The 72089-nt window shown below is 38.7% G+C and overlaps 1 pseudogene; it reads right to left on the bottom strand.

Moving 5' to 3' along the window:
- Positions 1 to 17448: 17448 nt before the first annotated feature.
- Positions 17449 to 18161, bottom strand: LOC123832700 (annotated as a pseudogene).
- Between the last annotated feature and the right edge of the window lie 53928 nt (positions 18162 to 72089).

The following is a 72089-nucleotide window of genomic DNA, read 5'->3' on the forward strand; positions in this document are numbered from 1 at the left end:
GTGAGAGAGGCCCACAAGAAAGATTCTTTTTTTAATGTTTATATCAGTTTTATTTGTAATAGTGAAAAACTGGAAACAATCCTGTCCCAACTGGTGAATGGTTAAACAAACCATAGGCCAATCATATTATGGAAAATTACCCACCAATAAAAAAAGAACTAACTATTGATATATGTGAGTTGAATCTCCAGAAAACTATGTTGAGTGAGAAAAGATAATCCCCAAAAGGTTACATAATATATAATTCCATGTGTGTAACATTCTTGAAAAGACAAAATTATAGAAATGGAGAACAGATTAGTGGTTGCCAGGGCTGGAGGAGGGTGAGAAAGAACTGAGTATGGACCTAAAACAGTGAGGTGCAGAATTCTTGTGGTAACGAAATGTTCTGTATTTGTGTCAATGCCACTGTCCATGTTCTGATATTGTATTATATATACTATTGCTAGATATTACTATTAGGGGAAACTAGGTAAAGGGTACAAGGGATCTCTCCATTATTTAGTACAACTGCATGTGAAATCTATAATTATCTCAAAATATAGTGTTTAATTTAAAATAAAAATAGAAATACTCTAACCTGATGAATTGACTTTGCTGTATTGTGATCTGAGCTTAAGAATTTATCATAGCACTTTGGTTCTTTGTAAAAACTATAGAAGCAAATGAAGTACAAACTGGGTCACTCACAACATTGTACTGCACACTAGTTTCCACAAATGGCACCAACATACAAACCTAAACAAGGAAGTTCCCAATGGCAAGGCAGTATTTAGTCTACTCAAATGTAAGAACTCTGAAAACTGGATGTCAACCTTCCTTTTTAAAATTTATTTTATTTATTTTTTATTTTTTCTTAAGGATTTTATTTATTTATTTATTTATTTATTTATTTATTTATTTATTTATTTATTTTAGAGAGAGGGGAAGGGAGGGAGAAAGAGAAGGAGAGAAAGAGAAGGAGAGAAACATTGATATGACATTGATTGGCTGCCTCTCCTACATGCCTTGACTGGGACCAAACCCATAATCCAGGCATGCGTCCTGATGAAATCAAATCAGCGACCTTTCCCTCTACCAGATGACACCCAACCAACTGAGAGGCAGAGAAACATCAATGTGTGAGAGAAACATTGATGGGGTTGCTTCTTGCTTACCCCCAACAAGGAACTGGCTTCCAACCCAGGCATTTGCCCTGACAGGGAACCAAACTAGTAGCCTTTTGGTTTGTAGGCTGGCACTCAATCCACTGAGCTACACCAGCCAAGGCTCTATATTTTGATTAAAAACAGAAAATGTATGGTGATACTCTACAATACGAAGCATTTCAAATAAAATTGGTGATAAGAGTATAACCTTCTGAATGACAACTAAGGATTGTAATTGGAAAAATACTGTAGTCTATAAATAGTAACCTCCAAAACATATTTAAACCACTTCAGCACTGGACTTTTCTATGTCATTTACATCTAGATTGAAGAGACCACAGGAAATTTCAAAGACCAAGAGCTGAATCTCCCTATCTTCAGAATCTTCTTCCAATTGCCAGTACAGTAGCTCTATTATGAACTGTAGATTTTGCAGATGAGCCTGGAGATGTGCAAGGACAAAGTTGAGCCTAGGAGGGACCACATAGTTCAGAACTAAACTTAGTTGAAGACATCCAAATGTATTATGGAAGCATCATACTTATCACCTCTCATTTGCCTCATGGGAGTGGGGACCAGGGACATTCCCTTGCTGCTGGTATGGATCCCAGCAGGTGGGTGGCTCTATTACCATGAGGAGCTGGGATGGTGGCAGGCCAAGACAGATTCTTGGATGATATTTGGAGAGCAGAAGTGAAGCAGCAGCTATTTTGTAACCCACATATTTGTGCTTATCTTCTGGCTCACCTTTTTAGTGTGAGGCAGCAGAAGCAAGTGCTCCATCAAGGTCAGAGGTAACAAGAACTTAACATGGGTTTCAGTCTGTCCTCATAAACTCCAGCTTGTATTTGTGAGTTCTGATTTGTTCTTTATCTCCCCTAATTTTCATCCATCTTCCCTTGCTGGCTGCTTGGCCCATAGAGTTGAATTCCCAGCATGAGATGTGAACACAATAACCTTACAGAGACTGTTTTGCCTATGATTGCAACTGTACACACACACTTTCATTCTTGGCAGCTCTGCTTTTCTGACTGAACCCTGATTAATAAAGCCTCTTTAAGAAAAAAAATCATCATTCAGCCACCATTTCATTGTTATTAGGTATAATATGTTCCAAAGGAAAAAATGTTTTACCACTATAAATCTATATTATATAAAAAGGAAAATAAATGAGTTATCCAAATACTGGTTACTCATTACTTATGAGTTACTGCTAGAATCATTACTTACTAAATTTTTCCTTACCACTCCCCCTAAACATATGAATTAGTTAACAAAAAAAGGACAAGTACAGTCATGGGGAAACCCCTGAGAAAAAAAGGGAGACTACAATTATGCCAATAATAAGGGCCACTATAGTTATGGGATAGGTGAGGTGGATCTGAGCTCCCTGATAGCTAAGACACCAAGGGAAAGAAAAATATTTGGCTAATTTGTATAAACTTATTCACATTAAAATAAAGAAGAAATAATTATTCCTGTCCTCATTTCCACAACTGGTTATATGGTGGTCATAGCTGGTGTTTGTGGCTGCTTTCTTCCACTACCCATTCCATATTGCCTTTGCTCTCATGATTCTTTACCTGGAGGGATTTTTCCAACTCCTGGGTGAGCTGTGTGTATTGAACTCTGTAACAAAGAGGCCAGCCACCAACGACAGAGGTAATAAAAACTGACATAGGTTCCAATTCTTCCTTCTGTGCTCCAGCTTGTGCTTGAATTCAATCTTATTTTTTCCTAGTTTTATTGAGATATAATTGACTATGAGTTCAATCTTTTCCTGGACTTTCCCACTTTACATCCATCTTCCTTTCCCACCACTGTCTTCCCTGGACTTCAAGCTCCAGCATCAGATGGGAGGACAGCAGCCTTACAGAGACTGTTTAACCTACTCCTATAATTGTGTAAGTTTAAATCCTTGTAACAAATAGATTTCTTCTAGTATTTCTTTCTGCTTCTCTGATTGAAACTTGACTATTAACATGAAACATTATAAATATTCCCTTTAAACTTAAGAACAAAAAAAGAATCCTCACTATCACTACTTTCTTTAATATTGTATTAATGATGCTTGCTGGTGAATTAAGAAAGAAAGAATTATAATTAAAATATATTAGAAATTGGGCTCTCATGAAGATGGCAGCAAGGTAGGTGGGAGCAGAGCCCACTTGCCTCTATGCCCAGCCGGAACATCTAGCCGATCTTCTGAGGAACAGAGTGAACAGCCAATGGAATCCCAGCTTCTATGAAGTTTGGAGGCCAAAATTGTAGAGGACAATGAATAACAGATGGTAAGGAGATTGCATCGGGATGGTAAGGTCCCTGGGACCCATATGGGGACCAAGGCTACTGCAGTCCTTGGCCTGCACCTGGTGCTAGGGTCAGCAGCTACCAGAGGAGCTTTGGAGGAGAGCCAGATCAGATATGTGACTACATGACTACCTCCCCTACTAGAGCAGGGAAGACAGAGGCAGTGTTCACCCACTGGGGCTGTGGTCCCTGGCTAGGTCATTACCAGAGAAATTAGGGAGCTGGGTGATACCTGGAGAAGGGAGGAGAGTTGGGCTGTATTGGTCCCTGACCTGGATAGCCTCCAGACTGGTCCAAGAGTTGGACTACATGAAAAGCCTGGTGCTTGTTAAGAACGGCAGGCTTAAACAAGAGGATTTTACTAAAAAAAAAAAAAAAAAAAAAAGGCCTTAATCACTGTTTAAGGGACTCTCATGCAGCAGCTGGACTAGTGAAGACAGAGGAGGAAGTATGCTACAGGATGGTTCAGAGGAGGGCAGCAAGGCTCAGGGAGCTAGCAGTCCCCAGAGAGACTTAATTTAGTGGGGGAACTGAACTGCTCTGAAGGGACTTTGAGAGTGCAAAGCACCCAGGCCAGCAAAGAGGGAGGAGGTGGGGTGTGAGTTGCTCCCAATCAGAGAACCTTATGGGTGGCACAACTGGTGGATTAAAAATGCAAGCCTGGTACAGATGCACAGTGGGGGCCAGCAGCACACAAAGGACCTGGGCTGGAGATGGGGCAACTGTGAATATTGCAGCTCAGACCAGGCCCCCAGGCTCACAAAACCATAGAAGGGAGGAAAGTGAAGCTCAGCCTCCCTCTGCCTGTGGCATCTAGGAAAACCAGCAGAACTTGCTTGACAAGTTTAAAGTCAGCAGGAGACTTTTTTCCCCCCAAGTGTCAGACAATAGGACATGGAGCTGGGAAAGGTCCAGAGACAGATCCAGGGAGGGATCACAAGACTAATGCCAACAACTGAAAAACAGACAAATTTCACTTTGCTATCCTACAGAACTTGCAGTTTTATTGTTTATTTTTCATTATTTTTACTATTTTTATTTTATTAGTATTTTTTATTTCTCTTCTTTCTGTTTACTTTGTTTTGTTTGTTTAATTGCATTGTTTCACTGGTTTCCCTTGTTCCCTCTTTCATATTGAATTTTAATTTTCCTTCTTTCACTTCACTCGTGTTACAACAACACACTATTTTTGGTTGTATACAATCTAACTTTCTATTTTTAATTCAGATCATATAGTTCCTGTCATGTTATTATTGTTCCTGTATTATTATAAATTGTTGTTTTATATCATTGTAAATACTACACAGCACCCCTCTCTGGTCTTAGACCATTTCATTATCTTCTTGAGCTTTATTACTGTTGTAGTTAACTCTATTCTCTCCCACACTATGCCTAGTTTCTATCCTTGACTCTCATTATATCACACCATCTGACCTCACACAAGAGCTCTGTTTTCTGAATTGAGCTCACATTCTTTCTCCCTTCTAATAAGAGTCTTCTCTCTTTTTCACCTTTTATAAAAAGTGCCTAGTTGGGTGAAATATCAGTTAATGCTGTAATTCTCCAAAGGATCTCCTATCTCTTCTCTACTTGTTGGTACCTTAAACCCCATAGAATACACTCTCACTGTCTTAATCCATTTTGCCTTCCCCCTGTCACTGATCAAATGCAAGATTAGGTGGGAATTGTGCACACCAGTAAACCCACTAGAGGAGAGAACCCAATCAAAAGGAACCACCAACATGTAAAAACCCAAGTACAACAAAAAGAACCCACACAAACAAAAGAAAGGGCAACCCTAGAACATCCAGACAAGGAGATCAAAGGGACCATACTCCTGAATCCCATAGAATTTCTACCATAGAAGTTCACTGTACATAGGCAGCTAGCAAAGCAGAGGAAGCATCAGGAAGCACAGAAACAAACAAAGGGTCACCTAAAATGGGGAGACAAAAAAAGGAACCTGCAATAAAAATAAATGGAAGACTCCCCACTCAAAGAGCTAAATGAAATGGAGGCAAGCAAGTTATCAGATATAGAATTCAGAAGAATGGTTATAAGTATGCTCAAGGAATTCACAGACAACTATAAGGAACTGAATGAGAACCACAACAGTATGAAAATGGAAATGGAAACTATAAACAAGAATTAGGAAGAAATGAATAATACAATTTCTGAAACCAAAAACACATTAGAAAGAGTTACAAGCATCCTGGATGAAGCAGAGGACTGAATTAGTGAGATGGAAGACAAGGTAGAAAGAAACACCCAGGTAGAGCAGCTGCATGAAAAAAGACTCAAAAAATAGGACTTCTGGCCAAGATGGAGGTGTAGGTATGTTACAGTCTACAGGGGGTTCCTCCCCACCTATCTGGGTTCGTTTTGCCCGCTGCCTGAGGAAAGATGTCTCTTAATACCAGAGATCAGTGAAAAGGAAAGGAATTTATTTTTCATTTGAAATAACACAAACTAAAGTTCCCCACAAATGCACACAGTCCTCCCAGCACCTTCCATGTGGCAAAAGGGAGCACCTCCAAAGCCTCATGGTCCTGACTCTCACCCAAGTCTCATGGTCCCAACCAAGACACCAAAGCCGCATAGTCCTAAACAGATGCGTAGTCCCAAAAAGAGAGATGCCCAATGCCTTCTATGCCTCTGTTTAAATCCCAGCACTAATCTTCCTCTGCAGCCCCATTTCCGGCTCCTCTCACAATTGGCCACAGCTGCCAGCATTCTGGGCAGGTGTGGCCCTGTGGTGTGGAGCCAATTATCTCCAAGCTCTTCTGGACCCTATTACAAATCCCTATTTGGGGCTCCCCTCTCAGCTGCACCCTGTTACAGGTAGACACTGTGACTCCTTGTACAACCAAATGAAGGACGACAACAAATTAAAAAACAAAAAAAAACACCCCAGAACTGACAGAAAATTGAACTGTATGGAAGTCCAATAACCAAGGAGTTAAAGAAAAAATATTCATCCAGATGGGTAGGAAGGGTGGAGAGGACTCGAGGCAAGGCAGTGGCTGGATTACCTGGATGGGCAAAGCTATGCTTGGGGAAAAATGGCAGACTATAGACTGGACAGTCCCACATTTGCATGCAGATAAACTGGGAGGAACAACTCCAGAGTGAGACCATCCAACCCCAAGTTCCAGCGCAGGGAAATAAAGCCTCAAACCTCTGATCGAAAACACCTGTGGGGGTTGAGGCAGCAGTGGGAGAAACTCCCAGCCTCACAGGAGAGTTCATTGGAGAGAACAACAGGGTCCTAGAATGTACACAAGCCCACCCACCCAGAAATCAGCACCAGGAAGGCCCAATTTGATTGTGGGTAGCAGGGGAAGTGACTGAAATATGGCAGACAACAGAGCAAGTGGCACTATTCCCTCTTGGACCCCTCCCCACATACACTGTCACAATGTGACAGTGAACTTCAATTCAAAAGAACCTATGCACCCCAATGTTCATAGCAGCACAATTTATAGTAGCCAAGTACTGAGAGCAACCTAAGTGCCCATGAGTAAATGAATGGATCAAAAAACAGTGGTACATTCACGCAATGGAATACTATGCAGCAGAAAGAAAAAATGAGCTCCTACCCTTTGCTCCTTCTGGATGGAACTGGAGAGCATTATGCTAAGTGAAATAAGCCTCGTGGTGAAAGAGAAATACTGTATGATCTCACCTATAAGTGGAACCTAATCAACAAAACAAACATCAAGCAAAATACAAGCAGATATCTTGAAATAAAGAACAATCTGACAGTAACCAGACAGGAAGGGAGAGAAAGATAATAGGGGCGGGGTCATCAAGGAACATGTATGAAGGACACATGGACAAGGCCAAAGGGGGTGGGTTGGAGAGTGGGAGACTGGGATGGTTGGGGGGTGGAAATGGAAACAACTGTACTTGAACAACAATAAAAAATAGACACAATGTGAGAATATTTTTTGTCACACATATATTTATAAAGATTTGGTAATCTCAACATGTAAAGAACACCACCTTATCAATAAGAAAATTATAATTTACCCATTAAAACAATGGCCAAAAGTTTGAATAGGCAATTCACAGAGGAAGGAACCCAAAATGGGCAATAATGTGAAATGCATTCAAAGCTCAACTGCTCTTGCAACAGGAAAATGTAAATTAAATATCATTTTACACACAGCAGACTGGCAAAAATTTAATAAGTATGAAAACCTGAAACACTAAGTGATGGTGAGGATCTGAAACCACAAAAGCCTTCATTTGAGTAATTTGGAGAGCAGACTGACCATACATAGCAAAGTTGATTATGTCACTACCCAACAACCCAAGATTCCACGTGTCCACATACACACTAAACCAACTCTCCCACAAGTGTCCAAGTAAATATATACATATGTTTACTGCAACACTGTGATTATGGAAATAAATTTCACTTCCATCAATTTAAGGATCAATAAATGATTAAATAGCCAACAATAGTAATTTCTCAGTTGATTCATATATGTATGTGAATGATGCACATCCACTTTAGGATCTTGATTTTCTTTAGTAATGAAAGAAGATGTTGATGTAAGAAACATCAAAACCTATAGAGAATTTTTATCAGTTTATTTGAGCCAAACTGCAGACAATTGCTGGGAAGCAAAATCTCAATAGATTGAGAAAATGCTCTCGAGGATGGCAGTTTTGCAGCCTATTTTATACATGAAAATAAAAGGAGGAAACATAAAGAGGGTTACATGAAATTCAGTGGGGGTAGATTAAGATGGGGGAGGGAACAAAGTGGGAAATCTCTAGGATTGGAAAAAAGAGGTAAAATAGAGAAACACACACTTCTTTTACATTGGTGGGTACAGAATAGTTAATAATTAACTTTTGCAGTACACAGAGATGGTACTCAGGAGCAAGATAACAATGAGGGGTTCTGTGGTCTGAAGCTCAGGTTCTGTGGGTGTGTCCTGAGGGGTGTGGATAAGGAGATTACTCTGACATCTTAAAGATATGTTTTCATTGATGCAAAAAGATAATAGACAGACTAACTTAAGGTAAAATTGACCTTTGTCAAGGAAGCTATAGGCCTAGGACATGACTACCCACCATGACTGCTTTTAGTTAGGAAGTCTTAACTTCAGACCATCCCATGTGGTTACTTTGGTCTCTGTGTTTGTAAGGTCTACCATGCAGGCCTCCACTGAGCTTGTTTGATTTGATATGTGGCCCTTTTATCAACCACAAGGGTAAGGGAAAAGTATGAAGCTTTAGCTAAAGAATAAATTCAATTTATATTATTTTATTTTATTTTATTTTTATTTTAGAGAATAAAGTCACCAAGACCAATGTTAATATTTGTTCTTTTGTGGTAAAGGATATATGTGTTCATTATTTTCTGTCTTTTGGTATGTTTTTAGTGTTCTGTAATAAAAGATTTTAAAACCAACAAATTTTTATTCTCTTTTATTTGCACCATGCCAAATAATAAGTGGGACTATTTTTATAAGTGGGACTATTATTTTGTCTTGATTTCCCCTAAAATAAACTATTTTTTCATACCTTAAATAAAATTTAAAAATAGGGTTAAAATCACACATCAGCTACAACACTTGAACATTGTTAAATACTCCTTTAAGATAATTTATTTAGAAAAATAAAGCTACAGACAATATTTTACTTTATCTTCATCTATACATTTGCCTTGGCATTTATAAGAGACTAGAGCTTCATAAATTGTGATTATAAAACACTTTCACAGTTTCTGGTCTAGTTCAACATCCAAACAGTGAGAAGTTTTCCCAGCAAACAGACCACAGACAAAACTATGGATGGAGAAGTATCTGGAGTGGAGCATAGAGTGATTCAAATATGGAAGCTCCTACTTTCCTAGGGAAAATCTATTTTAGCACTGGTTGGTGTGGCTCAGTGGACTGAGTGTCGGCCTTCAAACCAAAGGGCCGCCAGTTAGATTCCCAATCAGGACACATGCCTGGGTTGTGATCCAGGTCCCCAGTGGCAGGTGTGCAAGGGGGAGCCATGCATTGATGTTTCTCTCCCTCTCTTTCTTCCTCCCTTCCCCTCTGTTTAAAATAAATAAATAAAATCTTTAAAAAAAAGAAAATCCATTTTATTATTGCCCATTGCAAGCAGTTCTGACATTCTAATGTTATTTTAATGTTAATTTTGAGCATTATCCTGCTTTTCTGTTAATTTAAGAAACAATTCATTAGAATGGTTAGTACCCACTTCAAGAAAACAGGCATGAAGTTTACTGGAGCTCCAATAACGGGTCTTAAGATTCCTAGGGCCATAGACAGAAATCCTTGAAAAGATAGACCTCCAATGCAATTATACTGTATAAATCAGCATCCTCAAGTAGCCTCATCACATTTTTTCCCAACTGGTAAAAGATTCTCCCCACTGCCTACCCCCCACCACATGCATAAACATATAATTTAAGTAAACTTGGGCTTTGTAATATCAGCATCAAAGAACAAATGGCTAGGCCATAAAAATATGTGTAGTGTCCCAGGAATATGTCACTTTTTTGTCATCAGAGTTTCCCCCAAGAGCTTAAACTCTATTACAGGCTTAGTGGGGTTGTCATAAAACATGAAATACATATCGAGTTAAAAAGGTAAAAAATATATCACAGATTTTTCATTCTTCAGAATTAAAGCTCTACATTAGATGGGAAACACAAAGGGGACAAAAGCTTTGAATAATTTTTTTATGTATACATATCAGCAGTTCATTGTTGCCTTATCTCCTGGAGGTTGAAACTAATGAGAGGCTAAATAACTTCATGTAAGTCAAGAAAATTGAAACTGGAACATTTGGGAGAGTCATTCCATAAAATATGGTTGTTTTTATTGCTTTTAACTTTTGTCCAGTAGATAACCTGTTAATTCAATAAAAAAATTTATGAAGGTGAATGAATAACGAGTGAGTTTCTTAAGCCCCTCGGTTGGAAGATGCTATATAAAATCAAAGTATACTGTGTTGCATTATTATCTTATTTCATGAGCTCTGCAGCATAAAAAGCCACAAATAAAATCTCTCAATGGTTCAAGAGGATAAATATTATCTTCCTAGTCTTGGGAACAGATTTTTCTTTTTTTGTGTGAAAGTGGCAACTCCTATTTTTTGTTGCTGCTCCAGTTTGGTATATTCAGAAGCAGATATTGATAGGTAAAGTTTTCTTGGAGTTGTGTGGATGGAGTGGGTGTGTGTGCATGTGTGTATATGCTCAGATGGGAAATGGATTGTACACAGGGTGAGTCAGACATTTGATTGTATCAGTTTATGGTCAATTTTTATTTATGGTTGCTATTGGGTGTTGCTATTTGGAAACTGATATATTTTATTGGTATATTGTAAACCTGGTATATTGTTTTTAAAAATTGGCATTTCTTTGGGCTCATTTTCAGGGTACAGAAGTTGAAAAAATTTGTGCCTTGTTATCTTGTGATATCACTAAAATTTATGTCACGATTCAGAATTGAATCATTCAAAAAAGATAAATTGAATGCCCTTATGAAATTCTTACATTATAGCCCCAAGTTGTGTTTGGTGAATTAGGAAGTTTGATACAAATTTAATGATCTGACAATACTCAGGAGGTGATGAAGGGAGGAGCTAATGCATTTGTGCATCAAAAGTTAAGTAACTACAAGAGACGTTAGTATATGTCAAAAGGTGCCAAATGAGTAATCTGAGGAGTAAAGGCCGTGTATTCAGAAGTAGAAATGGAGCCATTGCCAAAGATTCCAGGGTAAATGGGATAGCAGTGTCATTGGATGGTGGGACAGGGACAGTGGTTGTTGAGGTACTGTCTGGAATGGAGTTTTCTGGAAGGGAATGGGGGAGGTGCAGTTGGACATTTAACTTGACAATACAGCACACTGAAATAATATCATAAATAGTTTTCCATTTTCTCCCTCAAATATAATTATCCTCAATTATTATTTTCCATTAAGCTCTCTCCCTTTTCAGTTTTTGTTCTTAAAGTCTCAAAATATGAATATGCATGCTGCCTAGGAGGGAGACACACAGTTGGTCTTGCTTTTCCAATAAGCACAAAAGAACATGTGGTGACATGCAATCTTTGTTGATGATGATAATGTTCAGAATATTTTATTTTATTTTATTTTATTTTATTTTATTTTATTTTATTTTATTTTATTTTACATGGGATTTCCCCCACAAAATATCTGTCTGGTTTTTCTCCCTCTCTCTCTCTCTCCCTGTCCCCCCTCTCTCCTGTTGTTCAAGTACAATTGTCTCCATTTTCCTCCCACCACTCTCACCCACCTCAGCCATCCCCACCTCAGCCATCCCCACCTTCCACTCTCGATCCTACCCCTCTTTGGCTTTGTCCATGTGTCCTTTATACATGTTCCTTGATAACTCTTCCCCCTTTACCCCCCATTATCCCCTCCCATCTACCTCCCCTCTGGTTACTGTCAGTTTGTTCTCTATTTCAATGACTCTGGTTGTATTTTGCTTGCTTGTTTGTTTTGTTGATTACATTCCACTTATAGGTAAGATCATATGGTATTTGTCTTTCAGCATCTGGCTTATTTCACTTAGCATAATGTTCTCCAGTTCCATCCATGCTGTTGTGAAGGGTAGGAGCTCCTTCTTTCTTTCTGCTGTGTAGTATTCCATTGTGTAAATGTATCACAGCTTTTTGATCCATTCATTTACTGATGAGCACTTAGGTTGCTTCCAACACTTGACTATTATAAATTGTGCTACTATGAACACTGTGGTGCATAGGTTCTTTTGAATTTATGTTTTAGGATTCTCAGGGTATAATCCCAGCAGTGCTATTGCCAGGTCAAAAGGCAGTTCCACTTTTAGTTTTCTGAGGAATTTCCATACTGTTTTCCACAGTGGCCTCACCAGCCTGCATTCCCGCCAACAGTTTACATAGGGGTTTTTTTGCCTGATTCTTCATCCACTGCCATAACACTCAACACTGTCAGCTGTCCTGAAACACTTTATATATGTTTGTTATATTTCTTTCTAATTCTTTCCATCTTAACAGTTTTGATCTGCTGTCAGCCATCTTACAAGTTCGATTTAAAACGAAATCAAACAGATATGGAGAAATCAGAACCCTCATACATTGGTAGTAGGAATGTAAAATGGTGCAGCTGCTGTGGAAGAGTTTGGCAGTTCCTCAAAACGTTAAACATAGAGTTATCATATGACCCAGCAGTTCCACTTCTATATATTTCTTGTGTACCCAAGAGAAATGAAAACCTGTGTCCACACAAAAGCTTGTACAAAAATGTTCATAACAGCATTATTCATAGTAGCCAAAAAATCAGAAATAACCCAAATGCCTATCAACTGATGAATGCATGAAAAAGATGAAATATATCCATACAATAGAAATGTTTTAATTTTATTTTTCAATTACAGTTTACATTCAATATTATTTTTCATTTCAAATGTATAGCAGAGTGGTTAGATAACCATATACTTCACAAAGACACTCTCCCCCAATATTCCCAGTACCCACTTGACACCATACATAGTTATAATAATATATTGACTATATTCCCTATGCTGTACTTTATACCTCTGTGACTATTTTGTAACTAACTTGTACTTCTCAATCTCTTCACCTTTTTTCACCTGGACCCTCCAGACCCTCTCTCCTCTGACAACCATCAGTCTGTTCTCCATATCTATGAGTCTGTTTCTATTTTGTTTGTTTATTCTGTTCTTTGGATTCTACATATAAGTGAAATTGAATGGTATTTGTCTTTCTCTGATTGACTTACTTAATTTAGCATAATGCCTTCCAGGTCCATCCCTATTCTCACAAATCTTAAGATTTCATCATGCTTTTTATGGCTGAGTAATATTCCATTGTATATATGTACCACCACTTTTTTATCCACTTATCTGTTGATGGGCACTTGGATTGCTTCCATATCTTGGCTATGTGCAGTAGAATATTATTTCACCACGAAAAGGAGGAAGGACTTATACCTGCTACAACCTGGACAAACCTTGAAAACATTCTGCTAAATGAAAGAAGCCAGTCACAAAGGACCACATATTACGTGATTCCACTTATATGAAATGTTCAGAATAGGCAAATATATAGAGACAGAAAGTAGCTTACTGGTTGCCCTAGGGCTATGGGGAGAGGTAGAGTTGGGAGAAATAGAGAGTAGCTGTTAAAGGATTTCTTTTGGTGAATAATGAAAATATTCTAAAATGATATTGTAGTAATGATTGCACACTGAATATTTTCAAAACCATTGGCTTGTACACTTTAGATGGGTTAATTGTTATGTGATTTATATCTGGATAAAGCTCTTTTAAAAATCAAACAATAAGGTTTTAAAAAAATCTTTTCATGCTTTGTGTTTTGACTCTTGGTAGTCTCACCCTCCTGCTGATGATCATACAATGGCTGTTATTTTAGGCCACACATCTTCTCTATAATTTCCCTGGATCACATATTTTGGATTCTAGGCACTTCTGGGACTTTGTTGTTAACTGGTCTCAAGGTTTGACTTCTCTTCTGCATCAAATGATTAAAAGAAAACTACTGTGCTTTTATAAATCCTCTTTATGCTTAGAAATTGAAATTGGTTTCTTACCAAATGTGATATCAGGGAAATTACATCATTTTTACAACTGAAAAATCCAATGTTTCTGATATAAGCTGAGATAAAATTATAATATTATATGTGTTTTTTAAACAAACCCACTAGAATGTACACTTCTAAGAAGTTCTAATACCTTCTAAGTAGTATTTTTACGAGGCTTTGCAATAATGCCAAAGTTGATGAAATCATTGCTTAAACATTTTTTTGAAATATTTTGTTAGGTTTGCCTACAAACTATGATATGTGATTTTTAAAATACCATGAGAGGCAATACATTTCTTTCCTTTAGTGGTGATTTAATTTTTGGAAATAGTCAAAAGCCACCCATGTTTGATAAGTAGGTCAAAAGACCAATCTGAAGAATATTTTTTAATGTCAAAAATGAAATATGACTCCAGGGTAATGAAACTTTTCTTTCCCAGGTTACTCAAACCAAATCTGAAATCACTTTTAAAATATGAGTTTCAAAAATATAATTTGAGTAGTGATAGTATTTTTGGAATGAGCCTCTGGCTTCTCACCAGATGCAATGTCAAGGGCTTTACACAGATTATTCCCATAAATCCTTTTAGTAGTTCTCAGAGTAAACATTAGCCCCATTTTACTGATAACGTCAAAGAAGCTAGAGAACATGCCCAAGTAAACCCAGCTGTACTGAAGCTCAGATCAACAACCTGCTGATTTTTCATGGGGCCAATTGGGTCATAAACACTCATGTCAGTTTTAAAAGTTAGTCACTTTGCTTTATTTTCAGAGTGTTTTTACTTCCTAAATCTACTTACTGTGTGAATGTCCAAGCTTAAAATTGGGCCAAGTCTTCCTCAAAGATCTGGGCCTTTTCTGCTCTCCAAGCTTCTTTTCTTCTTTCCTCATTTCAGATATAAAACTACATGTTAAGTTTAACGTGGAAAAACTTGAGTGTGACACCTTTTTCTTATAATAACACTGAGAACCTCTCATTTATCCTGTGTTAGAATTATCACAAATTCAGAGTCAGTGGAATCCAAGTTAATGAGGGCTTGCCATGTTTCCTCTGGGAGCTCCTTGAAAGGCCCCCATGCCATGCACCATCCAATGGTGGGCTTTTCAGCTCATGAAATCAGGGAGCAAGGCCAAAAAAAGGTATTTAGAGGATAATGTTAAAACCTGTAATAAAATTTAAACCATGGATATAGCTAGGGGAACTGTCTGTCCGTGAAATGAGCATATTAGTGTAATGAATTAAGAGTTAGAAATTAATGAGGTCTATTAATTGAGTTGAATCCTGTAATCTGGTAAAATTCAAATAGCATCTTCTTTTTATTGGCTTATGAAATGCCTGAACAAACACCACTAGAACCTCTGGAAAGCAGGTTTGAGTTGAAAATAAGGCAATACTTGAAATCTTTTAGGGAGGCTGCACAGAGGGTAGCTTAACCACCACTTGGCTTTAGAGCTGTACATATAGCTTTACTTATGTGCCAAGTACTGTTCTAAGTTGACTCACTTCATCTTCATAGTTGTGCAGTAGGTGTCATTATTATCATCCTCACTTTACAGGTGAAGAGATCAAGGCATAGGTATGTTAGTGATTTTCCCAGGGTCACACAGCCAGTGAATAATGAAACCAAAATTTAATTGTGTTCTAAATCATTATACTACTCAGCCTCTCTTTATCTTATGCTGCCTCTAATGTGATGTGGCTTGGCAAAGAGGACCGGGCTGGCAGCTAAGGACAGTCTCTTTTCCATGTACCAGAAAGATTTTGCCCAACAGCCTATTTAGAAAAATAAAAATGTAAATCTTCAAACACAGATGATTGCAATGCTTTGCTTTCTAATGAGAAAACAAATAAGCCTTTTTTCTCCCTTGCTAATTGGTTCCTTTTGTGGTAGATTGTTCCCATCTTGTCCTCCCTTCCTATTTCCATATCCCTTGCTAACTTTGTGGTTCCTCTCATTAGAGATGGAATCTGTTTTTCCAGTCCTTGAATTCAGCCTCAGCAAAGTGATTCATTTTGGCCAAAGGGATATTAGTGAAAGTGATGCAAGCAGGGCCTTGACATGGACTTGCACAGCTGGGCTGCTTCCCTTTCATTGGCAATCGCCATGTGAATTACATGCTCTGGGGATGGAGCAGACCTCTGAGCCAAGCACAGCCTGAAATGTGCAAGTGAAAGGAAATGATTGTTTAAGCCACTGGATTTTGAGTTGGTTTGCTTTACAGTAAGATTATAGTAATAACCGATGGATAATCCACTCCATTTCCCTTTTTATTTTACATATCAATTCCTGCCACCTATGAACACACACAAACACATTTGCTTATACAGTATTTAATTACGGAAAACTACAATCATCTTTCTCTATTCCATTGTCTTTCTCCTTAATATACTTTATACACTACCATACTTATCATTTTTTTTCCCTCCTTAGCACTTCTTATACACTTCCACATGATCTGCAACTGCCTCTGTGATGGGATTGGTGACATTGTGATCCTGGGGCTACAAGTGTTCACTGTTCCTCTCTACTCTTAAACACACTGTGATCTTGCTGGCTTTTCTTGTAAAAGGCAAAAGATTTATGTGATCTAAAGTGAAACAAGTATCACAAATTCATTTTATCTTTTAAAAAATTCTATATATTAGGAATCTTTTTTATTGTTGATGGTCTCTTTAAGTCCCCTCTCTCCACCCAGGCTGGACATGGAGCCAACTGGACCCCAGATGTTCCTTAAGGACCTTTAACCCAGAGCTCAGGTGTGGGCAGGAACAGGTAGAACAACATATGCCTCCTGGATTCCCAAGGACACAGCTGTCAGAAAGTTCCCAACCCCTCTAGGTCCTCCCTGGGACCCAGCAACAGGCTTCAGGTCTGCAGAAGCCACTTTGTAGAATACTCCCATCTCCTGCCTCCCAGGAGCTTTGAGGGTAAGTATTGTTTGTTCTCTCTCCCTTGAACATTTCACCTAGGTTGGAGTCCTTCTACCCATCTTTTCACAATCTTCCCCTTTTATAAGTGAGAAAAATTAGCTTAGAGGTTAGGCCATTGGGTCACACAAGTCAGTCAATGCTGGGGTTTGGATCTGCTGATTTTAGGAGTTCCAGTTAGTTGAGGGGGGAATGATCCACTTGTACCATTTCTACTCAACACTCATCTTTGGCCTGGTCCTGCTAAGTGTTTCAACTATCACGTATGTAATCCCCATAACTTCCGGTATTAATCCTACCCAGCTGATGAGTAAACTGGGGGACAGAAATAGTTAATACTATTACCCAGCTAGTAAACGTGAAAGCCAGGACTGAAATTCTCATTTCCCAGCCTGCTTGCAAAGGCAAAGTTCTCTCCACCTCTCACCCAATAAAACTTTAGGGTCAAAACTAAAAGTCTTTAATGAGAGCCTTGAACCAAGTAAGTAAAGTAGATGATGCTCCTGAAAGGGCCTATCTCCTGCACAGTCACAGTCCAGCCTTAGGATCCTTGCTCCAGGCCAGGAAGCCATGCATCAGGGTCTTCATCTGAAAATTAAATCAGGGTTCCATAGAGGTTTCAGCCCTGAAGAATCTGACAGCAGTTAGTAAGTCCCAGGCAGACCACCACCTGTAATAGCATCCCAAGTGCCCTTGTCCAGCACTAGCAGGAAGAAGGCTGAGGAAGCCACTGGTTCCAGTTTCTGGGCATTAGCTTGCATGAAGTGGAGGTAGGAGGCAGGGTGGCCCAGGGCACAGAGGCCTTGGCCATCTTTCAGGGTGCTGTTCATGTGACCCACAGCTACAAGGGAGAAGTCCACCCCCAGCACATCCACAGGGTGCAGACACTTGTTGTAGAGGCCTGTACACAGGCTCAAGGCCCCACAGCCCACATCTTACACTGGACAGGGAGGCTGGGCTCCCAGCAGCAGGCGCAGTAGGAGCTCCTGGGCTTTCTCATACCCAAAGAACCAGTTGAAGCTGGGGTCCCTGCTGACACGTCTGGGCATGGAGCTCATCCTAGAGGCAGCCATCTGCCAGGCAGCTACTGGCCAGGGAGCCTGTGGACACGAGCGGAAGGCATGTGTCATCAGGTCCCAGTTCTACCAAACCACTGCAAGAACTGTGCAACATAACCAGTCAAAGCATGGTGCCTTTCCATAGCCATGATCTCTACATGCAGGTTTCTGCACAGCGCAGCCATCGAGAGATGCCAGCAAATTGGCCAGAGAACCATCTGTGAAATGTCGCCCACACTGCGGCAGAAGCCTACTATGGTGAAGAACAGCTTTTGCTGGTTGCAACCAGAAGCGAAAGAGGAGGTAATGCGATAGCTCTAGCTCCTGAAGATGGCTTCACAGAGTCTGTTCGCTGCTTTCCAAAAGCCTTATTTGTTAAAATAATCCCAACAAGTATATTCAGGAGGAACATACAGAGGGCAGTTTTCAAAAGCCAACAACTCACTGATTCTTTTAGGTTATGAGGTGCTTCTAAGGGACCACAAGTGATTTCCAACTGGTCTGGCTTTAATCAATTGCCACCTGTCCCTTTTCAGTAAATGTGCCTGTGGTTGTCATTTATATTTTGGTGGAAATTTAAGTCACTCTTCTAGAGGAAACTTATACTGAAGTCACTCAATCAAAAGTATATTCAATTTATATTGAAATAATTTTAATCACACTCAGAAAAATTGTAAGAATACTACAGTGAAATCCCAAACTCTCTTCACCCACATTTGCATTTAACATTTTGCCACATTTGCTTTATTATTGTCTCATTTTCTTTTTCCCTATTTTGAGACTACTTGAGAGTAAATTGCAGCCCTCATGCCCCTTTTCACCTAAATTCTTCAGTGTGCATTTCCTAAGAACAATGACATACTCTTACATAATCACAGATAAAGTATTTAAATCAGAAAATTTAATGTTGATGTGATGCTATAATCTGATATTCAATCTGTATTTGAATGTTGCCAATTGTCCCAATGGTATTCTTTATGGCAGCGGTCCCCAAACTTTTTGGCACCAGGGATTGGTTTTGTGGAAGATAATTGTTCCATGGACTAGGGGAGCAGGGATGGTTTCTCGATGATTCAAGCACATTACATTTATTGTGCACTTTATTTCTATTATTATTACATTGTGATATATAATGAAATAATTATACAACTCACCATAATGCAGAATCAATGAAAGCTCTGAGCTTGTTTTTGCAATTAGACGGTCTCATCTGGGGGTTATGGGAGACAGTGACACCCAAAGTGTGTTGCTTATGTCCAGTCTACTCTGTGATTTCATTTTGGTTGCTGTCACTGCATAAAACCCTGCTTCACAAAGATGTTGGAAATAGAAACAGGTCTTTGTGTGCTTTTGTGGCAATCTCAGGATATTCACCTTGACTTTAATCCAGAACGTATGAGGATTTGAAGTTGTCTCAAACATACTTTTACAGCCACTCTCATTTGTGATATTAAGCAGTTGATCCTCTTCTAGCACAGACAAAATTGATTCGCCTGGCTTATTCACAAATGGGTCAAAGATCCATTCTTTCCCAGTTTGGTGGTTTTTTGTGGTCTTTTGTGGGAAGTAATGTTCAGACTCTTGAAAGCTGAGACAGGTGATCACGTACCAGCTGGAAGAAAGAAGGCCCTGGCTCAGTCTCTTTCAAAAGCAATGCTAATGTTTGAAACATGTCAAAAATCCCAATGTTCACTCATTACCCCCATAATTCCAATTTGGCTTTGAATACATTCACTTTATCTGCCAACCTGAACACACTTGTTGTTTGCCCCAAAGTGACAGATTGAGTTCATTGAGCAGGTTGAATATATTACACAAGTAAGTGTTTTGCAACCCATTTTTTTTTTTGCCACTGAAATGTGCTGCCAGTGGTGACTGTTTTTCTAAAAGAAATCTCTGGAGCATCTCTTGTAACTCAAAAACTCTAGCCAGTGATCTACACTTAGAAAGCCATCTCATTCCCTGGCTGGTGTGGCTCAATGGATTGACTGCTAGCCTGCAAACCAAAGGGTCACCAGTTGGATTCCCAGTCAGGGCACATGCCTGGGTTGTGGGCCGGGTCTCCAGTAGGGGGAGTGCGAGAGGTAACCACACAATGATGTTTCTCTCCCTTTCTCCCTCCCTTCCCCTCTCTTCAAAAATAAATATATAAAATATTTAAAAACCTGCTTAATAGAAGAAGAAAGCCATCATACTTCTGTGTATAAGAAAAGATGCATGTGCTCTGTGCCCATCGCCTCAGAGAGCTGTGCAAATAGACATGAGTTAAGGGCATGTACTTTAATGTGGCTGATAATTTTAATTACATAATGTTGCCTGCAAAATGATAAGTTCAGGTGACATTTTTTGGCTAGCCAGTATTTCTCTATGGATTACACAGTACATAGACTCACATTCAGAAGTGACCTCTTTGACCCAAGAAATGAAACCAAAAAGCTGTCCAGTCATGGCAGCTGCTCTATCCATGCATATACTGACACAACATGACCAATTCAGTTTTCCTGATATGTAATCATTCAAAAACTTGAATAGTCTGCAGCTGTGGTGTTGGATGGCAACAAAAGTGCACATAACATATCCTCATGTACAACCTCCTGAAAAGTATATTGCACAAACACAAGCATTGTTGCCTTGTTGTCAACATCGGTAGACTCATCAACCTGGACTGTGTACTATGGTGACTCATTCATTCTCTCTAACAATTGTGCCTCAATATCCTCTGCTATTTCATCAATACATCTAGTTATGGTGCTAGCCAAAAGAGGAACATGTGCCACCTTTTGAACTGCAGCTTCTCTTAAAAGTTCACAACAAATGTCCTTAGCAGCAGGCAGGATCAAGTCTTCACCAACAGTAAAAGGACTTCTTAACTTTAGCAATGTGGTTAGCCACTAAGAATGCTGCCCTCAGTGCAGACACATTTGATGAAGTGGTGGCCTTCAATAATTGCTTCTGTTCTTCATGTTCACATTTATTTCCTTTGTAAACTCCAAAGGCTTGCCTTTTAATGCGAGGTACTTGATCTCCATGCAGCGAAGCAGTTTTGAAGATTTCATGGCTTGTTTCGATGGCTGGTTGCCACATATTATAAAAAGTGGGCTTGGAGACTGTGAATCACCTGTTGCAATGAACCAATAATTTAAGTAGGACTCTTGGTATTTTCTTTCAAATGCAGCTTTCTTTTGTTGGCAGTCTTAGAGTCTCCTGATGTCTCATCATTGGGTCTTTCCCCCTTTTCAGAGAAGCTTTCCAGTGACATTTGCTTTGTACTCATTTTGGGTAGGGGTTGCTTGTGGGCTTACCCAAACTGTGACTGAGACAAGTGTGCAGTGCAGAAAAGAGGTGCAGATGAAAGTGGTAAATAAAATAATGGGTGTGCCACACATGGACTAAAATAAGTGTTGAATTCTGGCTTAAAGCCTGCCACTAGATGCAACTTAATTGTCACTGGCCCCTCACTCATAGAGATTTAATATGAGTCTGCAAGCAATTGATTTATTATGGTCTCTGTTCATTCAAACCTCTCTGCTAATGATAATCTGTATTTACAGCTGCTCCCTAGCACTAGCATCACTGCCTCAGTTCTGTCTCAGATCATCAGGCATTAGACTCTCATAAGGAACACATGACCTAGATCCCTCACACATGCAGTTCACAGTAGGGTTCATGCTCCTATGAGAATCTAATGCCACTGCTTATCTGAGAAGAGGTGGAGTTCAGGAGGTAATGCAAGTGATGGGGAGCAGCTGTAAATATCGATAAAGCTTAGCTCACTCACCCACTGCTCACCTACTGCTGTGCTGCCCAGTTCCTAACAGGCGCAGACCAGGACCAGTCCGTGCTCTGGGGGTTGAGGACTCCTGCTTTATGGCATTTCCCCCTTCTTTGTATTTCCTGAATCCAATTCAGCATCACAGATTACACTAAATTGGCACATCTCTTTTTTCTATTTTGATCTAGAACAGCTCCTTAGCTTTTCTTTGGCATGATGTAATATGTCATGGTATTGGAGTTGTACAGGCCAGTTTTTTCCTAGAATGTCTTTCAATTTAGTATTATCTGAGGTTTCCTCATAGTTAGATTTGGGTTATGTATTTTTTATTGGGAATACTACATAAGTGGCATTTACATTTTAAATTCTATTTCTAATTGTGATGAAGACAATATGTAATAACTATATTTTAAGGTTATTAGTTGAAGAATTTTTTTATTTTTGATTTTCAAGAGGGAAAGGGAAGGAGAAAGAGAGGGAGAGAAACATTGATGAAGATTCGAGAAATATCAACTGGTTGCTTTCCACACACACTGCAACCAGGGACCAGGCCTGAAACCCAGGCATACGCCCCAATTGGGAATCAAACCAGCAACCTTTTGGTTTGTGGGATGACATCCAACCAACTGAGCCACACTGGCTGGGGCTGAAGAATTATTTTTGAGGGAAGGAAAAGTGAGCTATTCTACCTATATTTGTAGCCAATATTATTTCTCTGTGGTATATTCATTGTGATCTAAAAGAATTGTATACTTTAATAAGAGCATACTGTAATTACTGTCATGTAGTAATAACAGGGTGATCTGGTTCAAAATAAAAAACTTTCTAAATTTTAGAGCCACATAAAAATTTCTTAAATTTTGTGAATTCCTTAACTATGAACATATCTTCTGTGGAAGGCAGGGAGTCTTTTTATGCATCAGACTAGAACTGAACTAGATGACCACTAAGGTACTTTCTGACTCTGGTATGTGTTCCAGGAAGACTGATATCTGCATTCACTCTAGCTTTCTAATTGCCAATAAGGACATCATTCTGAATCAATGGGAAAAATTTTAGTATGATAAGAGTCTACATATCATATGAAAAGATGCTCAATTTCGCTGAAAATTAAGGAAATGTACATTAAAACTGTGCTGAGATACCATCTTTTACCTATGAGATTGACAAAAATTTAAAAGATTAATAACAAACACACTGTGTTGGTGAAGATGTGGGGAAATAGTCTCACATACTACTGATGAGAACACAAATTGGCAGATAACCTCTCTGGAAGGTAACTTAGTGACAGATACTAAAATTATAAATTTATTTGCCCTTCAATGAACGATTAAACACTGGGGGATTTATTTTACAGTTATATTGCACACATGAAAAATGATATAAGCACAGGTTACTCAATTAGCACTGTTTGTAGAAGATTTTTAAAAATGGAAATGTCCATTAAAAGAAAATTGGTGAAGTAAATGTTTACATATCCATCCAATGAAATATCATGCAGATATCAAAAACAGAGTGGTAGGGGAAAAATTATGCACTGATTTAGAAAGATCTTTAAATTATATTCAGTGGGAAAAATGCAACAGTTTTTATATGCCAAACAGTTATTATACCATCCTATCTTTGATGTAGAAAGGAGACTAAAAGTCTACATGCATATTTGTTTATATGTCCACATGTAAACTAATAACAGTTGTGAGGGAAGGCGTCTTGACAGATGGGAGACAAGGATTTGTAAGAGGCTTTCACTATGTATCCTCTTGTACTTTCAGATTTTTGAATCACATGAATGCATTACCTATCCAAAAACTAAATTTTAAAATAACCAGAATGAACAACAAATGGTAAAAACAAACAAAGAAACAAACAAACAAAAAATTCTGTGTCCTTTCCTGATCACCAAAATCATTGTAACTAACTGATCAGTATAGGAGTATGAAATCCTAGCTCTTTGCCTTTGGTCTGAACAAACTTAGAGAGATAATTTACATTCTAGAATTCTCCACAGGCTACAACTGGGACTTTACTTGAAACTGCATGCTTACTCAGTTTCTTCCTCTTCCATGTCCTGCTTCTCCCATTCCCTTACTGGTTTCTCTTAGAAGGACTTCTTTAGTAAATAATTCGTATATGCATCTGTGTCTTAGGGTCCCTTTCTGGAGAACATGACCAAAACCATATGGTTTATTAGATTTGGAAGGGCTATAGCATGACACCAAAATTTGATTTTTCCTAACAGATAAATTTGAGAAATTGGGGTACTGTTATTATAAATTCCAATCCCACCTTTCATACATGGCAAATACTCCAAATTATACATCATTATGCAATTATTTTGATGTACAATAATTTAAATGTCTTGCTTTTATGAGAAAATGGGCTTTACCATGTACCTAATCATATTGACAATTTAGTTAACATAAAATTCATGCCCCTAGGGTCTAGTATTTTACAAGGCTGTATAAAAGGAATTTATGTTTCAGGCAGACCAATACAGAAGTAACAAAAAAAAACCCCTCCCATATCTTGTGTTATCTGCTAACCTCCTGAAGCATAAGATCTGATTATCTCTATCATGTCATTTAAGATCAAAGTAGAATGCAGCTAATTTAACAACTGCATATTTGCATTTTTCCCCATAAAAGCTCATTTTTCCAAATGTAACACATCTTTGCTCTTACTAAAGGCTCAGTTTCCTGAGCAAGATTGTCTCTTTCTCCTTTCTCCATAAACATGACCTTAGTATCCAGAATTTTTTTTTACAGGTAAGGGCTTTAATTAAATGTTCAATCATTTTAAGAAGCATTCACAGTACAGCAAAAGTCAGAGAGAACATTCTTGCCCTGTACAGGCTTCTGGTTGGAGACAAGAGGGATTAACATCTAGATTTGAGGTCAGCAAACTACAGCCTACATCCCCAGCCTACTGCCTGTTTTTGTACCCACCTTTTCAACCCTTTTCTATGAGCTAAGAAATAATTTTTACATATTTAAAATTATTGAAAAAATCAAAAGAAATATATTATTTTGTGATAAATAAAAATTATGAAAATTTTACATAAATTTACATTAAAATTTCACATAAAATTATGTGAAATTCAGATTTCAGTGTCCATAAATAATTTTTTATTGGAACACCACCTCACTGATTTGTTTACACATTGTCTAGGGTAGCTTTCAGTTGAGTTGTTATGATAGAATCAACTGTCCTTGACAATGGTCTTCTGTGGTAGGTAAACAATGTCCCCCTCCCCCAGCCTTATCCTTGTAACCTGTGAATATTCAACCTTACATGGCATGAAGGGATTTAGCAAATGTAGTTAAGGTTATGAACCTTGACATGAGGAGATTATGCTGGATTATCCACATAGGTCCGATTTTATCATATGAGCTCTTAAAAGCAGAAAACCTTTCTCCAGTTAAAGAGATGTGACAAAAGGAAAAGTCAGAGAGATTCAGTTGTGAGAAGAAACTGACATGCTTTTGCTGGTTTGAATATGGAGGGGACAATGTGACAAGGAATGCAGGCTACCTTAAGGAGATGAGAGAAGCTGACAGCCAGCAAGAAAGTAAAGGCATCCAGCCACATTGAACTGGATTCTGAGAGCCACCTGAATGAGCTTGGAAGCAGGTTCTGCCCCCAGGGACTCCAGGAACATGACTCTGCCACCATCTTGACTTCTGTCTTTTCAGACATTAACCAGCTGAGCACCCTAGTGCTGGACTTTGGACCAAAGAACTGTGAGGTTACAAATGAGTGTTGTTTTAGGTTACTAAATTTGTAGTAATTTGTTTCAGCAGTAATAGACAACTATACATCCTCAAAGTCTACAATATTTTCTACCTTGCCTTTTCCAGAGAAATTTTGCAGAAATCTGATCTGAATCATTGATCCTCAGAGCAGCAGCATTAGCGTTACATAGGAGCTGCATAAAAATGCAGAACTTCTTAATTAACTAGATGGGGAGAATCCTTTCATAATGTATATGTGTATCAACTCATCATGATGTACACTTTAAATATATTACAATTTTATATGTCAATTATACTGCAATTAAGCTGAAATTTTAACATCCTAAAAGAAAAATTAAAATTAATACCCTCAATATCCATATAATATATGCCCATTATGTGAGCTCATCCAATTAAAAGAAATAAAAAGAAGAGAAAAGAAATTCAGAATCTCAGACCTCACTGAGACCTACTTTAACAAGATTACCTATGGTATTCTTTTGCACATTAAAATCTGAGAAGCATTACTGAGGCAGGAAAGTTAGAATAGGGAACAAAGGCCTCAAGCTCTGCCCCTCCCCTTTTCTGTCCCAGCTGATACATCATGGATGCAACTTTTACTGACCACCTGTCCCCCCACACATGCTTATCCTGTAGTTGAGACAAATAAAAACCAGTCTAAACCAGATTTGGCACAATATTGACCTGAAAGTGACCAACAGGGCTATTATAATATCTTTATAATAAATTTGTATTGAAGTTTTGGGACCATGACAGTCTCAGGAAGAACAAAAAAGATATCGTTATCTGGAGAGAAGGGATGAGGGCAAGCTGCATCAGCAGTTACCGCACCAGCATCAGAAGCCAAGGACTACCCTGTCCCCCCACAACCTTGCCCATGTTTAATAAAAACCAAAAACGTTGCACCCTCTCCATTGGGCCATCTTGTTTGTCAAGATTGTCCACTATCAGTTCTTGAGTGCATACATTCACTTTAATAAATTTACTGTGCTTTGCTAAATCTTTCCATCTTGCTTTTGAATCCTTTCTTGTGTGGTGACAAGAACATGGACCCTGGTATCTAGTTGAGGTCCCCCTTGGCTTCCCTGGGTGCCACTTGACATCACTAATCTGGCATTTATCTTGCAATTGTCTTAGCTATTACCAAGATGTCCTTAGCTTTCTTTGTCTGGATAGAGAGGCGAGCAGAGATGTACACAGAAATAATGATGTTAGGGGAAAGCTGGAGTTTGGGATATTTCATAGTTATCATCACAGTCACAAACACCCTCATCTTCACCCTCAACCTTATCATCATCCTGTTCATCATTACATCAAAGCAACATCAAGCACCTGCTTCTGGTCCCTCCACTGCAAATGCTTACTGCATATATTACTTGGATCTTTCAACTTTCCAGAAAACCATTGTATTAGTTCCTTAGGTCTACTGTAATAAATTACTACAACTAGAAGGCTTAAAACAAAAGAAATTTATTCCCTTCACAGGTCTGGAGGCCAGAAGTCAGAAATCAATGTGTCAGGAGGGTTGCATTTTTTTCTAGAGGTTCTAAGGGTGAATCTGTTCCAGGCCTCTGTGCTAGGTTCTGGTGGGTGCTGGTAATCCTTAACATTCCTTGGCTATACAATTGTTACTCCAAACTCTGCCTCCATCTTTATATCACCTTCTCCTCTGTAGCTCTCTAATTTCCCTTTGCCTTTCTTTTGTAAGCACTTCGTTGTATTTAGGGCCCACTTTAAAAAAGGACAATCTCATATCAAGCTCCTTAACTTAATTACATTTTCAAATAAGATCACATTCACAGGTTCCAGGGAGTCGGGTGGAAGTTTTAGATTGTGAGCATAGCTTTCCTGAGGCCACTACAACCCACTACTAACACCACTGTGTTAGGTAGGATAGATAGCAAACAAAGGCAGGGAGGTGGAGGGATACGTGTCCTACCCACTGACTCAGCAGTCCTTGAAATTCTATGTATCTTTTCCATTATCTGGGAAAGAAAGCCTTTGAAACTGTGCTTTCATTCCAAGGCCTAAAAGGCCAAAAGAGCCCATAGTGCCTAAAGCACAAGTGGCAAACACAAGGTTCATGGGCCAAATCCAGCCCTCCACCTTGTTTTATCTGGCTGGCACCTTGTTTCTACCTGACCGCAGCACTGCTCTCTCGCTTAACTGTTAAGGAGTAGCTACATTTATATAGCCCTAAAATTACATTTGGCCCTTTGAAGGCAACTGCTTGGCTAATGTGGCCCCCACTGAAAATAAGTTTGACACTCCTGGCCTAAAGGAAGAAGCCCATTAATACCTTTGGGTATTCATGCCCCTCATTCTAGAAAGCTAGCACCCCTTTTACCTGTCAACCAATATGTAACTTTTTCGCCCTCACCATCCCACCAACTACATAAGTCCTCAGAACAAAGAATCTCTCTTGCTCTTGCCACCTCTGCCCTTGCCACTTTACTCTTGCCTTTGTTCCCCACCTCTGGCAAGGCGCATTCTCTTCCATGAGAACATATCACCAATAAAGTCTGCTTGCACAATAATGGACTTGCTGATCTGTAATTCTTTACTGCATTGGTGAGAAGAACTAAGTTTCTGGGAGTTTCTCCCATAACACTACCACCACCATTAAGTAACATAAGTTGGTTAATCAAAGCTAAGATGACTCAAAATAGTGAGGAGGAACCCATCCTTAATGAATCTTAATGAGTATCTCAAAATGGGGAAATGAACAGAGTCTAGTTAGAGGGTTTTAAGGCCTGGGGTAGGTGATTTTAAGAGTATTATAAGGTGAAGTATTGGTTGGGATTGGGCAAAGTTTATGACATCATAAATTTAGATTGGAGAACACAGTGAGGAAAGTCTTCAGGATTGAGCTTGTCACTAACAACCTGGATTCACACAAAGATAAACTTCTTCCAAGCCCCAGGCTCAGTCTTCTCATAATGAAAACCTTGCAGGAAACTATGCAGATGAGGCCTTTTCAGCCATTTTTATCTCAGCAAGAATGGGTTTGTTTGACAGCTTTCTGGGGTTCAATTTGATAGGGAAAGATGAACTTAAACCATGGTCCAAGCTAAGGGAGGAGGAAACCTCACAGTTATTGTCTTTTTTTTTGCTAGGGGTGGGGGGCTGATCCTGTATTTGGTTATTCAGCCAAGCAACCTCTTTTCACTCAATAAAGTAGAATTCCAGTCTCTTATTATTCTGTTGGCACTATTTACATATAAGATGTAACTGAGAAAATAAAGTGCATTCTAGCCACTTATATATAGTCATCACTTTAAAAACAGAATATTAACTTACATATTATCCATTTTCTTCTGTAGGAACATATTTTTCCTTCGTAAGGGACTTTGTCTTGTTCATCACTCAAACCCCAGAACTGTGCCTGGCACAAATAAGGTTATTGATCAATATTTGTAAGATCGATGAAAATAGACCATAGCCATTTGTACAAATACATTAAAATACCTTAGAATATATATATATATACATACATAAGACTCAGGCAGGAAATATCTCCTGCTCTTTTATATCTTGCAGTCAAACAAGTCAATTTCTAGTTAAGATCTATTAAAATTCCAGTGACTATGATAGTGGGGGGGGGCAGTTGGAAAAAAAGGTAGTAATGGAACGAATGTACAAATATATAATTTGGTTCCTATTCTATTCTTAAATTTAAGATTTAAGGTAGGTTGCACTGTAACTGCATCTAAACTGCACGATGAAGATAAATCTCTAAAGCCAAATACAACATGTATGATTCAGACTTTTATAGCAAAAAATGGAATCCAAGTTGCACAATCCTCTTTGAAGTAGTCAGTATGTATTAAAGCAGAGAAAATAATTGTAACTATTGATTTAAATTTAGCACAATTCTGTCTTTAATAAATCAAATTATCTCTTAAACAATCTAAAATATCTTGGAGAGGTTGTCAAGAGAGCTAAGCTTTGTAGGAAAAAAATAGAATGATGCTTTTATGGGGAACTCTGAAGTTTTAAAATTGGTTAATTCATTAGAAGAGCCTTTTGTGAGCTTATGTAATGTTCTTCATTATTGCAACTCTTCCAAAGAGCTTAAAGGGCTTTTAATGCAACACAAACATTACATCTTGCTTTGATGTTTCCTAAATATCTGACTTTTTAAAAATAAAATAAGCAGGTATAAACACCATACATACCTCCAGGTTTCTCAGTGATTTAAATGTTATTTTGTATAATTCAGATAATTCAGCAATTTATTTGTTGCTATTTCATTTTGTTCCATAAAATTTTTATCTCACATACAAAATATTTGTATTAGTGTATGTAAACATGCTTTACTAACTTCCAACATACTCCAAATTTAAATAATTCAATTCTTCTTTGATATTAGCACCCATCACAATTCCTTCTTTGTTTGACAGGATCATGGTTCACTGTAAAACAATGTAAATGCAAAGAAAATATCTTTTTTCTATAAGTCGTGACATCATTAAAGTCCTAGAGGAGAACATAGGCAAGAAAATGTCAGATATCTCATGCAGCAATATTTTCACTGATATGTCCCCTAGAGCAAGGGACATGAAGTAAAGAATAAACAAATGGGGTGTCATCAAAATAAAATGCTTCTGCACGCCTAAAGAAAACAGTATTAAAATAAAAAGAGAACCAACCAAATGGGAAAACATATTTGCCAGCAATACCTCAGACAAGGGTTTGATCTCCAAAGTATATAAAGAACTCACACGACTCCACTCTAAGAAGACAAGCAACCCAATTAAAAAATGGGCAAAGGACCTGAACAGACACTTTTCCAAGGAGGACATACTGAGGGTCCAGGGACACCTGAAAAGATGCTCAGTATCACTAGCTATCACAGACATGCAAATTAAAACCGCAATGAGATACTACTTCACACCAGTCAGAATGGCCATCATAAACAAAGCAACAAACAACAAATGTTGGAGAGGTTGTGGAGAAAAGGAAACCCTAGTGCAGTGTTGGTGGGATTGCAGACTGGTGCAGCCACTGAGGAAAACAGTATGGAATTTCCTCAGAAAACTGAAAATAGAAATGCCCTTTGACCCAGCAATTCCACTGCTAGGATTATATCCTAAGAACCCTGAAACACCAATCCAAAAGAACCTATGCACCCCAATGTTCATAGCAGCACAATTTACAATAGCCCAGTGCTGGAAGCAACCTACTTGCCCATCAGTAAATGAATGGATCAAAAAACTATGGTACATTTACAGAATGGAATTCTATGCATCAGAAAGAAATAAGGAGCTCCTACCCTTTGTGACAGCATGGATGGAACTGGAGAGCATTATGCTAAGCAAAATAAGCCAGGCAGTGAAAGACAAATACCATATGATCTTGCCTTTAACAGGAATCAAATCAGCAAAACAAACAAACAAGGAAATATAACCAAAGACACTGAAATTGAGAACAGGCTGACAGTGACCAGAAGGTAGAGGGGAGGTTAATTTCAGTGGAAAAGGGTGAAGGGTTTGAAGGAACAAGCATAAAGGACACATGGACAATAACAAGAGGGGCGGTGGAAATGGGAGGGAGGTCGCGAGGGCTGGGAGGTGGGCTGAGATGTGGGTAAAAGGCAGAAAACTGTACTTGAACTGCAATTAAATTAAAAAAAAAAAAAGAAAGTCTTTTTCCTCATTGCATTTTTGCTGTTAAGTCAACTCTCCAGTTATCATACACTTAAGGCTATTTGAAAACAACACTTAGCACAAACCCTTCATCTTCTCTTAAAACAGTGTCAGATTATATCCCCCAAATGATATACATCCTCCATCTAACTACAGTTAAGAAAAATCATACAACACTGGGAGATAGGCAAAATGGTAAGTGTCACACCCTATCAATATCATGTGGAATAAAAGATTCACCTAAGGATTATCTAATGGAATGTGCCTTGTTTGCTCACTTTTATTATTGATTAAGGGTCAAAGATTACATGAAGTTACTTGAAAACTTAAAGAATTTTGTCCAGTAGAGATGCAAATAATTTCTGTCCAGTAGGAAAGAGAAACCCAAAGTTTTTAGGTTTTTAGTCCTGTAGCAGTTTTGTGTTAAACCAGAAATTTTGTTCTAACATTTCCTTGTTAAATACCTACATACTCCAGGCTCCTTGTATGCTCTTCAAACAAGTCTTAATATCCTACCTGTTTCCACATTAATTAAAGAGTTAAATGAAATCTTTGGCATATGTGCCTTTTACATATGTATAAATCTGGATTTTACCATTTGTGGAAAATATACCTCAGTGCCACTTAATAACTCATACCTCCACCTACAGGCAAGTAGGTTCTGGACTATTCCTGTGGGAAAGAATGCAAATCAGAGAGAACCTCAATATAAAAAACAAAATGAAAAATTACTGAGGTAAGGGAAAAATTATGTTCAATCTTCACAGAGAAAAAAATTAACCAGTTACCATAGAAACCAATGTGGTAATAACTTTTATTCAGCCCTTATTTTGTTCCCTTTGTTAAGAAAAGGGAAGGGCTGTGTTCAGGCAGTAGAGAAGGGCAAAGAGATGCCTTGTTTGTAAACTAGAGGTATTTGATTCTCAGATTGGTTACAGATCGTTTCTCTTCTCATGGAAATTCCTGGGATCCTTTAGCTGATATTCTGAGAGCATTTCATTTCCTTTTTGTCATAAAAAAAGTTGTCATCACTCAATTTCCTGAGTTACAAGTCTTATCTCCTTGCCTATCTTCATTTTCAAAGGTAGCCTGAGTCATATTTCAGCCTTCAGTGAACATTTGGTTATTGCTTACTGGTGTCAGTCAAATAGGGGATAGGCCCTCCCCTCAAAGAAGCCACAGTCTCAGAGAAAGAAAGGGCAACAAAGGAGCATAGTGGATACAGATCAGTAGAGGACAGAAAGCCAGTCTGAAAGGATCTACTAAGATTTATCTACAACTTAGAGTACTTAAGTCTAAAGTGAGAAACAAAGGTAAGAGGTTCCACCTTAAGGAGAATCTCACCTTAAGGACTAAAGACAGTGGGTAGAAGTCTACTGTACTTTTGTGTTTTTTTCCTAAGAAATGAGTCAAGCAACTATGTGTTAGGTACTGTACCCTAATATTAGAGACTGTGTAAGAGCTCTTAAGCCATTTATTCATTTAGCAAACATTTTCTGAGAGGCCAAAATTATTGTTATTGTATTGTATTGTAGTGTAGTGTATTTTTATTGTTATTCAAGTACAGTTGTCTCCATTCCCCCCCACCACCACTTTCCCCTCCCCCAACCTCTATCTTACCCTCCCTTTGGCTTTGTCCATGAGTCCTTTATACCTGTTCCTTGATGACCATTCCTCATATCCCCCGTTATCTCCCTCACGCTTCCCTTCTGGTTACTGTCAGTTTGTTCTTAATCTCAATATCTCTAGTTGTATTTTGCTTGCTTGTTTGTTTTGTTGATTAGGTTCCACTTATAGGTGAGATCATATGGTACTTGTCTTTTACCACTTGGTTTATTTCACTTAGCTTAATGCTCTCCAGATCCATTCATGCTGTCACAAAGGGTAGGAACTCCTTCTTTCTTTCTGTTGCATAGAATTCCATTGTGTAAATGTACCACAGTTTTTTGATCCACTCATTTACAGAAGGGCACTTAGGTTATTTCTAGCACTTGGCTATTGTAAATAGCACTGCTATGAAAATAGGGGTGCATAGGTTCTTTTGAATTGGTGTTTCAGGATTCTTAGGGTATAATCCCAAGAGTGGAATCGCTGCATCAAAAAGCAGTTCCATTTTTAGTTTTCTGAGGAAATTCCATACTGTTTTTCATAGTGCCTGCCTCAGTCTGCATTCCCACCAACAGTGCACTAGGGTACCCTATTCTCCATAACCTTGCCAGCACTTGTTCTTTGTTGATTTGTTTATCATGGCCATTCTCAATGATGTGAGGTGGCATCTTATTGTGGTTTTCACTGGCATCTCTCTGATAGCTAGCAAGAGTTAGCATCTTTTCAGGTGTCCCTGGAGCCTCTGTATGTCCTCCTTGGAGAAGTGTCTGTTCATGCCGTTTGCCCATTTTTTACTTGGGTTACTTATCTTCTTAGAGTGGAGTCATGTGAGTTCTTTATATATTTTGGAGATTAAACCCTTGTCTGAGGTATCATTGGAAAATATGTTTTCCCATATGGTTGGTTCTGTTTTCATTTTAATGTTGTTTTCTTTAGCCGTGCAGAAGCATTTTATTTTTATGAGATCCCATTTATTTATTCTTTCCTTTATGTCCCTTGCTCTAGCAAACATATCAGTGAAAATATCGCTGCATGGGATATCTGAGATTTTCCTGCCTAAGTTCCCCTTTAAGACTTTTATTGTGTCATGACTCATGTTTACATATTTTATCCATCTTGAGTTTATTTTTGTGTGTGGTGTAAGCTGATGGTCGAGTTTCATTTTTTTACATGTAGCTGTCCAGACATTCCAACACCGTTTGTTGAAGAGGCTATTTTTACTCCATTTTATGCTTCTGCCCCCTTTGTTGAGTGTGAATTGACCATAACACTTTAATTTATTTCTGAGATCTCTATTCTCTTCCATTGATCTATGTGTCTGTTCTTATGCCAGTACTGGACTCTTTTAATGACAGTGGCCTTGTAATATAGTTTGGTGTCAGGTATTGTGATCCCTCCTACTTTGTTCCTCTTTCTCAAAATTGATGTGACTATTTGGGGTTGTTTACAGTTCCATATAAATTTTTGAAATGTTTGTTCTATACCTGTGAAATATGTCATTGGTATTTTAATAAGAATTGCATTGTACCTATAAGTTGCACTGGGTAGTATGGACATTTTGATGATGTTAATTGTTCCAAACTATGAACATATTATATGTTTCCATTTATTTGTGTCTTCCTTAATTTCTTTATTCAGTGTTGTGTCATTTTCTGAGTACAAGTTTTTTACCTCCTTGGATAGGTTTATACCTAGGTAATTTATTTTTCTTGTTGCTATAGGAAATGGGATTTATCCCTAGATTTCTGATTCTGATATTTCATTGTTGGTGTACAAAAGTGCCTTCAATATTCAAATATTGATTTTGGATTCCACTGCTTTGCCAAATTCACTTATTAGGTCGAGTAGTTTTTTGGTAGAGTCTATAGGGTTTTCTATGTACACTATCATGTCATCTGCAAACAATGACAGTTTTGTTCCTTCTTTTCCAATTTGGATGCCTTTTATTTCTTTTCCTTGTCTGATTGCTGTGGCTAGGACTTCCAGCACTATGTTGAATATAAGTGGTGAAAGCAGACATCCTTGTCTTGTTCCTGATCTTAGTGGGAAAGCTTTTAGTTTTTGCACTTTGAGTATGATGTTGGTTGCAGCTTTATTGTATGTAGCACTTATCATGTTGAGGAATGCTCCTTCTACTCCCACTTAGCTGAGTGCTTTCATCATAAATGGGTGCTATACCTGACCAAGTGTTTTTTTTTGTGACTATTGATATGATCATGTGATTTTTGTCTTTCCTTTTGTTTGTGTGATGTATTATGTTTATTTTTTAAAAGATTGTATTTACTTATTTTACAGAAGGGAAGGGAGGGAGAAAAAAAGGGAGAGAAACATCAATGTGTGGTTGCCTCTTGCACACCCCCAACTGGGGACCTGACCTGCAACCCAGGCATGAACTCTAGACTAGGAATTGATCCAGCAACCCTTTGATTCACAGACCAACACTCAATCCACTGAGCCATATGAGTAGGGAATGTTTATTAATTTGGAAATATTGTACCATCCTTGTATCCCTCTTGATCATGGTGTATGATCTTTTTTATGTATTGCTGGATGTGGTTTGCCAATATTTTGTTGTGGATTTTAGTGTTTATGTTCATCAGTGACATTGGCTTGTAGTTTTCTTTCTTTGTTTTGTCTTTATCTGGCTTTGGGATTAGGATGATGCTGGCCTCATAAGAAGAGTTTGGGAATTTTCCCTCTTCTTGGATGTTTTTGGAATAGTCTGAGAAGGACAGGGGTTAGCTTGTCCTTAAATGTTTTGTAAAATTTTGTAAATTTCTACAAGTGCTTACAAATTTTGTAAAATTTGTAAAATATTTCTATATTTTTTTAGGTAGGCCTGTATTGCTATGAACTTCCCTCTCAGGATTGCCTTCCCTGTATCCTATAGGTTTTGGACTCTTGTGTGTTCATTTTCATTTGTTTCTAGAAACTTTTTGATTTCTCCCTTCATCTGATTATTAACCCATTCATTGTTCAATAGCATACTATTGAATCTCTGTGAGTTTGAGTGTTTTTGAGTTTTTTCCTTGAGGTTGGTTTCTGGTTTCAGTCCCTTATGGTCCAAAAAAATGCTTGATACAACTTCAATATTCTTGAATTTTTTGAGTTTTTTTTGTGTCATATCATGTGGTCTATCTTTTCAAATGTTCCATGTGCATTTGAAAAGAATGTGTATTTTGCTGTGAGGTGAAAAATTCTATATATATCAGTTAAGTCCATTTCATCTAATGCATCATTCAGTTCCATAATATCCTTGTTGATAGATACCTTTATTGGAAGATCTATCCATTGTTGACAGTGTGGTATTAAAATCCCTGACTATATTTGTGTTGCTGTCTATATCTTTCTTGAAGTACTCCAAGATTTTTCTTATATATTTGGATGTTCCTCTGTTGGGTGCATATATGTTTACAATGTTTATGTCTTCTTGATGGATTCTTCCCTTGAGTATTATGAAGTGTCTTTCTGTGTCTCTTTGTATAGCCTTTGTTTTGAAGTCTATTTTGTCTGATATAAGTATTGCTACCCCAGCTTTTTCTTCCTGTCCATTTTTTTGGAATATTTTTTTTCCAACTCTTCACTTTCAGTCTGTGTAAGTCTTTGGTTCTGAGGTGGGTCTCTTGTAGGCAACATACGTGCAGGTCATGTTTTCGTATTAAATTAGTGTTGTTTTAATTCTTTCAATTAGCGAAGAGCATTAACACATTCTTTTTAAAAATTATTTTATTGTTGTTCAAGTACAGTTGTCTACATTTTCCCCTATCCACTTCCCCCCCAACCCAGCTATCCACATCTCCCTCCCCAGATTCCACCCCTCCCCACCTTGGTTTTGTCCATGTGTCCCTTATTCTTGTTCCATCATTAACACGTTCTTAAATGAAGTGTTCTTATGTGATAAACTTTGGCTTTCTCTTCCTCTTGGCCCTAGGGATGAGGAACCAAGCCCCAAAGGACCTACCAGTAGGACAGCACCTTTAGAGAAGAGACAAAAGCCAGGCCTGCCACATGAAGGAAACTGAAAACCTGGGATTTAGTGTGGAGCAAGAAACATCCTATTGGGACACAAATAAGGGAGCCTACATATCAATGTTATTTATATCAGTGAGCTTTCCTCTCTACTGTACCCACCCCTCAGGCTGTCCATGGATGACTTCCTCCTACTACTGCCATGAAATTCATTTTAACAAAACTATTTGCTCCTTTGTTCTGATGTAAAAGTATACAAGCTAGGAAATTTTTAAAAACACACAAAATATAAATCACCCATACTATCACCTCACAGAGGCCACTCTATATCCTGGTATAAGCTCTTCTGTGTGTATTTTTTACATACCTGTATTAGTTTCCAGAGCTGCCACAACAAATAATGGAAAGTTGGATGGTTTAGACAACAGAAATTTATTATTTAATACTTTTGGACTATTTTATAGTATTTGGACTATTTTATAGTCCAAAATTAAGGTGCCAAGAGAGTTGATTCCTTGTGAGGGCTGTGAGGGAGGATTTGTTCCCAGCTTCTCTCCTTGGCTTATAGATGGCCTTCTTCTTCCTGTTTATTTTTTAATATATTTTATTGATTATGCTATTACAGTTGTCCCATTTCCCCCTTCACTCACCTCCACCCTGTACACCCTCTCCCACCCACTCCCCCCCTTTAGTACATGTCCATCTGTCATACTTATAAGTTCTTTAGCTTCTACATTTCTATTCTTACCCTCCCCCTGTCTATTTTCTATGTACAATCTATGCTACTTATTCTCTGTACCTTTTCCCCCTCTCTCCTCCTCCCACTCCCCTGTTGCTAACCCTCCATGTGATCTCCATTTCTGTAGTTCTGTTCCTGTTCTAGTTGTTTGCTTAGTTTCTTTTGGTTTTGCTTTAGGTGTGGTTGTTCATAATTGTGAGTTTGCTGTCCTTTTACTATACATGTTTTTTTTTTCAATATTCTTTTCTTAGCTAAGTCCCTTTAACATTTCATAAAATAAGGGCTTGGTGATGATGAACTTCTTTAACTTGACCTTATCTGAGAAGCACTTTAGCTGCCCTTCCATTCTAAATGACAGCTTTGCTGGATAGAGTAATCTGGGATATAGGTCCTTGTCTTTCATGACTTGGAATACTTCTTTCCAGTCTCTTCTTGCCTGTAAGGTCTCTTTGGAGAAATCAGCTGACAGTCTGATGGGAACTCCTTTGTAGGTTACTGTCCCCTTATCTCTTGCTGCTTCTAGGATTCTCTCCTTCGTTTTTGCCTTGGCTAATGTAATTATGACGTGCCTTGGTGTGTTTCTTCTTGGGTCCAACTTCTTTGGGACTCTCTGAGCTTCCTGGACTTCCTGGAAGTCTATTTCCTTTGCCAGAATGGGGAAGTTCTCCTTTATTATTTGTTCAAATATGTTTTCAATCTGTTGCTCTACCTCTTCCCCTTCTGGTACCCCTACAATTCGGATGTTGGAACATTTAAAGATGTCCTGGAGGTTTCTAAGCTTCTCATTTTTTTGAATTCTTATTTCTCCATTCTTTCCTGTTTGTTTGTTTCTTTCTTCCTTCTGGTCCACTCTATTGTTTTGAGCCCAGTTTCCTTCCCATCACTATTGGTTCCCTGTGCATTTTCCTTCATTTCTTTTATGGTAACCTGCATTTTTTTCATCTAATTTGCGCCCAAAATCAACCAATTCTGTAAGCTTCCTGATCACCAGTGTTTTGAACTGTGCATCTGATAGGTTAGCTATCTCTTGGTTGCTCAAAAGGTTGAGTTCTGAGGCACTGATTTGTTCTTCTGTTTGAGCCATCTCTCTCTCTCTCTCTCTCTCTCTCTCTCTCTCTTTTTTGGGTCTGGTCACTCCTGTTACTGTGAGGGGCAGAGCCTTAGTGTTCACCAGGGCTGGGCACCCCAGTCGCTAGATTGTGACATTGTATTTGGGGGCGGGGTCGAGAGGGAACAATGGCAGTAGCTCCGTTCTCCATGGGACCTCAGCCCCCTCCCTGGAATCCTGGGTTTCGCGTTCTGCCCTGCTCCACAGTCGCTGACTCACTGGGTCTGCCAGGTGCCGCTTGCGAACTCAGGGTCCACCCACTGCGATCTTGTGCCCTCCAGATGCCTTACACGCTCCCGGTTGCCTTATGCACCCAATTCTCCCTGTTCTCTGCGCTGCAACCCGCACCCAGCTGCTCCTCTCTGCCCCTCCTACCGGTCTGGATGAATGGGTCTACTTCAACTTCTTGGCTGTCCGACTTCCATTCAGATAAATTTTCTGTCAGTTCTGGGTGTTATTCTGCCTCTAAATTGTTGTTGTTCCAATCTTGGTTGTGCGTGGAGGTACGGTGCGTCCACCTATGCCTCCATCTTGGCTGGAAGTTCTCTTCTTCTTGTTTCTTCACATCATCTTTGCTCTGTGGGTGACAGTCTCTGTGTCCAAATTTTTCCTTTTTATAACGATAATAGCCATACTGGATTCGGGTCCACCCTAATGACATCATTTTAACTTAATGACTTCTTTAATACCCTATGTCCAAATAAGGTCATATTCTGAGGTAGATGGGGTTGGAACTCCAGCATATCTTTTTTTGAAGGGACATAATTCAATCTATAAAATTACTGACATATTGACTGAGCTGATTTTTCTCTGCACCCCATTTTCAACCTCTTGATCTAGTTCTGTGCCTAGACAGGCTGGCCTTTATGGATAACATCAATGGCCCCTCTTCCTCTGGCTTCCAGTTAGGTTGATCTAATAGGAGATGCTGGAAAAAAAAACAGAAGGCAGAAAAAGAGAGAGATATGTTTTTATTTTTTTTATTTTTAATTGTTGGTCAAGTACAGTTTTCTGTCTTTTACTCCCATCCCAGCTCACCCCCCACCCCTCCCCTCCTCCCTCCCATTTCAGATTTTTTTTCAATGTAGAAAATGGGGTATGTGCCCAATAAAATTCAGCAGGCTGGCCCTATGGGGCTGCATCCTCTCTGCTGTGGCTGACCATCTCAGCCCCTCCTACCAGTCTGAATGCATGTTTTTTCTTTAACTCCTTGGTTGTTGGACTTCCACACAGTTCAATTTTTTTTTTGCAGTTCTCATTGTTTTTGTTTTTAAATTTGTTGTTGTACTTCTTTTGGTTGTGTGAGGAAGCAAAGCCTATCTACCTACACCTCCATCTTGGCCACAAGTCCTGAATCTTGAAAGAGCCATTATCAGAATTCTGCCTACCTAAGTGAAAGCCAGTTTGTTTACCAATTGGTTGCTCCATCTGCAAGTTTGAAGGCAAGATATACGAAGTCTGCCCTGATGGTATGCAGGCATATAATATGAAAAATATAGACATTTGTTGAAGAAGGTAGATATAAAATACAAGAAATATTGCACAAAAGACAATGATGCCTCAGTCCCCTTCAAAGTTGGCACCTTGGAACCTCACACAGTTCTCCTAATTGCCATCAGCTGCCCTGTCGTATTTTCCAGAATCTTATTGATGGTCTGCAATCTCTTCCTTTTCAAAGGTGATTTTAATTTTGGGAAAAGCTAGAAGTCACAGGGTGAAAATCTAGGCTGTAGGGGGCTGAGTCACCTGGATGATTTCATGTTTCACCAAAAAACTGCGTGAGATGTGATGCATCAGTTGGTGCATTGTCGTGGTGAAGCTGCCAATCATTCATTGTATCATCCCTAAAATTCTTCTGAGTCCTCTGAATAGTTTTTGTGAAGGAATGTTCAAGTTTCCTTCAAAATTTGATGGAGAGTCATTGGTCTACTTGCTCAGTCATTTTGAATGTGATGGCCACACACTATACACATTCACTCAATGGCATCTACTGCTCCCACTGACTAATACAGTGAAGTCGTCATTGTTCACACATGCACATTCCAGTCCATTCTCGTTGGCTGCCAGGTTACATCGATGTTTCACAAGCTGTTTTTGTTATATTAACAATAGCTGGACTTTTTCTGGACAGACCTTGTATGCCTGCACAGAAAAAAATTTTCCTCCAAATTTTTACTTTGGAAATTTGAAAACATACAAAAAATTGGAAAGAATAGTATAAGGTACACACACACATGCACACACACATACCAACAAGGTTCAAGAGGTTTAAAATTTTTTCCATATTTGCTTTATATATTTATCTAACATCTATCTATATATATATATACATACATCACAAGTATCATATCACACTCTTCAATATTTGAACACACATATCCCAAGAATAAGTACATTTTGATATATCACAATGCCATTATCATAACTAAGAAAATGAATGTTAATTTTCTTATATTATCTATGTAGTTCATATTCAAATTTCTCCAATTGTTTAAAAATATTTTATAACTGTTTAAAAATGGTCTAAGATTTATGAAATATATTAGTCATGATACCTTTTTTGTCCTTTAACAATATTTTTAATTTACATTTCATAGACTTTGAAGAGACAAAATCAATTTGTAGCTTTGTGGAATGTCTTATATAATTCTGGATTTGACTGACTATTGTGGTATCATTTAATTTGTTTTCCTGGCCCCCATGTTTCATATAAAAAGTTTATTTCACAGGTTATGCTATTTACTTTATATTGTATCATACTAGGAGTACATAATGTCAGACTGTCCTGCTCTTAGTGTTGTTAAGTTTCATTCCTAAATTAAAGTGACAACCACCAGATTTCTCCACTGCAAAGGCATGTTTTTCCCTTTATAACAAACAAGTTTTCTATGAGGTGACAATTTGATACTCTGTAACTATCCTGTTCACCAACAACCTGACATGTGCTATGCACTGAAAATCCCTTCCTTAATTGTGTCACTAGGGTTTGCACAATAATGATTTTCTAATTCTATTATTCTTTCATGTTTATCACTTACAGTTTTTTGTAAAAAAAGAAGCTTCTATCTTAAATTAAAATAGGGAAATATTTAATTTTTTAATTATAAATTTTCAGAGAAAGAGTTGATGTAAAAGTCTTCAGTGATGGCAAATGAGTGTTTTTCTTTTCCTTTTTTATCACCAATATATGCTTATGAATTTTATTTATTTACAATGAATTAAATTTGTTATTATTGTTATCATCATTATCATTATTTGATGCTCAAATTGCTCAGTCAAACTTGTCAGTGGGAACCTCTTCAACATGAGATCTTTTTGAAACAACTTTATTAGTCTTGGAGATGTTTTTGTTTTTGTTTTGTTTTCTGACATAAAACAATCCAAGCTCATCTTTAACTTTCCCTGCTCTAGATCTGGAATCAGATCTCTCCCTAAGAAGCCTTGATTTCTTTCAGTAGGGGAAGGAATTTAGAAACCAACATGTAGGTGCTAAATGTTCTCATTGTTGTTGGAGGCAGGGGCATGGATTCTAGACCATGAGTCACTAAACACAGCAAACTGTGGCCCTTAAACCAAATAAATTCCACTGCTTGTTTTTGTAGATAAAGTTTTATTGTAACACAGTCATGCTGATTAGATTAAGCATTGTTATGGCTGCCATCATATAACAACACTGGAATTGAATAATTGCAACAGAAAGGGTATGGCTTGCAAAGCCTAAACTATGTATTATTCAGCCATTTACAGAAAAAGTTTGCCAACTATGGTATATACACCTAGGAATTTTATTTTATTTTATTTTATTTTAAGTATATTTTATTGATTATACTATTACAGTTCTCCTATTTCCCCCTGTTTATTCCCCTCCACTCTGCACACCCCCTCCCACAAGCATTCTCCACCTTTAGTTCATGTTCAAGAGTCATACATATAAGTTCTTTGGCTTCTACATTTCCTATACTATTCTTAACCTCCCCCTGTCTATTTTCTACCTACTGTTTATGTTACTGGTTCTCTGTACCTTTTCCCCCTCTCTCCTCCTCCCACTGCCCCGCTGTTAACCCTCCACGTGATTTCCATTTCTGTGATTCTGTTCCTGTTCTAGTTGTTTACTTAGTTCATCTTTGTGATAATGAACTCCTTTATCTTTACCTTATCGGGGAAGGACTTCATCTGCCCTTTCATTCTAAATGATAGCTTTGCTGGATAGAGTCATCTTGGATGGAGGTCCTTGCCTTTCATGACTTCGAATACTTCCTTCCAGCCCCTTCTTGCCTGCACAGTTTCTTTTGAGAAATCTCTAGGAATTATATTTTATAATTATAATATTTCACATTTGTTTTTAATTCAAACTGGACGACAAGTGTTTTTCTTAATTTCTTTGACTTTTATATTTGTATCTCTCTTTTCTTAACTAAAAGTCTTTTTTTATCCTCACCTGAGGACATATCCATTGAGAGAGAGAGAGAGAGAGAGAGAGAGGGAGGGAGAGAGAAACATCAATCAGTTGCCTCTCATATATGCCCTGACAGAAGACTGAACCCACAACCTAAGCATATGCCCTGACCAGGGATCAAATCCACAAACTTTCAGTTTATGGGACAATGGTCCAACCAATCAAGCCACACTGGCCAAGGCTTAACTACAAGTCTTGATTGTTAATAAATAGACATAGTTATGTATTTTGCTTTACCCATAATATACAAAAATAATTTCAAAGTTGCAATGTCAATATTCTAAAATAAAAATACTGAGGAATGTTTAAGATTTCTTTGTAACTTTTTCAATGTTTTTATAATATACTCCACTGAAGTACTGGGCTCAAATAACTTAAAATAATTATTTTCTCTGTGGGTAATATTATTGATTTGAAGAGTTAGGCTCATTTATTTCACTTTATTCTTTTTTTAAAATTTTATTTATTTTTAGACAGGGGGGAAGGAACGGAGAAAGAGAGGGAGAGAAACATCAGTTTGTGAGGGAAACACTGATCAGTTGCCTTTCTCACAACCCTAAACGGGGATTTGGCCCACAATCCAGGCATGTGCCCTGACCGGGAATCAAACCAGCAACTTTTTGTTTTGTGGGACAACACCCAACCCACTGAGGCACGCTGGTCAGGACTACTCTTAATTTTAGAGTTTGCTCGATATTCCTGTTTATATTGATATTATTTTGAAATATGTAAAACACAATCCTAATGGGAGGATTTTAACAGGCTTATTAAAAACAAATAAATTAAGACTACAAAATACTTTTAGAAATATAGGATAATTGGACAATACAATTAGCAAGCTTGAAAAACTACTCAGCTCATTTTTCGGAGTTAAAATAATCTTAATACCAGTAACTAAAAAAGAAAGCACAGGAAGAGTATAAGTGAATCACTGTTACAAAGGCAGGTATACAAACTTCTAACTACAAAAAGAAAATTAGCAAACCAAATCCTGCAGTATGTGTATATGTTAGAGAGATAGATATTTGATAGATAGGTAGATAGACAGATACACATGGAGGCAGTATGACCTGGAAGTTGAAACAGTAGACTATGAAGCCAGAAGCCCTAATTTTGAATTTCAGCTTCACCAATTACTATCTATATAAACTTGGGCAAGACATTTAACTTCTTTGTGCCTTAGTTCCTTCATCTGCAAAATGAAGACAATAACAGTACCTATCTCATAGATTTGCTGTGAGGCACCAATCAATTAGTAAAATGCTTCACCTAGAGAATGTTATATAAATGTTAGCATCTATTACTGTTGTTGTCTTTATTTATTGAAGAACATCTTGTCTATAGAGTGATTGTGACCCATGGTTTCTACCAAGAGTTGGCCAAACTTGAGGTTAAGGGCACTAGCAGTGTATAAGGGACATGAGAATATGTACACAGGTCTAACTGGAATAACCAAAAAATCATGGGAACTTCTCATAATGTTTGAGGAGGTAAACCCCACCTCTCAAAATCTTGCTCATCCACTTATCAGACCAACATTGATGACACCAGAAGACTGAGCAGGTAGAGCACTTTACTTGAGTGTGACAGTCAGTGCCCTGTGTCCAGAAGGCAGTGTAGCATAGTAATTAGGAGAGAGGGTTCTGGAGTCAGACTGCCTAAGTTTGAATCCTGGCTCTCTTTTATACAAAGTATCACTTATTACAGGCTCTTTAACCTCTCTAAGCTTCAATTAGCCCATCTTTAAAATGGCAACAATATTAATATCTACCTCATAGAGTTATGAGGATTGAATGAAATAATATATGTCAATCACTTAAAACAGCATGGCGCTGTTAGCTATCATTATTATTCTCTACATTGTTTGTGAACTTGTCACCACAGAAGCTGGCCTTTAGCAATGAGTACCACCTTCCTCTCTCTAACTCATGAGGAAAAGCTAGTGAGGGACCACAGGAGAGATTTAAGAAGCCTCACAGATTCAGAAAGTTAGAAATGAAAGGGTCCACAGACAGCTGCTCTTCATCATTTCCTTGCTGAGTTGGGATGACCCAAGGTCAGGTCAGTGCATTCTTAAGGTGGGGAGTAGGGTCAGGGAAGTAGAGCTGAGCACTTGTTTTGAATTGCTCAGAAAAGGGAAATGACAAGGCAGATTTCTCCAAGGATTCCTACTGAGGCCTTCAGGGTTTTTTCCTCCTTCCCTTAGGCAACAGCATTTTCTTTCCATCGCATGGCTTCAGAGATACCAAGTCCTCATTAACTGCACAAACAAGGGCTGCTTCTCATTTTTCCTCTCTTAGAATCTATGTCAGATCCTCAGTATTGCAGTGGCCAGCTCAGAAGGACCTAACACAGTTTCCAGAGTTCTCTGCACCTGGTAGGAGTGTTAGCTTCAGATGACAAAAAGCCAACTGGAATCACTTGCGCAAAAGATTTGTTGAAAAGACACCATGGGTAGCTCCTAGAATCAGGAAATTTGCTAAATAAAAAAGAGTTGTGGAGGTAAAATCAGGACAGCTTCAAGGATCTCATAGATTGGAAAGAAGGTCCTCAAAACCAGTGTGCTTTCTCTCCATCTGTCCTCTGTGCTTCCCTCTGTGCATCTGTGACATTCTCTCAGACCAGCTTTTGCCCAGAGGCTGAGACCAAGGCCCTGGCAGCTTCGGGCCTCACATTCACTCAGTTTCACCATCCTATAAGAAGATGAACTCTTTCTTTTGTTCTAATTAAAATTATCTCAGAGGGTGCAGGTCTATCTTAGGTCACAAGCTCATGCCTGAGTCCCATCATTGTTGCCAGGAATCCAGTCAGTTTAGACAGATGTCACCTCTTCACAATGACCATGACCAAGAAAGTGAGGTCTATAAGAAGATGACAATTCCCATTTGACCCTAGGGTTAAAGGAGAATCTCCCAGAAGAAAGCAATGTTGCGTCCAAAAGAAAGGAGGTGAGCTGTGCACAAGGAACAAATTGATAACCCTACAGTCTCATTAAAGACAAAAATCTAAGTGTTGATACGTCACGCTAATCAACAAGACTTCCACAGTCATTTCAGATAAATATTCATAATGTGGGAAGTCCCCATTTAACCAATATATGAAAAAATATTTCCATATAAGTGATTTTTTGAGGTAACTGAACTTTATCTCTTTAAGTGCTGAAACATTTATTTAGGTCATTTTTGATAGTCTCTCTAAAATATAGAAGAAATAATTTTTCCTGCTTTTATAAAAAGTATCCTAAAAAATTTAACCATTACTTGTCAATTATGGAATATCAATGGCATTCCCCTGGACCACTGATGCATGTAGAGCTATATGCCCCCATGCCGAGGGCACCAGACTATATGTTCTAGTTTCTGATGTCATTTTTAAGTTTTTGGTCTTATGTTCTCAAATATTCTTTCCCACTGCTGTCACTATGCCTATTTCTAGTATCTTTTCCCTGTAAGCACCTCCCTCTTGCTTACTTTGTTAATTCTAATCTACTCTGCAATGGGAAATCAGATGACCAAAAATATTACACTATTATGCAAAATATTTGCAAATCCAGAAGCTAGAATTTATTGCTTTCTGTAGAAATAGTCTCTGAGTGAAAGCTGGGGAACCAGTCTATGAATAAATTATGATAGCTCTTTAACAATTATTCAGGTATTTGTAAGCACTGTTATTTTCTTTCCTATTTTTGCCTGTTTCATGTAATCTAGATGATTATTTACCAATAGTTTGATTTTATAAGAACTGAGGTATTTCTTTACTTCTTTTCTTCATATTATCTCTTTACTAGATTACATTCTCTTCTTTTCATTTGTAAACATCCATTTGTCTGTGAACTAATTATTTTAGACCATTTCCAAGAACTCAAAAATATGGACACACCCCCTCTTAAAATAGTAAATGAGTATGCAAGGAAAAATAATATTAAAATTTATACTGACCTGACTGGGGGGTGGGGATTGCTGAGCAGGGCAGGGGAGAACAACAGGGCAAAATTGGAACAACTATAATAGAAGAATAAGAAAACGTAAAATAAATAGGTAAAATTTAGACTGACCCAGCAGCTTTCTATCACAGAAAGAGAAAATTATATAGAGATGATTTTTCTGTAGATAAATCACTATTAAACACTGTGTGAGTTGAAAATTAATAGTGGACAGTATTGGATTCTGGAAATTGATTAAAAAAACATTTCCTTGAGGGAAAGAAAGCTTGCAACAACAAAAACTGACATAGAATTGAGAAAAGATCTGAATTCAAACACACAGATACTGCTTTTATCATACAAATAAAATAAGGGGAAAATCAACCCACTTCTCTGCTACTAAATGCAAGTAGATTAAAAGGATTATGGCTTACATGTCCCAGATATAAAGACCCACTTTGGAAACTTCATCTCCAAAAACAGCAAGTCTGGCTCTGTTTATACCTGGCTAAACTACAGTTCTATTGGTCAATTGAGGGGAAATAAAACTGATTGTATGACAAAATTAAGTAGGTATCCTAGTTCTTCGGCTGCATAATAAACCACCGATAAACAACCTAAAGCAGCAACCCTTATTTTGCTCACATATCTGCAATCTGAGCAGAGTCCAGCAGGGATAGCTCATCACTGCTCCACTCCATGTCAGCTGAGGTGACTCAAAGGCCAGCTTCCCTTGGCATTAGCAAGGACAACTTGAAGTCTGGGGGCTAGAACCATCCAAGGCTCACCCACTCACACATCTGGAGCTTGATGCTTAGTAAAGTCAAACAGCTTCAGTCTGGGACAGCTATTGTTTTCCATGCATCTTTCTCTATCTCTTTGGGATCTCTCCATGTGGCCTCTCTACCATGGTGGCCTACAGATAGCCAGACTTCTTACATAACTCTGAGATTCCAAGGCATTTGTCCCAAGAGAACAAGAGCCTTGCAGAAGTTGTATTACTTTTTTTGACCCAGCATCAGCAGTCATTCAGTGTCACTTCCTCTGCAATGTATTCATTAGATGCAACTCACTATAGTCCAGCTCACATTCAAGGGGAGGGAGTAGTCTCCCTTGGTGGCTGTAGTATTCAAGAATTTGTGGAAACATATTAAAACACCAGCACAGTCGGTAACTCTGACTGCCTGAGAAAAGGAAAACAAATATAACTAGCTAAAACTTCTTAATATGGCAACTCCAGACCTAATTCCATTTCCTTGTAATCTTTTAACAACTCTTCCTGGCATTTCCCCAAATGCATCAAATTTCATAAGTATGTGTTTATTTTTTGGAAGAATCTGAAACAGAGGAGAAGAAGAAAGAAAAGAGGTGGCTGGGTAGTTGGTGACTACTCTTTCCCAAAGGCCTAGCAGTGAGGAAGCTCTGCAGAAAGCGAGGTGGCCTCTAGCACATTTGGGTTCTATTAGAACAAGATCCCCAGAGTGAAGGCCTTGATGGAAACTGCAGTGGTCATAACTTCAGAAAACCATGCCTGAGCAAGGAAGTGAGAAATCTCAGATCTACAAGTGTTCCAAAGTCAGCAAATGCTCCCCTCATAGTGATTTATATGTTTGATCTAGGGGTTCTTAAAAATAAGAGCAATCATAATAATTGCTTTAAAGTTGTAAGTTACTTTGGGCTTTGTAAAGTATACCCACATAAATTCTCTCATTCTCTGATCTATTATGGCAGCACTTTTGATTACTTCTCCTCTACTAAATGACAACAGAAGCCACCATCAATTTCATATTTAAGAAGAAAATTGGATCAGTCTTTGAAAAGATGGCTTACTATGAGCATTAAGAACCATTTTGCTCTATTTTTATTTCCTAAAGCAGCTATATGGTGCCTTTCATATGTATGGTTGTTTAGGAACAAGTGTATAGGTCAGTAAGTGAATGATCATGAAAATAAATGATATAAAAACTTCAACATAAAAAATGTGGAGACTGTAAACATTATACTTATAAACATGAAAAATGTTTTATAACCTTCTAACTAGAAAAGACTAAGAAAAATCAAAGGCACATAATCTTGTTTATGTATGGTATGAAGAAATATTTCAATATCATCATCTATCCATTTTGATAAGCATGTGTTTGGTGTAACTTAGTGGGCTTACATTAATATTTGCATCATTATTATCAACAGAGAATAGACTTTTAATATTTTATAGCAATTTCATGATCATCTCATTTGAAAATTGCATAGATATTAGGGGGCTCATTGTTTTAATAAACTAGATTTACAGATTAGTAATAGATTACCAAGAGAGAATCCAACTGCTACAGGTGTCTTAATGTTTACCTTAAGAGTCAAGATTCTGGATTTTGGATATGCTTATCTGATTTTTTAATATCAGTTATTTAAAAGATGTTATTTATTTATTTTTAGAGAGAGGCGAGGGGAGGGAGAAAGAGAGGAAAAGAGTAGGAGAGAAACATTGATTAGTTGTCTCTCTCACACCCCAAACTGGGGACCCAGGCATGTGACCTGACTGGGAGTCAAACTAGTAGCCTTTAAATTGGCAGGCCAGCGCTCAATCCACTAAGCCACACCAGCCAGGGATCAATGTTTTTTAGGTTAAATTCAGAGATGCTGATTCTGATACTTTGGAGTAAAAAGATATGTATATATTTCAAAGTAAAGATATTTACAAGAGCACCACATATGATATTCATCATATCCTTGCACTGGCTACATATGCAAAATTCTAAAATGTCTAACACCTTGCCAAGCAAATAATGAGAGCTTCATAGTGAATCCAGAAATCTACTTTGCTCTCTTTCACGTGCATACATCAGTCAAAATAGAGTGCTTTTTCTGAACATTCTAGAATTTGGTTACTATCAGATTCTCACTTATCCTTTCAGCCTTGAGACCCTCTCTCAAAGTAACAGCCATATGCTGAAAAAGAAAAACAGTGCTTCCAGATGCCCAGTTGCTTATTTTTCTGTGTTAATTGCATTGCCTTCTTTCCAGGAGAATTTGATGAAAATTGATTGTCCCAACTTTCAGGTGTCAGAGAGGAGGACTGATTCCTCGATGGGTGGGATAAGTTCTACAGAAAGGTTCAACTCTAAGAGTCTATAGCTTTTCAAGTCTATCTTCAAGTTGTTTTAGAAATAGTTTTTTTTAACCAACAACAACTATAGTTTTTCAAGTTTATGTTCAAGTTGTTTTTTAATTAGTTTTTTTAACCAATAACAAAAGTTAACTGAATTTTCCTTCTACAGCAGCCCTTTACTCCCTGAATTATTCAAGATCAAGTTCAGCCATAAACTTCCCACTGAAGACACACCATATCTCAAGTCCAAGATCGTCAAGCAAAGCAGAAACCAGGAAGATTGATGAAGCAACATGGCAGAAACTTAGAACTAGAGAAAGTGGTTAACAAGCTTCTTGATAAAAAAATAAGACAGAGGATATAAAAAATCAGGGAAACAAATTGTGTAATGAAATATGAACACTTTATTTTGGTCAGTGGAGTAAAACACAACTAAATTTAAGGAGCATTAAATTCACCACCTGAACCTACAGAGAACTACTGCCCAACTATCAGCAAATGTTGCCATCTTATTTTTATTGTATCACTGTGACATGGGGTCCTTCCAAAAGATGTCTCAGCAGAAAGGCCCTTTAGTTCTTACTGGATCAAACCTGTGAGGGGAACATTTGCCCCTGTTCCTATTGTTTCCTTCACATTTTCCCCTTTGAGCTTCTTGGTTCTACCAATTACAATGTGGCCTGGTGGAAAGGGACAATGACATGAGAGTCATAAAACTTGTTCTAGCCCTCTGCCAAACCAGTAGAGTAATCCCAAGCATGTCTCATCAACTTTTTGGGCCTCAGTTCCTTCTTTAGTAAAGTAAGGGACTTGGTCTAGAGGGGTGTCCAACACACAGTCTGTGGGCCGCATGCGACCCAAGATGGCTATGAATTCCACACAACACAAAATTGTAAATTCACTGAAAACCTTTTTTTTTTTTTGCTCATCAGTTTTCATTAGTGTTTGTGTATTTAATGTGTGGCCCAAGACAAGTCTTGTTCTTCCAGTGTGACCCAGAGACACTAGAAGTTTGGACACCCCTGGCTCTAGGTGATTCCATAATAATGCTTTTCATTTTATTTTATTTTATCTTTTTTTGTTGTTGTTCAAGTACAGTTGTCTCTATTTTCCTGCCACCACTCCCCCCCCACACCAGCCATCCCCACTTCCCACCCTTTGGCTTTGTTCATGTGTCCTTTATACATATTCCTGAAAACCCTTCTCGAAGCAACCTAAGTGCCCATCAGTAAATGAATGGATCAAAAAATTATGGTACATTTACATGATGGAATGCTATGCATCAGAAAGAAAGAGGGAGCTCCTACCCTTTACAACAGTATGGATGCATCTGGAGAGCATTATGCTAAGTGAAATAAGCCAGGCAGTGAAAGACAAACACCATAATAATTCTTCTCTCCCTCATGGAGACATCACTCTGAATGTAGAACTCAAGGTCACCAAAGCAAATGAGATTCTGAGCTATTTAGAATAGCTCTCTGTTTGGTAAGAGAGAAGGATAGATATTCTGGGCATCCAGCCCAAAGCATATGTGTTCACCTGGCAATATGTTAAAACCCATTCTGGGAATGAGCCTGGTGGAGTCCTAACGGGTAGCCATGTGTCACCGACCTGTAGGGTGATCATCCTACTGTGCTTGAGCTCTGGTTGAAGATCCAAACCTAAGTAAGCCCTCTTTAATTTTAATTAACTGAAGTGACAAGAGCCCCCATGTGCTTTCAGTAGTCATAGCTGCTAGTAAAGCCCCTTAGAAGTAGGCAAGAGACTCAAGATCTATGGTATTCCTTCCTGACCCTACTAATTCATGATTCTCCAACATCATCCTTGTCATAAGCAGCAGGGAACATGAACTGGATCATTCAATAATGGAAGCTCTTATTCACTAAGTGCTCACTCTGGGCCAAGCACCTGATGAGCACTTTACCTTGTTTAATTCTTTTTAAAAACATTTTAATCTTTATTGTATTTTTATCATTTAGTTCCCTTATACTCACCTCCCCTCAGCAATCACCACACTGTTGTCTATATCCATAAGTCCTTTTTCCTTTTTGCTCAATCCCTCCATACTCTCACCCTCCACACTGTCATCCTGCTCTCCATCTATGAGCCTGTCCTCATTTTCCTCGTTAGTTCAGTTTCTTCATTAGATTCCACATATGAGTAAAATCATATGGTATTCTCACAGAAGCCCAATCAATGCATTGTTATTATCTTCATAATACAGATGAGCAAACAGTGCAGCAGGGGCTAAGTCACATTCCCCTGCCAGATGACTGGTAAATCGCAAAGCTGGGATTCTAATCCAGGGAGGTTGATCCCAGAGTCCACACTTCAGAAAACAGCAAAAAACAAAACAAAACAAAACACTTTAATTTTGGCATAATTTCAGACTTCAAGTTGCAAGAATAGTGCAGAAAATTACCCCTAAATACTTCAGTGTGTGTATTTTTAAAAACAGAACATTCTCTTATATAAACATGGAATAATTGTCACTGTACTGTCAATTAACATTAAAACAATATCATTACCAGGTCTTCAGATTTTATTGAGATTCTTCCAATTTTTCCAATTATGTCTGTTACAGAAAAATAATCTTTTTGTCGAGCATCAAATGCTTGATCATACATTGCATTCAGTTGTCACATTATTTTAGTTTCTTTTAATCTGGAACATTTCTTCAGTATTTCTTTGTGTTTTTTTTTATCTTGACATGATTGAAGAGTATAAGCCAGTTATTTTATAAAATATCACTCAATGTGGTTTATCTGATGTTTCCTCGTGTGTAGATTCAGGTTATCCATTTTTGGCAAGAACACCACAAAATGATGCAATGTCCTCTGTGTATTTTATCAGAAGGCCCATAATGTCATTTGGTTCCATTACTAGAGATGTTAACTTTGATCATTAGGTTAAGGTGGTGTCTACCAGTCTATATTGTCCTTTACAATGAATCTCATGCACAGCCTACATTCTTAACCACTATACAATAAATAAAACTACTTTTCCACAACTGACACTGCTAGCCACTGAGGATACAAAAAGCTTTGAAAGAATACTCCTCACAGAGAGCTTACAATATTAGGAGGACGTATATGATGTATTACTTCAGCATCCATCCACAAATTGTTCTGTGAATCCCACAGACAATCAGAATCAGAGGAATTCAGAGGTAGAAGTGACTTTTGAAACCCAAGGGCTCACCAAGGAGGAGAGGTTTGGAAGCTTCTCCAGCAAGGGAGTTAAAAGGGAGGATAGGTTTGGCCTCTGGGCACAGAGTTGTGCAAAGCTCTAACCAGGAGGTAAGAAGGATTGGAGACAGTTTGAGCACTGATTTAGTAAGGCCAGAGAAGGGTGTCATTTTCTGCACAAGAGGATCCTGGCAGCCATTCTGAGGGGCTTCTAATAGGGTGGATAGGTTGGACTGAAGAAAATTGGAATTCAAGACCTCCTGGGATCAGGGGGTATGGCCAGGTGCAGGAGTCTGGTAGCTGACCCTGAGCAACTCCAAAGACTCTGGCTGAATAACTTCATTGCTCCCAGGCTCTCATTTCACCAAGTCCTAGCAGCACCAGGTGCCTTGACATGCATGTTCTCAGGAAGTGTTCCTGGTATTTCCGGTGCCAAGGCCAAGGACATTGGCTAGAGAAGAGATTCACTGTGGTGAAATAACATGAGCTAAGGTAGGAGAGATAGATGGGGGTTGACTAGGAGACACATGGGTGTTCCAGTCAAGAATTATTTGCACAATCTTAGAATAAGGATTCTATCCTGTGTACACACAACAAGTGTGATGGATAACAAGGTAAATTTTATCTATCATTTCACTGGCTATTCCTAAACTCAAATTAGAATCTTTGCAGGACACATTTTCACCTGTCTCTATAGTAAAAATGGGACTGGCATTTTTCTGAAGTACCCTTTGCCCCCAATCTGACTTAGAATTAAAGTACTCTAATTAAATGCAGACCTCATTATATTCTGCTCTAATCTGCAGTACAATCATAACACAATGATTACCTTGAATTATTATTGCATACACTTCCAACCACTTATTATTATATGTCACTGTACTTTAATTATGTTTCAATGAATATAATTCCACACTCTCAATACTTAAATAATATTTGCTTTAAATATAACTGTGTGTCTATAATTCTCTGTTTGAGTGCTTGCATTGCAAATAATAAAAGTGAATATTACTTGGGGGTTGAAACAAATGAGGCTATGCCTGAAAGAAATCAGTTGGCCCTTCAATAGAATTTTAAAAGATTGAAATTTGTTACCAATTTATTTTTTCAAAAACACATTTTAAGAGGTTGATTTTCGTAGCCCTAACAACAACAAAAATATTTGGGAAGACACAGCAATTCCCTCTAGAGGATTGTGTTGCCTACTAACTACTTCATCAGAGACTTTGCTTCCATTTGGGAATTGATTTTAAAGAAACAAAACTTTACACTAACATACATTTATACAATTGGCCTTTGCACAACATGGGTTTGAGTGGCATGATTCATTTATACATGGATTTTTTAAACTCTTTTTTATTTTTTTATTTTAATTGTTGTTCAAGTACAGTTTTCGGCCCTTTACCCCCATCCCAGCCCACAACCCCAGCCCTCCTCACCTCCATCCCCTCTTCACCCCATTGCTTGTTACTGTCCATATGTCCTTTATACTACTTCCTTCAAAACCTTCTCCCCTTCCCCTGAAATCCCCTCCCCTCTGTTCACTGTCAGCCTGTTCTCTATTTCAGTGTCGTTGGTTATATTTTGCTTATTTGTTTGTTTTGTTGATTCGATTCCTGTTAAATGTGAGATGATATATTTGTCTTTCACTGCCTGCCTTATTCCACGTAGCATAATGCCCTCCAGTACCATCCATGCTGTCACAAAGGGTAGTAGCTCCTTCTTTCTTTCTGATACATAGAACTCCATTGTGTAGATGTACCATAGTTTTCTGATCCATTCATTTACTGATGGGCACTTTGCTTCCATCACTTGGTTATTGTAAATTGTGCTGCTATGAACATTGGGGTGCATAGGTTCTTTTGCATTGGTGTTCAGGGTTCTTAGTATATAATCTTAGCAATGGAATTGCCGGGTAAAAAGACAGACCCATTTTTGGGTTTCTGAGAAAATTCCATACTGTTTTCCATTATGATTGTACCAGTCTGCAATCCCACCAACAGTACACTAGGGATCCTTTTCTCCACACCATCTCCAACATTTGTTGTTTGTTGCTTTGTTTATGATGGCCATTCTGACTGGTGTGAAGTGGTATCTCATTGTAGTTTTAATTTGTATCTCTATGATAGCTAGTGATACTGAGCATCTTTTCATGAGTCTCTGGATCCTCTGTATGTCCTCCTTGGAGAAATGTCTGCTCAAGTCCTTTGCCCATTTTTTAATATATTTTATTGATTATGCTATTACAGTTGTCCCATTTTCCCCGCTTCACTCCCCTCCACCCTATACACCCTCTCCCACCCATATCCCCCCTTTAGTTCATGTCCATGTGTCATACTTATGAGTTCTTTAGCTTCTACATTTCCCATACTATTCTTACCCTCCCCCTATCTATTTTCAACCTACATTCTATGCTACTTATTCTCCAAAACTTTTCCCCCTCTCTCCTCCTCCCACTCCCCTGTTGCTAACCCTCCATGTGATCTCCATTTCTGTAGTTCTGTTCCTGTTCTAGTTGTTTGCTTAGTTTCTTTTGGTTTTGCTTTAGGTGTGGTTGTCCATAATTGTGAGTTTGCTGTCCTTTTACTATACATGTTTTTTCTTTATCTTCTTTTCTTAGCTAAGTCCCTTTAACATTTCATAAAATAAGGGCTTGGTAATGATGAACTCCTTTAACTTGACCTCATCTGAGAAGCACTTTAGCTGCCCTTCCATTCTAAATGACAGCTTTTCTGGATAGAGCAATCTGGGATATAGGTCCTTGTCTTTCATGACTTGGAATACTTCTTTCCAGCCCCTTCTTGTCTGTAAGGTCTCTTTTGAGAAATCAGCTGACAGTCGGATGGGAACTCCTTTGTAGGTGACTGTCCCCTTATCTCTTGCTGCTTCTAGGATTCTCTCCTTCCTTTTTACCTTGGTTAATGTAATTATGACGTGCCTTGGTGTGTTTCTTCTTGGGTCCAACTTCTTTGGGACTCTCTGTGCTTTCTGGATTTCTTTGAAGTCTATTCCCTTTGCAAGATTGGGGAAGTTCTCCTTTATTATTTGTTCAAATAACTTTTCCACTTGTTGCTCTTCCTCTTCTCCTTCTGGTACCGCTATAATTCGGATGTTGGAACGTTTAAAGATGTCCTGGAGGCTGCTAAGCTTCTCCTCCTTTTTTTTAAATTCTTATTTCTTCATGTTTTCCTGCTTGGTTGTTTTTTTCTTCCTTCTGGTCCACTCTATTGTTTTGAGACCCAGTTTCCTTCCCATCACTATTAGCTCTCCGTGCATCTTCCTTCATCTCTTTTATGGTAACCTGCATTTTTTCATCTAATTTGCGCCCAAAATCAACCAATTCTGTCAGCTTCCTGATAACCAGTGTTTTGAACTGTGCATCTGATAGATTGGCTATTTCTTGGTCACTCAAAAGGATTAGTCCTGGGGGACTGATCTGTTGTTCTGTTGGAGACATGTTTCTCTCTGTCTCTCCTCCCCCCCCGTCTGGTCGCTCTTGTTACGGTGAGGGGTGGAGCCTTCGGTGTTTACCTGGGCTGGGCACCCCAGTCGCTAGATTGTGACGTTGTAGGTGGGGACGGGTGCGCGGGCGGTTGGGAACAATGGCAGTAGTTCCGTTCTCCTGGGATCACAGTCCCTTCTCTGGGATCCTGGGTGTCGCGCTCTGCCCTGGTCCACAATCACTGCTTCACTGGGCCCGCCAGCTGCTGCTTGCATACTCAGGGTCCACCGCTGCAATCTTGCGTGTCCTGGATGGCTTACAAGCCGAGTTTGCAACGAGTTCTCCTGATTGCCGTGCGCCGCTGCCGACCTACTCCCACCTGGCTCTGGCCCTCCAACCGGTCTGGATGAATGGGTCTACTTCAACTTCTTGGCTGTCCAACTTCCATTCAAGTAAATTCTCTATCAGTTCTGGGTGTTATTCTACCTCTAAATTGTTGTTGTTCTAATCTTGGTTGTGTGTGGAGGTACGGTGTGTCCACCTATGCCTCCATCTTGCCAGAAGTCTGTCCTTTGGCCATTTTTTAATTGGGCCGCTTGTCTTCTTAGAGTGGAGTTTTGTGACTTCTTTATATATTTTGAAGATTAAAGCCTTGTCTAAGGTATCATTGCAAATATATTTTCCCATACATTTGGTTCTCTTTTTATTTTAATACTGCTTCCTTTAGCTGTGCAGAAGCTTTTTATTTTGATGAGATCCCATTTGTTTATTCTTTCCTTTATGTCCCTTGCTCTGGGGGACATATCAGTGAAAATGTTGCTGCATGAAATATCTGATATTTTCCCGCCTATGTTCTCCTCTAGGACTTTAATAGTGTCATGGTTTTATTTAAGTCTTTTATCCACCTTGAATTTATTTTTGGGTATGGTGTAAGTTGGTGCTCAAGTTTCATTTTTTTGCACGTAGCTGTCCAATTCTCCCAACACCATTTGTTGAAGAGGCTATTTTTACTCCATTTTATGTTCCTGCCTCCTTTGTCAAATATTAATTGACTGTAGAGACTTGGGTTAATTTCTGGGCTCTCACTTCTGTTCCATTGGTCCATGTGTCAGTTTTTATTGCAGTACCAGGCTGTTTAGATTACAGTGGACTTGTAATACAGTTTGGTATCAGGTATTGTGATCCCTCCTACTTTGCTTTTCTTTCTCAAAATTGAAGCAGCTATTCGGGATCATTTATGGTTTCATATAAATTTTTGAAGTATTCTATGTCTGTGAAATATGCAATTGGTACTTTAATAGGTATTGAATTGAATCTGTAAATTGCTTTGGGTAGTATGGACATTTTGATGATGTTAATTCTTGCAATCCATGAATCCGGTATATGTTTCCATTTATTCGTGTCTTCCTTGATTTATTTCTTCAGTGCTATGTAGTTTTCTGAATGCAGGTCTTTTACATCTTTGATTAGGTTTGTTACTATGTATTTTATTTTCCTTTTTGCTATATCGAATGGGATCTTTTTTCTTGATTTCTGCTTCTGATGTTTCATTGTTGGTATACAAAAATGCCTTTGATTTCTGGATATTGACTTTGTATCCTGCAGTTTTGCCAAGTTCGTTCTTTAGGTCGAGCATTTTTTTTGGCAGAGTCTATAGGATATTCTATTTATACTATCATGTCATCTGCAAACAATGACAGTTTTGTTTCCTCCTTTCCGATTTGGATGCCTTTTATTTCCTTTTCTTGTCTGATTGCTGTGGCTAAAACTTCCAGTACTATACTGAATAAAAGTGGTGAAAGTGGACAGCCTTGTCTTGTTCCTGATCTCAGTGGAAAAGATTTTAATTTTTGCCCATTGAGTATGATTTTGGGTATAGGTCTCTCATATATGGCGTTTGTTATGTTGAGGAATGCTCCCTCTATTCCCACTTTGCTGAGTGTTTTTATCATGAATGGGTGCTGTACCTTATCAAATGCTTTTCCTGCATCTATTTATACGATCATGTGGTTTTTGTCTTTGCTTCTGTTTATGTGATGTATTACATTTACTGATTTGTGAATATTGAACCATCCTTGCATCCCCGGGATGAATCCCACTTGGTCATGGTGTATGAACTTTTTACTGTATTATTGGATGTGGTTTGCCAGTATTTTGTTGAGGATTTTAGCATCTATGTTCATCAGTGATATTGGCCTGAAGTTATCTTTCTCTGTTGTGTCTTTATCTGGTTTTGGGATTAGGATGATGATGTCTTCATAAAAAGAGTTTGGGAGTCTTCCATCATTCTGGATTGTTTTGAATAGTCTGTGAAGGATAGGAGTCAGCTCCTCCTTAAATGCTTTGTAGAATTCTCCTGTGAACCCCTCTGGTCCAAGGCTTTTGTGTGTCGAGGATTATATGATTACTGTTTCAATTTCATCTGCTGTTATTGGTGTGTTCAGGCTTCCTGCTTCCTTTTTCTTGAGTTTTGGAAGATTATATTTTTCTAGAAATTTTTCCATTTCACCTAGGTTTTCAAATTTCTTCGCATACAGTTCTTCATAGTAATTTCCTACAATCCTTTGTATTTCTGTGGTGTCAGTTGTAATCTCTTCTCTTTCATTTCTAATTGTGTTTATTTGGATTCCTTCTCTTTTTTTCTTGATGAGCCTGCTTAAAGGCTTGTCAATTTTGTTTATCTTTTCAAAAACCAGCTCATGGATTCATTGATCCTTAGAATTGTGCTTTTAGTCTCTATGTCATTTAGTTCTGCTCTGATCCTGATTACTTCCTTCCTTCTACTTGCTATGGCCTTTGTTTGTTGTCATTCCTCAAGTTTTTGTAGGGTTAGGGTTAGGTTGTTTGTTTGAAATGTTTCTATCTTTTTTAGGTAGACTAGTAACTTCCCTCTCAGGACTGACTTCACTGTGTCTCATAAGTTTTAGGTTGTTGTGAGTTTATTTTCATTTGTTTCCAGGAACTTTTTGATTTCTTCCCTAATTTCATTCTTGACCCATTCATTGTTTAATAGCATGCTATTCAATCTCCATGATTTTAAATGTTTTGGGTTTTTTCCCTTGGGTTTCTAGTTTCAGTCCCTTGTGATCCAAGAAAATACTTGGTATGATTTCAATTTTCCTGAATTTGTTCAGGCTTGCTTTCTGTCCTATCATGTGGTCTATCTTTGAAAATATTCCATGTGCACTTGAAAAGAATGTGTATTTTGCTTCTTTGGGATGAAGGGCTCTGTATATATCAGTTAAGCTCATTTCATCTAGGGCATTGTTCAATGCCACGATATCTTTGTAGAACTTTTGTTCGGAAGATCTGTCCATTTTTGATAGTAGGGTGTTAAAATCCCCCATTATAATTGTGTTGCTGTCAATATCTTTCTTGAAGTTCTCTAAGATTTTCTTTATGTATTTGGGTGCTCCTATGTTGGATGCATATATATTTACAATGTGTATATCGTCTTGGTGGATTCTTCCCTTGAGTATTATGTAGTGACCTTCTGGGTCTCACTTTATGGCCCTTTTTTTGAATTCTATTTTTTCTGATATGAGTATTGCTACCCCAGCTTTTTTTTTCCTCTCCGTTTTCTTGGAAAATTTGTTTCCAGCCATTCACTTTCAGTCTGTGTAGGACTTTTGTTCTGAGCTAGGTCTCTTGAAAGCAGCATATGTGTGGATCATGCTTTCTTATCCATTCAACTATTCTATGTCTTTTGATTGGAGCATTTAATCCATTTACGTTTAAGGGTATTATTGATACGCACTTATTCATTACCATTTTTTTGTACCTGTGTTCCTCTCTATCTCTCTTTTCCTTTCTTTCCTGAAATCAGTCCCTTTAGCTTCTCTTGAAGAGCTGGTTTGGTGGAGGTGTATTATTTTAGACTTCTTTTGTCTGGGAAGGTCCTTCTTTGGCCTTCTATCTTGATTGAGAGCCTTGCTGGGTAAAGTAGCCTTGGTTGCAGACCTCTGGTTCTCATTACTTGGAATATTTCTTGCCATTCTCTTCTGGCTTGGAGTGTTTCCATTGAGAAGTCAGCTGCTAACCTTATTGAGGCTCCCTTGTATGTTACTTCCTGTTTCCTCCTTGCTGCTTTTAAGATTCTCTCTTTGTCTTGGTATTTTGCCATTTTAATTATGATGTGTATTGAGGTGGGTCTCTTTGGGTTCCTCTTGATTGGGACTCTCTGTGTTCCCTGGATTTGTGTGAATTTTTCTCTCCTCAAATTAGGGAATTTTTCCATCATTACTTTCTCAAATAGGTTTTCTATCCCTTGCTCTTCCTCTTCTCCTTCCGGTATCCCTATTATATGGATATTATTACCTTTCATATTGTCTTGCATTTCTCTCAACCCCTCTTCATTCTTTCTGAGCCTTTTTTCCTTTTCTCACTCTTTCTGTGTGTTTTTTTCTACTTTGTCCTCCAATTCGCTGATCCGATCTTCTGCTTCATCGATCCTGCTTTTCATTCCTTCTATTGTGTTCTTCAGTTCAGAAATTGTATTCTTCATTTTTTTCTCTTGGCCCTTGTTGATAGTTTCTATTTTTTTTCATGTTGATATAGTTTGCAGTTAGTTCGTTGTAGTTTTCCTATAGTTTCTGGTGGCTCATGATGAGCTCATTGAGCTTCCTGATAATCATTGCTTTGAACTGAATATCTGATAGTTGAGTTGTCTCTATTTCATTTAGCATTCTTTCTGAGGCTTCCTCCTTTCCCTTCATTTGGGGATTATTTTTTTGTCTTCCCATTTTTTTGTGAGACTCTTCTTGTTAGCCTCAGCTTCTTAAATTGGTCTGTTCTGGCTCCCTGGGTTTATGGTGTGAACTTCTGTGGTAGAATACCTGTGAGATTCAGTGGTGCAGTCTCCTTGATCTACCGAGCTCACTGGTCTTGGGCTGTCGTTTAAGTTGGCTCTGTGTTTGTCTTTGGGTTTTGATTGTTGTTGAGTCTTTCTTTGGTGGTTCCTTCCCACCAGCTGGTTAAATGAGGGTCACTCTCTACACCATCTCTTGTATTTTGTTGTGCTACTGAGGGCAGGTTCTGTTGAAGCTGTTTCTTCTGTGTGTATAAGGTTTTGCGGATTCTTTCTTACTCTTGTTCAGTTGTTTGTACTGGGTACTGTCTCTGCTGTTTAGTTTTATTTCCAAATATGTACTGGATTGAGGTTAGTGTGGTTTCCACTCCCTCCTTCACCTTCTTCTGTTGTTATCTGTTGGTGGTTCCTTTATTGTTGGCTTTCCTCTTCCAGTGGGTATCCTGGTGTTCACCTCTTCTGCCTACTCTTTTTTGTGATCAGTTGGAGGGGGAAGGCAAAATGGTTTAAGACAGCAACATAGAATTCTATGCTATTTACAGTAGTAGCAAGGAGGGAAGAGATAGGAGATCCTTTGGCTATGTATAGTGTGAACCATGATCTTCCACCCAGCTAGCTGATTTTTAGAAAGGATGGAAAGAAGATAAGACTCTTGTTGGGGAAGGAAGGATTGTGAGTTGGATCTAGAAAACAGTGAGGTTGTGGGGGATCAGATTCTGAGGTAAGGTGAGAATAAAGGATAGTAAATAGGTGTAGTGTGTGAGAGAATAGAGTTAACTGCTACAGTAATAGAGTTCAGGAAACTGTGTAGTGGGCTAAGATCTGGGAGGGGTGTTGTGAAATATTTACAATAGTATGGAACAGCTATTATTTACAATAATATTAGAGCAACAATCATATGACAGAATCTATGTGATCTGGATAACAAGAATAGGAAGTATAGGACCTTGAGTAGTGTGCTAATGGGACATGAGTGAAGTGAAGGGCAGTAAATTAGCAATACACTGTGAAAGAGATATCAGGGGAAACCTGTCAAATGATACAATATAACCAGCTGAGCAAAACAGACTATACAGAGAGAAGAGGAATACAAAAATACTATTAAAATAAAAGATGTAAGAATAAGGAAAAAATAATAATAATGCAAATATGCAATAACTTGCAGGTTCTCTCTAATAGCGGAGTGAAATTTGTCTCACTGTTGCAGCTGTTGTGATGCCCCATCATTGGGTCCATCTCTCGTCTTTTCACAATTCCAGGGGTTTTTTTGTTTTGTTTTGTTTTGTTTTGTTTTTTTGTTGGTCTCACTTGTAGGTATTTAAAGAAGAAAAAAGCAGATGAAAGAAAGAAAAAGAGATAAAATTGGAGGAAAGAAAAGAAGAAGGAATAAAACAAGAAAGAAGGAAAGAGGAAAAAGGAATTAAAAGAGAAAAAATAATAAAAATTAAAAAATTAAAAATTATTTTAAAAATAAAAATAGAATAAAATTTAAAAGCGTCTTGGTTTCAAAGTGGCAAACTTGTTTTTCTGGTCTTGCTGGCTACAGCAGGCTGACAGGTGATTGGTATGGCTTTTCTTCCTTCCTGATCTGCACTCAGTCAGCCACAAGCACTATCTGGGGAGCTATCCTGGCACCTCTCAAAATGTGCCTTGGGTGTGAGATCCAGGCCTTACCCCAAGGTTACTACTGTGGGCTGGGTTGCAGGGGTGCGCTTGTGTATGCACTCAGCCAGGCTGCCTTACCCTTCCCAGTGCTATGGGGTGCACAGGGTCTTGTGCACAAGCACAACCTGTTGCGCAACCTTGGGATCGCTGCCCAGCTGTGTGGCAGGGAGGCTGGAGCTATTGCTGTAGGAAAGTTCTCCCGTGTCCGTCTTTTCACCTTTTCTTTTTGAGAAATTCCTCCTACTCAAGCCTGCCACTCCATACAATGGCCTGGCCTCTCCTACAGCCCAATTCTCTAGCCAGACCGGTGACTATGGGGGTCACGGCCTATCACGCAACTCTCAACTCTGCTGGTGTCCACAGACTCAGAGGGTCCTCATAGCCCCTGTGTGTTTGCTAGCAACTGGGTTTCTCCCGGTACTGCACCGACCTTGTTTGGCTGGAAAGGGAGCAGTTGCCACGGCTTTGTTCCTAGGACTCTAGGCAGATAGCTCAGCAGCAGGTGCCAGGCCTGGGCTTGCAGCCCCCCTGGACCCTGTGCTGGCCCCTGGGACCTTATTGTCCTGAAGCACTTTCCTTACCATCTGGTTTTTCGGTTCTGCTACAATTTTTGGTGTCTTATTTTCATATATTGAGGTACTGTTAGTTGTTTGCTCTTTTACTCCGTAGATCAGCTAGGATTTTCTCCCATGTGTAGGAGGAAGTGGAATCTGCTCCCTCCTACCCCGACATGATCTTCCTCTCTGTCTCTTTCTGAAGTTTTGATCTGTTTTTTCATTCAGGCCATATTTCTTTGTCTCTGCACACCTGTTACATTGTAAGGGGCAGAGCCTTAGGTATTCACCAGGGCAGGGTAATCCTCCTTGCTGTGCTATGGTGCTGCCTGTGGAGGAGGGGCCAGAGAGGGAACAATGCAGCTTGCCTGCTTGGCTCTAGCCCACTTTCCAATGAACACTTGTGTGAGACCAGGAGTGTCTCCCACCATGGCCACCACCATAGTCCACAGTCAGCTCTGTGTTTCAGTTTCCTGTTCAGCCAGTCCTGCCCACACGATCCACCCCCTTGCCACAGGTTCTTACTGGTTTGGTTGTTCTGGTTGACTGTTTCTTTAATTCCTTGGTTGTCAGAGTTCCAATCAGTTTGATTTTGTGGCACTTCTGGTTGTTTGTTGTTTTTAGATTGGTTGTTATCCTCCTTTTGGTTGTGCAAGGAAGTGAAGGATTTCTACCTATGCCTCCATCTTGGCTGGAACCTCAAAAGTCCATATACTCTTTTATTTCTGCCAGGATATGTGTCAGAGAAGACTTTGGCTCTAGAGAATTTTTTTTCATTATGTTATACTTACTTTTAGAGTTACAAGAACTGTATATGCTTTGGCTGGTATTTATTTCAAACATACAGCCAATAATAACTTGGACTGAAAACTAATCATTTGTAATAAACTAATTCATGACCTCATGCCATGAGACAATGCTCCCAAAGAACCAGAGAAGTGTTAATCCTATCCTTCCTTTCTAGTCTCTGATTTTAAAAATAGTGTTTGAGCTAGAAACCTCAGAAATATGTTTGTTAGGTGGAAAGAGAATGCTATTCTGATCATCTTTGATAAGGAGTAAACACAGAGTAGGTTTCATAAACCTTAAGCCTGGATAAATCTTTCAAATTGAATCTCAGTCCCCCATTGCAAACTATTCAAAACTCATTGTCCAGGAAGAGTGCCCTGCCATTATCACTGCTGGAAAGAATCAATGCTAGTAAAATAATTCTTTCTGAAAAACATATCTGCAAAGTTGGTCACTTAACAAGTTCATGGAATAAGTCATGCCACTATATAAATGTGTTATTGAAGTTTTATCTCAAAAGGAGGGAAATGAACGGTGCAAAAGGATGCCAAACTGGGTGATTATATGGGAAGCAAAGAGATTAAAATTTTTTATTATTTCTGCTAAGCCAACAATTGTCAGTCTGTTCCTTTATGAGTACTTTTGGCATTATAATGACTAAATCAACTTAATCAAATACCCTAACATTTAAATATATGTTGTATTTAAAAAGAAAGAAGGTAAGTATAGCCCACTGTGACACAGTGAGTCAATCATCCAGGTACCATGCTCTGTATATGATTCTCTTTCCATGTTCATCCATTAGTTATGGTTCCTTTTTCATGAAAATTCCTTAAACTCATCTACTAGTTTATTAAGGTAATTGAGCCTATGGTATTATTTCACACTGGTATAATTCATTACCTTAACTAGTAATCATGGGTCAATGTAAAAATGAAAGGCAAGGATTACTACATCAAGCAACAGTGTGAAGAGCTTCACAGACACTTCTGTAGAGAAACCACTGAAGCCTATTTTTTAAAATAATCATTCAAGGATTCTAGAAATGGTCCTAAGGGCATAAAGCAAACAAAAAAAATGTTCATGAAAATTTACTAAAACTTTGTAAGGACAGAGTCTGTGGTACTTAGACCAATAATCTGTCCTCTCCTGCCCCCTTGCCAGCTTAGCAAGAAACTCTACTCCAGAATGCTGCAGCCAAGAATAAAGGACTCCCTATGGCTCCTAGTCAGAGGGCTAATTTCCTGGAAAAGGTAGCTAAGAAGTAGACACTCTTCTTCCACCAGCCACTTATGGGATAAGATTCTATTTTGGATACAACACTGCTGAGAATATTAGGGACTCCATCTCCTTTACCCAGTTTATAAGGCAGAGGTTCCAAGTGGGAAAAGGCAAGCTGATAAGGCCTGAGGCTACTGCCCTCCTGCACAAAACACTTAGTTCCTAAAGTGGGGGTCCCATTCAGAGACATGTGCACCATTGTTTCCAACCACAGTTCCAGAACCAGGGCTTAGAAATTGTCCCCAGTGGGAGAGACAGGCATTAAAACAGAGAGTTCTTAATCTCTTCCCAAAGGAACTAACTTCATTTACCACAGAGTGTGGAAAAGTTCAACCTTAGGATATTCTTTAAAATAGTGGAGGTTGTGGTAAAAGTCAATTGGAAGGAAACTGGTAAAATCATTGAAGATCTAGGTTAAACTGCAGGCTGGCTAGTTTCCTAGAGAAAACCTAGGAAAGGAGGCAGCTTAGAGGAGCTCCTCAAGGATCAGAACAAATCTCAAGCACTGACTTCAAGAACTATACTTCCAAAAGATACTGAATTTAATCGGGAAAGTCTGTGGAACTAGTTATATCCCAAGATATTGTTTAATACAATAAAGCAATTAGCTGGCAATGAGTGGAGCTTAGCATCTGGGTGTGGTAAAGGAAAGAGATAGTCAATGAGAGTCCTGCCAAAACTACTATCATCTCAGGGTGACTTTGGGCATACCCTAGGGGTCACTCCCTGAATATCAACACGAGAGATTTCATGGAGAATGGGGGGAGGGATAAACTTTACTAAAATGATCCAGTCAGTTACTACTACTACTACTACTACTACTACTACTAATAATAATAATAATAATAAACATTACTACAAATAATAATAATAATAAACAAGCAAATAGCAAGCAATGACTTCTGGAGTTTGGAGTGGGGGAGGGGTGACCAACAGAAAAAAAAAAACGCATGTCAACCAAGAACTCTTCATCCAGCAAAGCTTATTTAAAAAATAAAGGTGAAATAAAGGCATTTCCAAATAACCAAAAACCAAGACAATGTGTTGTGATCAGACCTGCTTTACAAGAAATACTAAATAAAGTTCCTCTGGAAGAAAGCAAGTGCCCCCAGGTTGTAATCTGAATCCATACACAAAAAAAAACAAAATACATGAGTAATTATAAAAAAATAGTAGAAATGTACATTTCTTCTTCTTTCTGATTTTAAGAGTAATAAAATAAGTTGTATATAATTATATTGTTGACCCTATAACAAATTAAAAGGCAATATATATGCCAATAAGAACACAAAAGGGAGAGACACAAGATGATGGAGGACTGAATGGAAGTCACACTAACCTCCTCCCAGGAGGAACAATCTGGAATTATAACTAAAATGTGAAGAAATCACTTGGAAGAAATAACTTAACAATAGTGAGAGAGAAGACTTATAAGCCATGGACAAACAGAAGAATCAGCTTCAGCACAATCTATTTAGTAAGGAGTGTGGTGGAGACTCAAGAGGGATGGCTGGGTGCCAACAGGCAGCAGTGCCAGAGGAATAATTAAGCAGTCAGTTGGATCCCCCTCAGAAGTGCAGGGTCTAAACCCTAAGCTGGGATCCCCGTCCTAGAGCACCAGAACCCCAAAAGTACACAGATAAAAACCAGTGATGAAAAGTGGTAGGGTTTCTCTCTGCCAGAGACAGGAAGCTAGAGATGCAAAAAGCCATTTAAAGATCCAACACACTAATTTTCATTAGCAGCCACTTACTCTGGGTTCCGGAAAAAGTGGGGGCAGAGTGGACGAGAGATGCCTGAGGAGAGACTGGGGATGGAAGCTTTGTGGAGAGAATAGATACTGGGATTCAGGTGCTGAATCATCCCCCATAGGGAAGCAGCTATCCTGCCAAGGCAGACCACTCCCCTCCAAGCAGCAACAGCCTGAGGGGAAACAATATCCCCAACCCCAGGAGGGATTCTGCCCCACCCTATGGTGCTTAAGCCTGATTGCTGAGTGCAGAGTGACTAGACTAACAACTGAAGGAGTCAGCCACAGATAGTAAATCCCTGGCAAAGGTGGGGCAGAGTGGACTAGAGTGACTTGAGAGAACGGAGAGAGTAACCTTTGGGATCCCATTGCTGAGTCATCCCCCATAGAGCAGTAGCCATCCAGCATATCCAGACCACTCCCTTCCAAGTGGCAGCAGCCAGAAGGGAAACAATTGCCCCATCCTATGGTGCTAAAGGCTGCCTGCTGCATGCAGAGTGACTAGATTAACAACTGAAGGAGTCAGCCTCAGTCAGTAGATCCTTGGAAGTCTCGAACAGGCTACCTAATGTCATATAGGGTCAACATCTGACATCACCAGAGGCAGATCCAGAAAGAAAAAACAGTGTACCTGCACAACAGAATACAAGACATGGTAAGTAGAGTGATCCTCAGTCAACCAGTTAGAGGAAAGGACTCACCAAAAAATAACCCAGCAATAGTCAAAACCCAGTTACATCCAGAGAGCCAACATAAATGGCAAAAAGGGCATCCAAAGAGCATCGAGTTCAAGAGATCAAGGAGACTGCACCACTGAATCTCACAGGCCTCCGACCATAGAAGTTCACACCACAAACTCAGGAAGTCAAAACAGATCAGTTTACTTCTGTCCAAGATGGATACATAGGTGGACACACTCCATCTCCTCGCACAACCAAAAGAAGGACAAAAACAAATTTAATAACAAAAACAACCAGAACTGACAGAAAATCGAACTGTATGGAAGTCCAACAACCAAGGAGTTAGAGAAACATTCATCCAGACCAGTAGGACGGGCAGAGATGGGTAGTTCCACAGAGAGGACTCACAGCAAGGCAGCGGCTGGAGGATAGGGGCAGGCAAAGTGGTGGTTAGTGGACCCAGTGAGGCGGTGGGTTGCAGACTGGGTGGTCCCATATGTGCATGCAGATAAACCAGGAGGAACAACTGCAGAGCTAGACAGACCTCACAACCCAGGGTTCCAGTGTGGGGAAATAAACCCTCAAACCTCTGACTGAAAACACCTGCATGGGTTGAGGCAGTGGCAGGAGAAACTCCCAGCCTCACAGGAGAGTTCATTGGAGAGACCCACAGGTCCTAGAATGTACACAAGCCCACCCACCTGGGAACCCACACCAGAAGGGCCCAATTTGCTTGTGGATAGTGGGGGAAGTGACTGGAGGTGGGGAGAGAGCAGAGCAAGGGGCACTGTTCCCTCTTGAACCCCTCCCGAACATATTACATCATAACTCTGTGGCATGGGTTGCCCCACCCTGGTGAACAGCTAAAGTCCCACCTCTTACTATGTAACAGGAGGGTCAGGACAAAAAAAAAAAATGTCCCAAATGAAAGAACAGATCAAAGCTCCAGAAAAAGTACAACTGGCAATGAGGAGATAGCAAACCTATCAGATGCACAGCTCAAAACACTGGTAATTGGGATGCTCACAGATTTGGTTGAATATGGTCGAAAATTAGATGAAGAATTGAAGGCTATGCTAAGTGAAATAAAGGAAAATGTACAGGGAACCAACAGTGATGGGAAGGAAACCGGGACTCCAATCACTGGTGTGGGCCAGAAGGAAGAAATAAACATTCAACGAGAATAGAATGAAGAAGCAAAAATTTAAAAAAAAAATGAGGAGAGGCTTAGGAACTTGCAGGACATCTTTAAATGTTCCAACATTCAAATTATAGGCATGCAAGAAGAAGAGGAAGAGCAACAAGTTGAAAACTTATTTGAACAAGTAATGAAGGGGAACTTCCCCAATCTGGTAAAGGAAATAGACTTCCAGGAAATCCAGGAAACACAGAGAGCCCCAAAGAAGTGGGACCCAAGGAGGAACACACCAAGGAACATCATAATTACATTACACAAGATTAAAGATAAGGAGAGAATTTTAAGAGCAGCAAGAGAAAAAGACAGTTATCTACAAAGGAGTTCCCATAAGACTGTCAGCTTACTTCTCAAAAGACACCTTGCAGGCAGAAATGGGTTGGAAAGAAGTATTCCAAGTCATGAAAGGCAAGGGCCTACATCCAAGACTGTTCTAGCCAGCAAAGCTTTCATTTAGAATGGAAGGGAAGATAAAGTGCTTCCCAGATAAGGTCAAGTTAAAAGAGTTCATGATCACCAAGCCCTTATTATATGAAATGGTAAAGGGACTTGTCTAAGAAAAGGAAGAGAAAAAATATGAACAGTAAAATGGCAACAAACTCACAGTTATTAACAACTGAACCTAAAACAAAAAAAAAAGCAAAAACAAACTAAGCAAACAACTAGAACAGGAACAGAATCACAGAAATGGAGATCACTTGGAGGGTTATCAGTGGGGGAGTGGGTGGGGAGAGAAGGGGAAAAGGTACAGAAAATAAGTAGCATAGATGATAGGTAGAAGATAGACAGGGGGAGGTTAAGAATCAGAAATGTAAAAGCCAAAGAACTTATATATATGACCCACTGACATGAACTAAAGTGGGGGAATGCAGGTAGGAGGGATTGTGCAGGGTGGAGGGAAATAAAGGGGGAGAAATGAGACAACTGTAATAGCATAATCAATAAAAATATTTTTAAAAAACAGATCAATTTAAGGAGCAGAAGCAAACAAGATGAGTATCTCAAATAATGGGAAAACAAAGAAACAACTCCCAGTCGAAAGGAAAGGAGGAATTCTCAGAAAGAATGCTAAATGAAATAGAGGCAAGTCAACTATCAGATACTGAGTTCAAAACAATGGTTATAAGGAAGCTCAATGAGCTCAGTAATAATTATCAAAAACTACGGGGAAGCTACAAGGAACTTGCTGCAAACTACATCAGCATGAAAACTGACATAGGAACAATTAAAAAGAGACAAGAGGAAATGAAGAATATAATTTCTGAATTGAATGACACCAGAGAAGGAATCAAAAGCAGTCTAGATGAAGCAGAAAATCCAATCAGTGAGCTGGAGAACAAGACAGAAAAACTCCTGGAAAGAGCAAGAAAATGAAAAAAGAATGAAGAGGGATTAAGGGAACTGCAGGACAACATGAAACATAATAATATCCATATATAGGGATACCAGAAGGACAAGAAGAGCAAGGGATAGAAAATCTGTTTCAAAAACTAATGGTGGAAAACTTTCCTAATGTTATAAGAGAAAAAGCTATACAAGGTCAGGAAGCACAGAGGGTCCCACTCAAGAGGAACCCAAAGAGGCCTACACCAAGACACATCATAATTAAAACAGCAAAATACAAAGACAAAGAGGATCTCAAAGGCAGAAAGGGAGAAACTAGAAGTAACATACAAGGGAGCCCCAATAAAGTAGCAGCTGACTTCTCAACAGAAACACTACAAGCCAGAAGAGAATGGCAAGAAATATTCCAAGTAATGAAAAGCAAAAGCCTGCAAGACTACTCTACCCAGCAAGGGTCTCAATTAAAATGGAAGTTAAAATAAGGAGTTTCCCAGGCAAAAGAAGGTTAAAAGAATACACCTCTACCAAACCAGTACTGCAAGATATGCTAAAGGACTGCTTTAAGAAGATGAAGAAAAAGATTGAGAAAGAGAGGAACACTGGTACAAAGGGGGTAAAATAGCAGTGAATTAGTACCTATCAATAATAACCTTAAATATAAATGGATTAATTGCTCCAATCAAAAGACATAGGGTAGCTGAATGGATAAGAAAACATGACCCACACATATGATGCCTTCAGGAGACTCACCTCAGAACAAAAGACCTACACAGGCTGAAAGTTAAGGGTTGAAAAAAATATTCCAATCAAACAGACTGGAAAAAAGTCAGGGTATCAATACTCATATCAGACAAAATAGACTTCAAAACAAAGGCCGTACAAAGAGACTCAGAAGGACACTTCAATAATATTCAAGGAAAGAATCCATCAAGAAGGCATAAACATTGTAAACATATGTGCACCCAACATAGAAGCACCCAAATATATAAGGAAAACCTTGGAGGAATTCAAGAAAGATATAGATTGCAACACACTTATACTAGGGAATTTTAACACCCCACTGTCAACAATGGATAGCTCTTCCAAAAAGAGTATCAACAAGGATATTGTGGGACTGAATGATGCATTAGATGAAATGGACTTAACTGATATATATAGAATCTTTCATACCAAAGCAAAGTACACATTCTTTTCAAATGCACATGGAACATTTTATTTTTTTAATTTTTTTAAATTTTAATTGCTGTTCAAGTACAGTTTTCTGCCTT

The sequence above is a fragment of the Phyllostomus hastatus genome, unplaced genomic scaffold (assembly GCF_019186645.2).
Source record: "Phyllostomus hastatus isolate PE091 unplaced genomic scaffold, TTU_PhHast_1.1 phas_scaffold_200, whole genome shotgun sequence".
NCBI classification, from domain to species: Eukaryota; Metazoa; Chordata; class Mammalia; order Chiroptera; family Phyllostomidae; genus Phyllostomus; species Phyllostomus hastatus.